The following is a 72,089-nucleotide window of genomic DNA, read 5'->3' on the forward strand; positions in this document are numbered from 1 at the left end:
TGCTCTCAGAACAGTTAATAGCTGGTAGTGACCATGGGGTGTTCAATACTACTTCTCTTGTGCTCCAAATCCCACTCATTCCTGACCACTGTCTGAGATGCCCCCAAAACTGTCTCACCACTGCCATTGCCCACTGGTCTGTCTGACACAAGTGCTGTTCCCATGTGCTGTCTCTCCAGTGGCTGCTATGCAATGCACAGCCACCTACCCACTCCCCTCTTCTACCACGCGCAAAACCCATAGCTCCCAGGCTACCAGTGGATGCAAAGGAGCCATTAGAAGGAATGCTATGATCCTTCCCCCAGCTGTTGAGCCATGATGCCCTGTTTGAACAATTCACAAGCATCCTGGAAAAAAATAACAAACAAATGAAAACTTATATGTGTTCCTACATGCAAAACCTTTTTAAGCATGACGGAGAACTAAAAGAGTCTTAAGCCCATCTTTCATCTTAGACTTTTGCATCTCTGCCTGTGCTGGCCAGCAAGATAGAGACGTGGGAAACTGCAGACTCAGGAAGGTATCCACACCAGAGGACAGGAAGCGGCCTCAGAGAAAGAGTAGAAAAAGAAAGTGAAAATGAAAGGCAGAGACGGGAAGGGGTAAGGAGGGAAGGAGAAGGCATCGAGCCTGGAGCAGGATTCTCAAGCACTCAGGAATAAGGCTGTAAGTGCCCGCTTAATAATGAATGGACCTAGTCAGCTCCCCGGGGAGTCCCTGGAGCCTCTATTCCTGAGACAGTTGAATTATTGATGGGAAATATGTGATGTTCTGGCCTGAGCTGACAGCTGGAAGACAAGCTGACAGCAATGTAAATTGATTCTGCCCCCAATAAAGCAGAGGCCACTTTCTGATTCTCAGAGATGCCCAAGGCCCCTGTGGGCGGAGATGATGGAGGCCAGGTTTCCCAAGGGTCCCTGACTCTCCCTCAAGTCTGGAAGCAGCAGGAGTTCTTGGCCAGAAGCATGGGCTTACCCAGTGCTGTTCCTTACTTATGTGTGAGTCCCCAGGGACCCCAATAGCTCCTCCATGTCTCTGAGCCTTTCTCAACAGCTCCATGCCCCACTCCGATCGCTCAGTCAAGCTGACTTCTGCCTGGAGCTGGGGCTTTGGTAACGAAGCACCACAACCTGGGTGGCTCAACAACACAACTCTATTGTCTCAGTTTGGGAGGCTGGAGGTCTGAGATGGAAGTGTCAGTAGGGCTGGTTCCCTCTGAGGGAGGCGCTCTTCCAGGCCTTTCCCCTGGCACTGGTGGTTTGTTGGCAGTCTTTGGTGTTTCTTGACTTGTACGTGAATCGTCTCAGTCTGTCCCTTCATCTTCACATGGCATTCTCCCGGTGTGTGGGTCTGTCTCCCTGTCCATATCTCTCCTTCTCATAAGAACACGAGTCATGTTGGCAACAAGAAAGAATGAAATCTGGCCATTTGTAGCAACGTGGAGGGAACCCTCAGGTATTATACTAAGTGAAATAAGTCAGTCAGAGAAAGACAGATACCATATGTTTTCACTCATATGTAGAACAGGAGAAATTTAACAGAGGACCATAGGGGAGGGGAAGGGGAAAAAATAGGGAGACAAAGCATAAGAGACTCTTAAATACTGAGAACAAACTGAGGGTTGATGGGGGAGGGGAAAATGGGTGATGGGCATGGAGGAGGGCACTTGTGGGGATGAGCACTGGGTGTTATATGGAAACCAACTTGACAATAAACTCTAAAAACACAGTCATGTTGGATTAGGGCCCACCCCAGTGATCTCACCTTAACTTGGTCAGGTGTTTGACAATCCTGTGTTCAAGCTATTGTCCCAATAAGGGTCCAAAAGATTCTATTACTTCATTTGGCAATATGTAACTATGTCAAATCAATACATTGCACACCTTAACTTTACACAATGTTATATATCAATTATATTGAAATAAAGATGGGGGGGAAGAGGCAGTGGGGAAAAAGTCCCTATTACCAAGTAAGGTCACGTCTGCAGGTCCTGGGGCTTAGGGCTTCAACATCTTTCGGGGGGGGGGGGGGGGGGAGAAGACACAATTCAACCTGTAACTAAGTCCTTTATACCAGACCTGGCTTTCTTTTCTCTTCACTGACTCCTGGCCTCCATCGATATCGAAGACTCTGAATTCACCGATCTCTTGAGCCCAACCAAGAGGTGTCCTGGCTCAGTCGTAGAGTTTTGTGCCTCATCTGTGCCTGGCTCTGGCCTCAGAGCACCCATTCAGGTAAGTGTTCTAATCCTGAAGGCCCAGGACCTTTGGACAAAATAGTGCTAGGTGTCACTGTCATCAATCTTGCCAGCTTCTCAAGGGCTCAGACCACTCCTGTATACTACTGGGTGCAGGAACTAGTCCAGCCAAACTGCTAAACTGCACAGAGGGTTCTAAAGGGTGACAATCAACATCATGGAAGTATATTTGCTACAATATTCATGTTATCTCAAAGACTGGCAAAAAAACCTGGATTTTCTCCATCCCTGAGGTCACCACCAGAGCACAGAGCAAGCCCTCAAAGGCCTTGTGTACCGATCCCAGCTTCCACTGAAGATCCTCTGAGTGACTTTGAGCAAATCACATAACCTCTCTGGAACTTTCTTCCCTCACCTACAAAACACATGCACTGATCTAGGTATTTCTAAGCTCTTCAGCAGGAAAACTCGGGATAGGTGGACAGAAATCAGGCAGGAAGTAGCGTGGTGTATGGTGATATCTATTTCCCCTGGGAGCAACATGGGGCAGATTCATTGATGTAAACTTAGGGTCCAGCACACCACCTGGAGTACCAAAAGTGTTTGGCTGATATTTGTCGACTAAACAGAAGGGTCAATGAATTAATGAATGTCATGGCAATGAGATGTTTTTTCATAAGTTCCAGTGTTTTTACCTGATCTAAGACAAGCTTGAGGAGCAGGATTTCCTATTGTCATGTTGACCCCCTCCAACTAGACGGACACAGCTGCAGCAGCATTGGGGGGGTGCTCACTAGCCCCACACCAGAGAGCAGGGACCCTGGTAAGGAGACAGCCGCTGAAGGCTTTTCTGAAACAAATTTTGTCTTCCCATTCCTCAGATCCTCCTTTCCCAGCTACTGCTCACTTGTTCTCATGTGGACACACCCACTCTGTCTGGCATCCACTCAATGGCTAAAGCACAGGAAACTCTAGTGTTTAACCATGGCCCCATCCCAGGGAAATTTCCCAAGGAAGGGGCAGCACATCAGGAGGGAGTAAAACACTGGGGCATGGCTTCAGTGGGCTTGTTTGTGGGGGTCAGAATTCAAGAGAACAAAAACAATCCCTCAAGGATAAAAAAAAAAAAAGAAATGTGTGAGACTTTGTTTCTCCCTCTACCACTGCTTCTTGTGGTCCTTCTCTCACCTCCCAGAAGCAGCCCCCTCTCCCCCGCCCAGGGATAGAAAAATGAGAAGGAGAATACATACAGGAGAGATAGAGGCAGAAGGGAAGGAGTGGCCCAGAGAATGATCAACAGAGTTCTGGAGGGTTCTTCCTTTTTACCAGAAAAGGGAGAAACTTATGGACAACTGGCATCTCAGCAAAAGAGAACTTGAACACTCTAGCCTCTCCCTCCCTCCCCCACCAAGGCCTGGCACAACTGCCTTTCGGACACTCTGCCTTTCAGAATTTCTTCATCTGGCCCTGGGTCCCATGACCTCCCTCTTATCTGGATAACTGCCTGGGGCTGGCTGGGGAGGGGGGGAACAGGGAACAGCTTCATTCAGGGGGCAGGCTTTGGAGGCCAAGGGTTGGGGTGGTGCTGAGTATGGGGGATGCACATACCCCTTCCAGCAAAGGCTGTAACAGAGGCTCCACACCCACTCTGGGACCCACAGAAATGAAGTCTTAAGTCTACATGCGAGCTTCAGAAAGCTTTCACAGAGGAGCTGAGACTTGAAGGATAGATAGATGTTTGCCAAGTAGAATCGCAAGGAGGGCCTTCCAATCAAAGGGAACAGCATGTGCAAAGGCACAGAGGTGCAAAGGAACACTGGATGTTTTGTCGACCAAAAACCATTTACGTCTTGCTGGAGTGTACAGCTCAGGGTGGGAAGGGGCAGGAAGTGAGGTCAGGCTGAGAGCTTTGGACTATCGCTTGAGGATACAGAAAAGGGACACGGTGAGGTTTGTAATCCAGCTAGGGCGCTACCCAAGATGATGCAACCAGGAAGAGAAGGAGGCATTACAGTCTGAATGTTCGTGTCCCCCCCAACCCCCAGAGTCGTAGGTTGACTCCTATTGCCCAATGTGATGGTATTAGGAGGTGCTTAGGGCATAAGGGTGGAGCCCTTGCAAGTGGGATTGGTGTGAAAGACCCTACAGAGCTCCGTCACCCCCCCCCAAGTCACCGAGTAAAGATACAAGGAGGAACCTGCCACCGAGAAGAGGGCCCTCACCTGATCATGCTGGCACCCTGACCTAGGACTTCCAGCTTCCAGAACTGTGAGAAATAAATTTCTGTTGTTTCTCAGCTACCCAGTATATGGTATTTTATTATAGCAACCCAGCTGGACTAAGACAGGAGCCAAGAAGAGAAGGCAGATCTAGAAGTGGCATGGCAAGGTGGAGGTCAAGGGGTTGGCGGTCTCTGGCCACTGGACAAGTTCCTTGGTCTCTCCGGGTCTCTCCTGGGAAATGGGCATAACAGAATGTGCGCTTCAAGGTGATGTGATTAGGAGAAATCATGCCGGTGCCTGGCTTAAAGGAGGCTTTCAATGCACAGAAGCCATGACTAGCTGTGCCGTGGGGACCCACTTAGTCATACTGAGATTGTGTAAATTCAACAATCTATGCTCAGCATCCGTCACCCCCCCAGCCAAAAAAAAAGGTGCAAGAGGAAAAAAGGATTTTATGTTCCTTATTGTGGTGTTTTGAGGATGGCCACACAGTCTTTGACACTCCTCCTGCTGGTGGGCGCGTTCTGGGTCCCCTTAAGTTCAGGCAAGCTCTGCATATCCACGCAATAGAATATCATGCAGCCTAAAAGGAGCAGAGCATCAACACGTGTGGCATGTGGATGAACCTGGAAGGCATTGTGCTGAGTGAAAGCAGCCAGACAGAAAGGGTCACATATTCTAGGATTCCACTGGCAGGTAGTTTCCAGAATTGGCAAATCCACAGGACAAAAAGCAGGTTGGTGGTTACCAGGGGCTTGGAGAGAAAGGGAAACGGAGACGACCGCGTGATGGAGATACGGTGTGCTTTTGGGGTGACGAGAATGCTTGGGAACTCCAGAGAAGTGCTATCTGCACACCGCTGCGGATGTCCTAAATGCTGCTGGACAGCTCACTTCAAACGCCGAACTGTTCATTTAAAAATGGTCAATTCCAAAAAAAAAAAAAAAAAAAAAGGTTAATTCCACGTTACGTGAATTTTGTGCCAACAACAAAAACGAAAGGTAGCAGCTTTTGTGGAGCATAACAATAATTTGGGGATCTTTTCCCCTCTCATCCAGGGCTTCCAAAAACATTTTGCATTTGTCAAAAACGACACATGCCGGCCTGTCACAGGACTGAGTGCAGAATGAGAGAATAGGCCATTTTGTTCTTAACTCAATAGCTAAGTTTTGCCAAAATGCTGAAAATGATTTTTATCATATTAATTATTGAGATGTACTCAGAATAATATTAGTTATATATGTATATAACATATAGTGGATGTTTTTCTACATATACTATATATATATATATATATACAATCTACATATACATATACATATATATACACATACACACATATATAAAATCCCAGTAGCCTTAAGTATCTTTCATGTAGAAAAATATCCACTATATGTGAACACTTAGAACTTGGGGATTCCACTTTAAAATTCTGCAGAGAATTATTCTCTTACTAGGAACACAGGACAACATGTTGAGGAGCAGACATCCCACCCACTAATGCTTTGTGTGGACAAGTGGCTAATAGCAGCAGGGAAGGAACGAAGTTTGCTTCTGCGGATTGGTGCATTCAGCGTCCGCGGCAGCACTAAGAAATGATGAGCTGGGGAGAGTCACCGGGGATGCTTTCGTGGGCTGAGGGGACCTTCCAGGGAATGAGGGCACCGTGGAGTTCCGAGGCCTGGCTCTCACGGTTTTGTGAGGGGTTACAGGCTTGGGGAGAGCAGCAGAGCTACAAGTGCTGGTGTAAAGCATTGAGTGGACAGTGCTGCCCTAATTCCAGAGAGCCGATGTCCTTTCAAACCTTGCCCTAGATTCGCAGATCAGTCCCTAGAGGGTGGCGAGGGCTCTCGGAGGTGGGACCAAAAGCCTTCTTCGAGGACTGCCTTGGTGTTCTGGGCATCGCACAGCCTAATTCATAAAGGTGGAGGTAAATACAAGGATACAGGCTCTGGGTCCAGGAATACGCCACTTCAGGGTCAGGGGACCGGACTCACAGTCCCAGCTATGTCACCAACGGTTCAATGTCAGACAAGTCACTCGTCTTCTCCACAGCTCACTTCTGTCAAGTGAGAGGCAGCCCCCCAAAGCCCTCACCAGCAGCCAGTGCCAACGTTTATGCCGTTCTAGCAAGCAGCTGGGCTGTTCGGGTCATCTCTTAGCCAGAAGCCTGGGGTGAGCGCGGTTTACAAGCTATAAAAAATATGCAAAGGGAAGGAGTTTCCACCAGGGCTTGAAAACACAGGAGTGTTTCATTGTGTCAGTCAACCATCATGCATGAGGCAACAGACCTTCAGTGAGACGGGTGCCGGTGCTGAGGGCACAAAGCAACGAGGACACGCCCCGCCCTCGGTGGAGCCCGGAACTGAGAGAGGGAGCCCGCGGTGCTGTGACAGCTGGGGGCCGTGTCGGGGCTGTGCCTGTGCGGGGGTGGTGGGGAGGGGGACTGGTCGTCACATAATCAGTCTGAGTCTCCAAGGATAATATTCTAGCCAAGGCTCTTTGGGCTTTAAGGAGTAGACATCTGTTCAAACTAGCTAAGGTGAAGAGGAAGCTTTTCCAGTCAGGACTGGGGAATCTCACGGAACCCAAGCTCAGGAAATGAGTTAGGCAGCCCCGGGTTACTGAACTAGAACAGGACACACTGGAAAGACGAGAGGCCCAGTGACTCTCCAGCCCTCCTTCCTCTCCTCTCTCTTTCCTCCGTCTCTCTGTGTCTCCTCCTTTTTCTCTGTAGATCAGCTTCTTCCGCTTGCTCGTCAGCTTGTAAATGACCCCACAGGCTTCAACCTAGAATCCAGATAACCTTCTAGAACCGTTTTCCGTCTTGCTTTGTCCTTGTTTTTAGCACTGCCTGGCCACGATTTACAGAATTAGCTCAAATGCCAGAAAGAACCAGCCATCTAACTGATCCAGCTGAGTTCTTCAATCCAGGACCCCTAAGTCCCTGGTCGGCTGCTGGTTAGCATTTGGGGGCTGTCACCACCTGGAGACCCATTGGCAGAGTGACACAGTATTTGGGGCTCCCTCTTCCGAGGACCGTGAGCCAGGAGGGCTACAGGGGAGTGTGTGGTTGCTTTGTCATTTAAGCAGGTTCTCCACCAGGACGAGATGGAAAGGGAGGGAGGCATGCCCGGCATGAAAATCGCAGGTGGGAAAGCCTAGAGGAGGGAGAGTTCATGGCCCCTGGAGGCGCCCGGAGAGGCTCCAAAAGAGCCGCCTCCATCCCGAGGCGCGAGCCCACCAACATACGCCACGACCGTAACAGCGCATACGCCACATCTGGACAGGCAACAGCGGTGAACATCTGGGGCAGCAGAAATGCCTGCAGGTCAGGGCTGCCTATAAAACCGCCTCAAGTGTGCGTTTTTACTACGGGCTGTGGCCTCACTTCCTCCTTTACCCAACGCCCTGCTCTGAGCCGGGGACAAGTGTTAGCTGTGTATGTCACCTCCAGGTCGCCTACGGAGTGGTCAGCGCAGCTGTGGCTTCTGACTGCCGCCTGGCTCTGCCCCCGGGGAGTTGAGAGGCTGCTCTTCCCAGTTCTCAGCCTTTCCGGGAAGAGGAGGAGGGGGAGGAAGCTGGTGTGGGAGCCCCTCTGGAGGCTGCAGGGAGCTGTGCGTGAGGAAGGACTACACGCGTGGGAAGATTCTGACTACCCGGCTGGGGGCGAGTCACTGCCATTCTGTGTGTACAGATGACTCACCTGCGCTCCTCTCTGCCTCTTGGATGGGGGATGGGGGGAGAAGCCTGCCTATCTGCAGCCATGTGAAGAGGGGTGGGGGCGAGGGAGTGGCAAAGGGTATTGCTAAGCATTCCCTATGTTCCAGACACTGCGTGAGTTGCCACGTACATCATCGTATTCGACCACCCAACCCCGAACACTTGCTGAGGCCTCGGCTCCGAGGCTCTGGCCCCACAGCCCACATTCAGAGCCACGACATGAACTCTTCCGTTCCTAACATCCTCAGAGCCCACTTCATTCACAGGAAGCTCTGGGGACTGTCAGAAAAAACATCCAACGCCTAGACTTAAGGCAGAGAAGGTGCACGGCACATCCTTTTTTTATCATAGCAGGTAAAAGACCATCTGAGGGTCATCTAGAACTGTGCCATCCTGTTCAATAGGCCTGTGTGGCTATTGAGCTTCCAAAATGTGGCTGGTCTGAACTGAGACGTGCTGTTAGCGGAAACTCTATACTGGATTTCAAAGACTTAGTATGGAAAAAAATTGTAACATATCTGATTAAGAATGTTATGCTGATGACATGTTGAAGTGAGAATATTTTGAATATATTGGGAGAAATAAGACATATTATTAAAATTAATTTCACCTGTTTCTTTTTCCTTTTTTTAAATGTGGCTATTAGAAAATTTAACATTCCAGTGTGACTTGCATTATATTTCTACTGGAAACACTGATGCAATGGAATGTACCTGGCGCATCTCATTGTTTCCTACTGACCGAAAGTCTCAGACTTAGAATGACATCACTTGTTAATCTGTATATGTTTGTCCAGTAAAGATGCAGATCATTTCTGTTGACTGGAACAGAAAACCCCTAAGATTTAGGGCCTGTCTATTCATCAGTTTCATATCTAACCAAGCAAATGTATTTGAATATATTGTTATTTTGCCTATAAATAGCTTCTCACATGTTCTTTGTACTGGTCATAACATCTTACTGGTCCCTTAATTAGTTGAGTTTTCAAAAATTCTTGATATTATGTTCATTTTATATTTGTCTGAGATTTGTGACTTTTACCTTTTAGAACAGCACCAATAGAAACAGAATGCAAGCTACACATGTAATTTAAAATTTTCTAGTAGTCACATTAAGGAGTAAAATTAGGGGTGCCTGGCTGGCTCAGTGGGTAGAGCATGTGACTCTTAATCTCAGCGTTGTGAGTTCAAGCCCCATGTTGGGCATGGAGCCTACTTAAAATAAAAAAAAATTTTTTTTTTTAATTTTTGTAAGTAAAATTGATTTTAAAAGTGTATATCATCTAACTCGATATGCCCCAAATATTGTCATCTCTATATGTACTCAAGATTTAAACATTATGAATGAGGGGCACCTGGGTGGCTCAGTTGGTTAAGCATCCGACTTCAGCTCAGGTCATGATTTCATGTCTTGTGGGTTCAAGCCCCGTGACCGGCTCTGGGCTGACAGCTCAGAGCCTGCAGCCTGCTTCGGATTCTGTGTCTTTCCCTCTCTCTGTCCTTCCCCTGCTCACACTGTGTCTCTCTGTCTCTCAAAAAATGAATAAATGTTTTTAAAAACTTTTAAAAAACATTTGGAATGAAATGTGTTACATTCTTTTTGCATTCTCCAAAATCTTGCATGTCTCAGTTTGGACTGGCTACATGTCAAGCTCTGTAACAGTCACTCACGGTGAGTGGCTGCCATATTAAACAGTGCAGGTTGTGACTCTCTCCTTAGAAATAAAGGAATATGACCAAGAAATGAAGGCAGCTCAAGACCTCTAGAGTTCATGTGTGAGCCGGAAGGCAGTTGTTTCCATAAAGACAACATAGGTCCAGGGGGAGCAGGAACAGACCTGAAACTATATTCCAGTCCTCAGAAAATTCTCATCTCACCTTTGGATGCCTCCTCCCACTCTGCCCATGGGCTGCATGGCCCGGAGCAAATCGCCTCCATTCTCTGGTGCTCGGTTTCCTCATTTGTAAAATGAAGGGGTTGAACTTGAAGATCTCCAAGGTCCCTTCCGTCATTGATGTGCCATCATTCTCTGAATGTCCTTGGGTGGTGCATTCGGGGGAAGGCAGCTGTTGGACGTTTTCATGTACTTTTGAGAGCCTTCCTTCTGTTCTTAGGTTTGCATTGCACAGTCTCTGTAATATGTGGTGTTGAGAGCCTGGCAACCAGATCTCGCGCTGTCTGCGTAACCAAGAAGTGGCTGCTTCCTTTGGGCAGGTGGCGGGGAGGGGACAAGAATTAAGACATGTAGGATTTGAGGTCCACATGCAGCCAATTATCTTCCTCTTTGAGCTAAAAGTGTATTTTGTGGGGTGGAGGGGACCTCTGGCTTCGTGGAGTTCTACAGTTAATCTTAAGCAAGAGAAGATAAAGGAAGTTAATTCCCTTCTGAGGATCCCTGAGAGATGTGAAGGAAATTAGAAGCCAGACTATAACAAAGAAAAAAGAGAAACTGCATACTGATGGCTCACTTAAGGAGCTGTAACTAAGGCTCCATTTCTGTAGGTAAAAGTCACTGGAGCCTTAGATTAAGACAAGGGATTAGTCTGTGGACGTTCCTTTTAAATAAATCAACAAGGGAGAACGAAAATGGATGTGCCTTCCACAACGCAGCAAAATGTATGTCCTGCGGGGACCGCACAACTAAAGAGCAAAGAGAGCTTCCCCACTGTAAGCTGAGACTGGCCCCGATGCAGGACAGAGAGACACAGAAGACAGAGGCCACTGCAGGTTGGTAGCTGGCAGCATTAATAAGCAAAGGGAACTTACATTTAAGGAGTGTCTTGGGTAACAGCACGAAGAGTGGATTCCCACACCTGCCGCCAACGTTTCCGAGTTTATAGAGAGGCTTTAACTAGGTTCAGCCACGTATGCCTGCAGGTGTCCTCAACAGCACAGCACTATCTCAAGGTTATGTCCTTGGAGCATCCTCTGGGAGTGGATAAAGGAGCCCGCACTCTAAGAACGGGGAGGGAGGGAGGAGCCTCTGATGGCCAGGGTCCAGCTCCCAGGTCAAATGGAGGTCATGTCCTCCCAAAGACCTCTCGCAACAAGGGGAGTAGAAAATCACTCAGTAGCAGGATCTGTGATCCTGTGCTAGATATGCTAGAGAGGTCCCAAAATACCTCCTCCACCACTGCCTAAATTCCCACCATTCGGGGTGCATTAATCATTCCTTTGTGTCCTGGGGCGTCTGAGTGGCTCAATTGGTTAAGTGTCTGACTTCGGCTCAGGTCATGATCTCCGGGTTCAGGAGTTCGTGCGCCGCTTTGGGCTCTGTGTTGACAGCTCAGAGCCTGGAGCCTGCTTCGGATTCCGTGTCTCCCCACCCCCACCCCCACCCCTCTCTCTCTCTCTCTCTCTCTCTCTCTCTCTGTCTGTCTCTGCGGCTCCTCCACTGACACAAGCGAGCGCATGCGCACTGTCTTTCAAAAAAATAAACATTGAAAAAAATTTAAAAAAATTGCTTTGTGTCTCGAAGGACAGTCTAATTTTAGGAGTTGTCTATGACAGTGCATACAATTCTGGGGGCACAGGTGTCCTCAGTCTTCTCAGTTGCCGCAGGGAGGCAGAGGGCAGCGGATGCGGCTCAGGCTTCCCGGGAGATAGGAAGGAGCCACAGCAAGACGTGCCTGCAGCAAACAGCTTTCTCCCTGATGCTGCAGGACATGGGGCCCTGCCTTCCCTGGAGCTTGAGGATATTCGTGATGCCCCCTCCCCGCCATCCAATGCCCTCCACGTCTTCCGGGGTCTGGTCCTACCTCTCCGCGCCCATAGCTTGCTCTCTGCCTCCACGCACACACCTTGGTGTCCCCAGGCTCGCCTTCCACATTCCACTCCCCGGCTGTCTGTTCCATGCTTTCCCCTTCACCCCGCCTACTCTCCCCCTTCAATCCAGGCTCCAGCTCGGCTTGGCCAGCCCGCATGTCTGATTTGGGGAAGGTCAGTTAATTCCTCTAAAGGACTTCTTCAATGTCAAGACGGAGAAACTAGCATCAGCCCAGTTAACCTCATAAAGTGAGTTTGACGGTTCCCAACTGTGAAAATGGTTTGAAATCTCAAAACGTCACACAAATGGCAAGGGTTACCATAACCCTGATGTTAAAGGAGCAGCAAACACAGGCACAGAGGGAATCTTGAGTTTTTAAAGTCCGTTGTATTGTCTTCGAAGGAATTTCATCCGCGGGATTGCTAACAATGTAAAGGTGCGCCTGTGTCAAAGATGCCGCGTCACTTTCTCGCGAGGCAGGCGTGTTAAATGTGAGAAGGGGAGAATAGTCTTTGGTACTTTTTCCCTGTTCCATTTTTATCATGAAAACCTAATAATAGTTCCTCTGAACTTGGGTGGATAAATCCACAGTGGATTGTTTTTTCTTTCATCCAGGATGAGAGTCTTTGATGTGGAAAACGTCACATTCTGAAGTTCTAGAGAGATGACGTGAATAAGCAATGATTCTTCCCTCTGTTTTTATTTACATCTTCAGCTTGTCCACCTGAAGGGCAACAGAGGCTCGAAACAGCAATAGCAAAAGCGTTACTTGCCTGAAACCCCCAGCCTCATCTATGGAATCCTAGCTTTTTGCAAATCCCTTTCCTTTCCTTTTTAAAAATTTTTTAAATGTTTATTTTTGAGAGAGAGAGAAAGAGAAAGCAAGCATGTGAGCAGAGGAGGGACAGAGAAAGAGTCACAGAATTCAAAGCAGACTCAAGGCTCTGAGCTGTCAGCACAGAGCTGGACTCAAGGCTCGAACTCACAAACCATGAGATCATGACCTGAGCCGAAGTTGGACACTCAGCTGACTGAGCCACCCAGGCACCCCACAGATCCCTTTCCTTTTCTGGGGGGATGTCCGATCCCATGGCCCAACATTCAAATCCTTTCAATAGATGAGGAAACTGAGCTCAGAAGCAAGAATGTTGTCACTTGTGCAAACTCACAAGCAAGACGAGGAAAGTGGGGCTGAGGCCTGATCCCAATGGCCCATGATGAATGCTGAACACCAGATAACAAATGCTTTTCAAGGCTGTTTTAGTCACTTTCAATAATACAAATCAGAGCTTAAAAGAATAATACCTGGATCCTACCTCCAATACTGATATGTAGTGGGCCTTGAATGCTGTTGGAGTGATCCTAATGGGCGGAGTTTACAAACCACCATTCTAGAGTTTTTATTTCTTTTTTTGTTTTTAATTTTTTTAATGTTTATTTATTTTTGAGAGACAGAGAGAGAGAGAGCACGATCAGGGAAGGGGCAGAAAGAGAGGAAGACACAGAATCCTAAGCAGGCTCCAGGCTCTGAGCTGTCAACCCAGCGTCCGATGCAGGGCTCGAACCCATGGACCGCGAGATCATGACCTGAGTTGAAGCTGGACGCTTAACTGACTGAGCCACCCAGGCGCCTCTAGAGTTTTTATTTCTTGAGACTCATTGTCAGTGTGGAACAGTTGGATACTGCTTCCCCCTCTAATCCGAAATTGCTTTTTCCAAATCAGAGCTGGCAAATTCGCACTGGGTCTAATATCTCCTTCTCTCTGTCTCTGTCTCATATACTCTTAGGTCCTAGAAGTTTCATTTGTACCACTGCATGTCACCAGGGGAATGTGGCTCTAGTCCCAGCCCGACCAGGTCATATCTAAACGTCAGACAGATGAGCTCTCCATTCTCAAAGAAGACTTAAGTCACAACAGAATCCTGGAACCACAACCATCAGAACTATTTCAAGTATGTGACGGCAGATACAACACGCTGGCTGTAGGTTAAAAAGAGCAAAACCAGATCCTTATGGAGGTTAGGGAGCAGAAAAGGGCACAATTCTGTGCCTCCCTGTGAATAAGAGGAGGCCCCACCAACTCAGGGGATGGTTATTATAATAAAGCTGACCTTGGGCTGGAAGCCGAGTGCAATTCTTTAAAGTCCCTTCCAAATTAACCAATAACTCAAAGGGATACTACTCTTAGCAATGTCTCTATGACATTATTTTTTAAATATTAAAAACCAGGCAGCTATTAAGTCCAAAACAAACTGTATCCTGGAAATAGTCCCAGGAGCAGATTACCACACATGAGATTCATTCTCTCCAACCCAATACTTTTTTCAGCACCCATTCAAAGTAAGTCATTACGTTAGCTATTTTCAAATTTAAAAAGGGACACCTTTTTTGTTAGCACAAATGTCAGAAGGGGGTTTGAGGTTTATCCCCACGTTGGCTAAGTATCTATTCTGTGCCAGGTTCTATGCCGACTGCTGAGAACACAATGATCAACAGGACATAGTTGCTGCCCTCTAGAAGCTTCGGTTACAGTGTGAATTAGGTATAGGACTTGGCTGGAGGGCCCCAGAATGCCTGCCCTGATAGGTAGGGTGCGCCTCATCCTGGTATCCTGTTGTACATGAAGGTTCTGCCTGAGGACCGTTATTGCCATCAGGAATTCCTGCTAGAGGTGAGAATAATTGCTCCTGGTAGAAGTGGTCTCCTGTTAACAAGAGTTTGGTGGGTTAGCAGTTTCTTTTACTTGTATAATTTTAAACCAATGAAAATGTTGAATAAATAGAGTCCTCCATTTATTCCCTTAACCCAAGAAGCTCTTTTTCTTTAGTAGCATCAGTAATGGGAAGAAGATATCATGTGTCTCCTGTTAGAATGGCCTAAGGACCCGACATCACTTCAGTAAGATTCCTGAAAAAAAGTGCTTACCTGAAACTCATGGGAAAACATCAGGATAAAACAAAACAAAAGGAGGCCATTTTATGAATTAATTGGTCATGAAAGACAAAACTGAGACATTGTTCCAGATCAATGGAGACTAAAGAGACATAGCAACTATATGCAACTGAAGACCCTGGACTGGTCCTTAGACCCAGGGAAAGTTTTCTTTCTTCAGCCACAGAGGACATTAGTAGGACAATGCAGGTTTGAGTGGATCTAAGATCTGTAGATCAGATATTAGTATCACATCAGTGTACATTTTCTGGGTTTTATAATCATAGTAAAACCTTGGATTGCAAGTAACTTGTTTTGTGAGTGTTCTGCAAGACGAGCAAACACATCGAATAATTTTTTACTTGATAAACAAGTGATGCCTTGCAAGACAAGTAGTACATGACCCTGAATGTCACATGATCACAACTGAGCCAATGGCTCTTAAAATTCGCTTTGATGTACAAATGCTTTGGATTACAAGCATGTTTCTGGAATGAATTATGGTAACAAACCAAAGTTTTACTGTATACAGTTTTATATGAAACTGTCTTGTTTTAAGAAATAAACACTGAAGGGAAGCCTGGGTGGCTCAGTCAGTTAAGTGTCTGACTCTTGGTTTCAACTTGTGGTCATGAGGTCATGAGGTCATGATCTCACAGTTTGTGGGTTCAAGCCCTCCATCGGGCTCTGTGCTGAGAGCCTACCTGGGATTCTCTCTCTCTCTGCTCCTCCCCCATTCTGTTCTTTCTCTCTCTCAGAAAAAAAAAAAAAAAAACCCACTTAAGAAATAAACACTGAAGTATATAAAGGTAAAGAAGCCTCATATCTACAATTTACTCTTAAATGATTCAGAAAAAATATTTTTTTTTTCGCAATAGGTTGTGATTTGGAAAATCTGGGTAAAAGGGTATATTCAATTCTTTGGACTATTTTTGTTTCTTTTTTTTTAAATTTTAAATGTTTTATTTATTTCTAAGAGAGAGATAGCGTGAGCAGGGGAGGATTAGAGAGAAAGGGAGATACAGAATCTGAAACAGGCTCCAGCCTCTGAGCTGGCTGTCAGCACAGAGCCCAATGCGGGGCTCGAACCTATGAACAGTGAGATCGTGACCTGAGCCGAAGTCGGATGCTTAACCAACTGAGCCACCCAGGCGCCCCTGACTATTTTTGTTTCTTAATAAGAGAATAATAACAAGACTTTATTCTCAGGATAAAGCTGTCTTGTATCATTAGGCAGAAGAGTTTATTCTCTGAGATATGTATACTTCCTCATTAGTGTTTTGCTTTAAAGTCCCTTGAAAGAGAGGTGCCTGGGTGGCTCAGTGAGTTAAGCTCCAACTTCTGCTCAAGTCATAATCTCGGAATTTGTGAGTTCGAGCCACACGTCAGGCTCTGTGCTGGTAGCTTGGAGCCTGGAGCCTGCTTTGGATTCTTTGTCTCCTTCTTTCTCTGCCCTTCCCCTGCTCGCACTCTATCTCTGTCTCTCTCAAACATAAACATTAAAAAAATAAATAATAAAGTCCCCTGAAAGAAAGAAAAACCCAAACTAGTAGGGAGTAGGAATAGATTTTTTTAGTTTATAGACTGGGTTTAGTTCTAAACTGGATTACCTGCCAGGTTATTCAATTACCTAGTGTCTATTTTTTTTTTTTTTTCATTTTGGCTTCCATTCTTTCTTTCATCTTCTTCATATCAAATGTATTTGGCTTACAGTTTCTTTCCAAAGGCTCTTTCACTCAAGATCTCAGAGTGCTATTCTCTTCAGTTCGTCCTTTGCAGACTGGCCTTGGTCACTCTCCACTGGGAGCTGACATTGCAAGTGAGGGTGAAGGCCTAAGTGTGCTTGCCACTGACACCTATCCTCTCTGTGGTCCAGCGGCTGGTGGGGCCTGCGGCCAGCTTCACTCCCTACTGCCTCAGCAGGCCCACTCCTCCTTCATCTGCTGGCTGCATGGCTCAGCCTGGGGCTACAGTCTTCTCACGTGACTGGAAGAGATCACTCTCCTCTGCCCAGGGCGGATAGTAAAGCCAACTTTCATAGTCACCCATGGATCCTTCAGAGGCCGGTCACCAATTATCTCTTGAGCACACTCTCTGCCAGCTACTGCTTGACCACCCCTCAGACCCCGCCATGGGGATTCCATCCAGGCAGCCCTTGTAAGCCAAGTTTCTGATTTTGACCCTGGCTGACTAGAAAAATGTCCACATTCTTTGCCTCCAACAAACCTTGAGAGAGCAGGCCATTTCTAATACAGTTACATCTCCCCCACTCTGCCCTCAGCATGGCAAGCTAGGCACCATCTTTTGACTTGAGAGTGTCCAATGAGCCTCATGTCACTCTGTGCCACATGGATCAGATTCCAGAATAGTCTGTGAGGTGGCCCCGTTGGAGCAACCCCTTCTCTCCTTCACTGAGCACTACAAGGGAGGTGATGATGCCCAGCACTCCGAAGCTTTCTCCAAATTCCTCCATTTCCAATTTTTTGGGTTCTTGAACTTTGATCCCTTAGAGAGTTCTCCAAGAACGGACAAAGGCTTCTAAAGCTGACTTTCTGGGGGCCGCCTGGGTGGCTCAGTCAGTTAAGTGTCTGACTTGGGCGCAGGTCATGATCTCATGGTTCATGAGTTCAAGCTCTGCGTCAGGCTCTGTGCTCACAGCACAGCTCTGTGCTCAGAGCCTGGAGCCGGCTTTGGATTCTGTGTCTCCTTCTCTCTCTGCCCTACCCCTGTTCGTGATCTTTCTTTCTTTCTCTCAAAGATGAACATCTGGACAGCTCCCTTGCCAATCCTGGGAAAGTAAAAAACAACCAACAACCATATTTTTATCTAGTACTGTTTAGGGCTTATAGATTCTGTGCTTTGAACTCTCGTCATCCTCAGACTTTTCCTACAGAAACCAGTTAGACTCTTGAAGAATCCCAGAGGAACGGGAGAAAAAAAGTTGAAAATCTTAAGACTTCATGGAGCATGACAGATGCCTCAGAGGCTCAGGACTGAACGCTGGGCATTTCCCCCAAAGGTGAAGTGCGGAGCCTCAGGACAGTCTGAATTCACTGAAGTGGTCTGGCTGGTAGGACAAACAATTCTTCAGACCCTAAAAGGGCACCCAATGTGCTACTAAAGTTCTTAAAGGCTTTTCCTGCTCCTTCATTTTGGAGACTGCACTTTTCATTTGTTCCAGGGTTTCCTGATAACAGTCTTGCCTGACCAAGTCCCCACTTCTTGCTCCCTGCTCCTCCCGAGTAAGGAGGACAATTTTAGGGTGCAATGAATAGGACAGCAATTGGCCATTGTGTATGCTCTTTCACCACACTTGGTGGCTATTTTTTGTATTTTCTTTGCTAATCTTATTACCATCAAGCAAGACTTTGACTACTGAATTTAAATGTGCACTGTACTATTTCCCCTTCTTTTCCTTTGTGACTTCTAGTGCCCAGAACTGGATGAATCAAAACCCTTGTTTTATCCCTGTTCTTGAATGGATTGCTTTCTAGTGAGCATTTGTGAACCCACCAGGCTGTCCCCAAGTCAATTTTACCTACGTCCTTCTGCCCTAACCTGTGCCCCCAGCTTACCCATAGGCAACCTCTATCCTAAATTTCGTTATCATTCATATTTTTGGTAGAGGAAAGAGAAATCCTATCATGTATATGTAGGCCTAAGCAAAAGGTTTGTTCATTTTTGAACTTATAATATTGTATTTTCACTAAATATTGTTATAAAACTCAATCATGTTACCCACTGAGCTGCAGTTGATTCATTTTCACTAATGAAGACTGTCATTATTTGATAAAATAACTCTACCCGTTCTACTTCCAATGGACATTTGGATTGTCTCATTTTTTGCTTATTCAAAAAGTGCAGTGGTGAATTTTTGATGCACACATGCAAGTGTTCTAGGACATTCACCCAGGGGCAAGTTGCCGGGTTATAGTGATGTGAAAGTCAACTTTGAGATAATGCCAAATTATTTTCCAGAAGGATGTACCACTTACCCTCCCACCAGCAATGTGTAAGAGGTCCCAAATCACATCCCCAATATTTGGTCTTCCCAGACTTCCAAATTGTATTTATTAAGGGGGGGGGGGGGTGGAGTGTGTTTAAAATAGGGGTATCTAATTTTGGTCCTGGTTTGCATTTCCCTTGTTAAACTTCTCTTCGTATATTTACTGGTCCTCTATTTTCTCTTCCATGAAGATGCCTTTTCAAAATCTTTGCCCACTTTCCTATTTTCTCTTTTCTTATTGTTTGTATTATCCATACTAATTCTTTGTCAGTTACATGTTATCTCACTTTCAACTTCCAGCTAAATTTTTATGTAGTTGAATTTATATTAAAGTTCACATATACACTGAGTTTACAGGTAATTTTCTTAGTTATACATGTGTCCATTTTAAGAGATGTTTCCTTACAAACTGCAAAGTCAGCAAGTTATCACCTGCATTTTATCAACATTCTTGTTTCACCTATTAACTCCTTCATTCTCTGGGATTTGATTTTTGTGCATAGAATGATTTACAAGTGCAAATGGCACTTGGCAAGTTGCTTTTCTCCTCTTGATGCAGCGGAAGTCCAAAACAGTACCTGCTTCCAAACCAAGCTGGTCATTAATGTGGAGAACCTGTTATGATGACAAGTAAATTTTATCCCTAATCTCCGTGCTTTGGGAATCATCTGCTGAGCACATCCACAACCTTGTTTCGCAGACTGTCATTTTAGAAATAGTCTTGACTCAAAATGTAGTCCTGCCAAACACTATGTGTTCCCCAGCCCCCTGTAGACTTCAGCAGTATGACACTCAATCAGAGCTTTGCCAAAAATGCACATTCCTGGACTCCAACCTAAGAATTTAGAATCCTTGAGACTGGCTGCTGGGAACAGACATTTCTAAGTTCCTCTCCAGGTGACAAAAAGTATTAAAAGTGAAAAAACACTAGCCTGTTATTTAGAAAACAGAATGTTAACCTATTTCTTCTTCCAACAGAGTCCCTTGCTTGTGGGAGCATGGAAATTGAAGTTCTCATAACTTGAAGCCTTTGCACATGCTGTTAACCTCCATCTGTATCCCATTCATTCTGCAAGTCGTTACTCAAAACACTTGTACTGATAGGTATTAAGGTCTGGAATTGGAAATTAATACTGAAGTCTTTTATGCACATTTGACTGGTTAAGTTTGGGCTTTCAGAAATTTCATGGAATGGGCTCAAATATGGAAAGAAGTACTATCAACGGAGTCTCTGGCATCACCGGGGTTGAAAATAGCTATGCCTAAATCTACCCACTTTCAACTTGTCACATCCAAGACATGTGTTTTGCTGATCCAGCATGACAGACATTCTTATAAACTGAGTGAGGGGTACCTGGGTGGCTCAGTCAGTTAAGCATCCGACTCTTAATTTCAGCCCAGGTCATGATCTCAGGATCATGAGATCGAGCCTCATGTCAGAGACAGCACAAGGGCTGCCTGGGATTCTTTCTCTCTCACTCTGCCCCTCCCCCACCCATGCATGCTCTAGATCAAAATAAACCAAAAACTGAGTAATTAGGATAATACAAGGCAGGTGCAGATGTCATCCAGAAAGTTCACATATCAAGTCTTGCTATTCCAGTGTTTCAAGTTCTGAACTACCTGGGGGTTGACAGTTAAATATAAATTAGACTTCAAAGAATCCAGGTGGACAGCATCAGATCTGGACGTACACTGCAACACTTTTATGGTTAGTTTTCAAGTTTCAGCAGATCTACTGTAATGAAATCTTGAATAGGATTTTTGTCATCCAGAGTATCATGTTCCTTAAAGGCCTATTTGCAAAGTTTCTTAAAACAAAACAAAAACCCTATATAGACCCAAAAATATCTTATTTTTAGGCCTTTAGTCTTTAGGAGAGCTAGAATTAACCAAGATGGGACTGCTGTTAAAGTCACACTAAAGAGAATTCTATGGACATAATTTCACATTTAGCATAGGACCTAAGTCTAACCATCTTCCAAGTTTCAGCCACCACCTTAGAACTGTGTAGGTCTCAATTCCACCACCAGACTTTCCTACATACAACAAAAAAAAGCAAAATTCCTGGTTTCTTAATCTTTCCCTACAGGAATGCGTTAAGTCTACCTCTGAGAACAGAGCACCAGTTAGAAAGTTCGTAACACGCTGCAGGTTCTCATGCAGGGACTACGATGTAACTGCACCCAGATGAAGTACCACTTCCCCCTCATGTAGAGGAAACTGTTTTAATAATGATGCTGTCACTACAGGTAAGTCTCCAAAATTCTTGGGAGTTGTACTTAGAGACTATGTAAGACTTTTCAACATCTCACTGTTAAGAGTTCCCCAATTACTCAGTGAAGGTTTTACTCTCAAATAATGAGCTCTAACCACAAATAACCTAAGGCTGTACATTCCAAATTGGCCTTGACTAGTTTTAAATATGCTTTGGGCCATGGGCAGGACTGACTCTAAGGAAGACAGATTGGAAAAAAAATCGAGGCCTTAGTTAAGCCACCTGACATTCTTTTAACCCTCCTAGCCCTCCCTCCCACCATTCGTACGATCTCCTAGCACGAAGCAGCAGCAGAGCTGTTACACGGAAAAGCCAGAAGCAGAGACCAGAGCGGCAGCCAAGCCCAACCTTTCAACCGAGTGCACTGCTACTCCTCTTCTCTCAAAGGACAACTATGAAGTGGACAAGTATCTTTTTTTTTTTTAAACTCCAATACTGCACACACACAAAACTGGATTTTGTTGGATTCTCCAAATTCCTGGAAATATGTTATATTGACAAAAACAAGACATGAAGCCTGAACTGGGGACAATTAGAGAAATGTTATAAAAATTTATTATTCAAATCCCAAGGCAAAAAAATCTCAGGTTGGAATCTTCCTTCTTCATCTATTGGGCACTAGTACGTAAAAACATTAAATTAACAGCTAATGTTAATGAAGTATTACCACAATTTGAGAATCAAAGTAATTTAGATGACTAATGCACATAAATAGGCAAATGTGACAAGCTTTAGATTTTCTTTATAATTTACCTGAATGAGAAGTCTAGCTTAATGTTCCTTAGCTCTAAGTGATGACTTCATGTCCTTGGCCTGGGGGTCAGGAGAAGTTTAAAAAAAAAAAAAAAAAAAAAAAAAAAGCCATGAAGATGATTATTTTACCCCAATGCATAAGAGATCTTTTCTCCTTGAAAGAAAGACCCCAAGGCCTCCATTGCACTTTTATTTGAATGTAGTAGTTGGGACAACTGTCCCAAAGGGCTGATATTTCCCAATTTAATCTGAGGTCATAATAAAACAAGCAACAAAACAGTATTTGGGATTTCAGTTTCTCACCCTTATCATGAAGACTCACTGCCTCCCATCATCAATATTTATTGAGCATTTACAGTGTACTAGGCACAATAGAACATACAGAAAACATTGTCCCTGCTCTTGAGGAGCTTACATTCTAAAAGAAAAAAAAAATACACCTCTTTTAAAATGGTATTTTTGTTTGGTGTTTTCTGCAAGGTACTGAGGAAATAGTCTGTAGGGTGAGCTTTGGGTATAACTTAGCCCCAAAATTATTTAAAGAGAGGAAGAGGAAGGATTTTAAAGGCAGACAATGACAGACCATTCAGGAAAGGTAGGGTTTACAAGGAGATAAACACAATCTCATCAACTAAGGAGAGATTTGCTGCAGTAAATAGGATGAGGGAAATAGTTTGTGGGATGCAAGCAAAGGAAGCAAGGTATCCTTAGACACTGAGTGGAGCCAGAAAAATCATGCGGCCTTTTTTCCAAGTACACGGCCACCAAAGTAGGAATGGTTGGGGACAAGACAGAAAGCTAAAAAAGGTAATCCTGTGCACCTGACAAACAGAAAGAATAAAGGATCAAAATTGAAGGCAGGCTGTAATAAGATCAAGAAATTCTTAAAAACAAAAGTGATCTGGAAGCACAAAACTCAGTTAATGCTACCCAATGTTATGATGGGCCAAGAACAAGAACATTGTGTGGCTTCCTAAGTTAGAAAATGTCATCTACCAAAATTTTAAATGGAACACATTACTTTTTTTCCAATCAACCCCCTGTCTGAAAAAAAAAAAAAAACAACAACTTTTTTTCAGGGGACGGGAAAAATATGGGACACGGTGGCTGGGAACAGTAGTAGTTATATTAGTAGTATTTTGTTGGTATGATAAACTTTGTATTTAAACTTGGTAAAAGCCCATTAGCTGCCAACAGGGAATAAGGAATAAATTTCCAAAAATGTACAATTTCCTTTAGAGAAGTTTCAGAACCAAAAGACTAATTTACATGAAAAGCTGTAGAGAAAGTAGTTGAAAAGTCCATTCATAAAACTTTTATTCCACTTACATGAACTTAATACACGTGTTCTTAACAATTATGCTTGGATTGTTCATGAAAATTTCATAAGACATTAAACAAAGCTAGCCATCATCTCAAGTTATTTCCCTGTTAACTATTTTTACAGCACATGCATGTTAGGCAAGTATCAAAAAAAAAAAATCACAAAAGCAAAACAAAACAAAAAAGAACCCTAAAAAAAAAGTTAAATACATGGGATTTTTGTTTTGCTGCTGTGCCTGATATACACAAAGTAATGGATATCAGGCAATTCGTTTTTACTGCATCTTTACTTGTACATTTGTTCTTAGGTTGCCTAAAACATTTAAATACAAATAAAATGAGTGTAGCAAAAATAATGAAAGCAAACAGCAGGTAACTTTACAAATAATGGAATGTGAACCGTTTCTGCCCTTATCCAGAGTAAATTGGGTCACAACTAAAGGATCACTTCTGTAACTGTAGTCAAAGGTGTGCACACTTGAGAATGAGTACACCGCAGACACACATGGTTCAATATGTAGATCTACGGGACGCCCATTTCTACTACAGCCTTGTAAGTGCTCCAACCTTAAAGTACCCACAATAACTACACCTGTATCTGGAACCAATTATCCCTTTCCTTCCCCACCAGGACAAACCAATATGTAGGCAGTTTTCTTTGCTTAGACATGGAAGCAGTTTTAACACTGGCCCTTTGTGAAGCCACAATGTACCAAAAGTACTATGCCAAACGTTTATAACTAGTATAAAAATTCCACATCCCCATATTGGCCACCTCAAGATGAAAACAGATAACTCCCTAAATGTTAACTGGCTCTACTCCCCTAATATTAAACATAAAAACCACATGGGAAATATAGAAATTCAAATAGAAGTAACATAAACCTGTCATAAATCGTAAACAAAAAACTATTTGTGGGACAGCATGGATGACAAATGGTCTACTGTGTAAATTTTAGAATGAGGCAGACAAAAGTTGGAAGGCCGGTTAATTTTCCCCTCCTTCTCCTGCTTCAGCTTCATCTCCTTGGGTATCCGATGTCCACAACTGGTTAAAAAAAAAAGGGGGGGGGAGATTTTTCAGCATGGTTCAGTTTGAAAAGAAAAAAAAAATCTTAATACACTTATCAAGCTACCAAAATGTTAACCTCAGCTTTTGCTGAAAGGCTTTCTTTAGAAAATAGCAGCAATGAAGATGCAAAATATCCCCATTTTCTCCCTAACCGTTACAAAAATGTTTTAAGTACAGAGTTGTCTTCAAATAACAAAGTCAGATCCAAGCAACTCTTGATTATTCAGAGGAAAGAAAGAAGAGCCACAAAAAGTAAGTATTAATAGCTATAAGAGTTATCAGATTGCCCTTAATTCCCCCAATATGAGAGAGACATGTGTTAAGTTTACCTAAACTAAAATCATCTTAATTTAACCCATGTTCAAGCTCAGGTTGACTACATTCCCTTGGTAAAACTTAAGACTCCCCACTCGAAAGGGAATCCCACACTCCATGAAATTCAAGAATGAGGGTATCAAGTCTGAATTAATTACAAATTTAGCTTTCTAATGTTTTTAGCTTAGAGGACATGCCTTTGTGAAACCGTAGGATTCAAAGTAAAGAGCTGAATACAAAACACTGGTCAGAAACCCAACCTTCTGAGAGATAAAAACTGAACTGTCCCACAGTGGTTAAGACTATGGATTCTATTAATTTTTCATTAATTTTATCAAGTTAAAAAAATGATTTCAAAATTAGTTCAACGGCTTCGAATATTAACTTTGCAAATCTGAACAGTTCATAATGACTTTTAGAGATAATTGTAAAAGGACTAATTCAAGATGATCTTAAATTTTAAACTGCTTATACAATGAAAAAGGAAGGGAAAAATACCTCAATTAATATTTTCCTAACTCCCAAATTACCCATTAATTAACTTTCATTATTTATTAACCAAACAGACCTCTGGTCTGGAAAGGAGGCTTCTTCCAAGGTCATATATTTAAACTAAGTGACCTCTGGAAGCCTGCATGTTCCTATTAAACAGGTGTTTGTAAGATGAAATTGTCGTCTAATATCTCTTCCCAGTTGACCTTCAAAGATTCTTGAATTTTCCATAAATGCTTTAAAAACCTGGGCACATTTTTCCTACTAGGTTTATGTGTTCGCAATTATTAGTCAACCAGACCCAGACTCAAATACTAGCTATTTCTGCCAAAATTTCTTTACTTAACAGATAAATGATCCAACCAACCTGTAATGATAACCAGTGATACTATCAAGGCTCAGAGAAGACACAGTAACTAGTGACAGAATCAGAATATAATTCTTCCTTTTCTTTTTACTCAGTTATTCTAGTATGCTCTTCATGCTATACTAATATCCAAAATTCAGCTGGAAGTATATCAATCACACCCTCTCAAAAAATGACAATGAAACACAGTAAGTAAGTCTCAATTTCTACCTTATAGGAATGACAACTCTCATCACTTCAAACCTTTGGAAAATATGAAAATTCTTAATATTAAAAATAGCTAACAAATTGAAGTGCTTCTTTCATCTGATATAAGAAAATCACTCTTGGGGCACCTGGGTGGCTCAGTTGATTAAGCAGCCAACTTTGACTCGGGTCTTGATTTTATGGTTTATGAGTTCAAGCCCCACATCAGGCTCCGTGCTGACAGCTCAGAGCCTGGAGCCTGCTTCAGATTCTGTCCCCCTCTCTCTGCCCCTCTCCTACTTGCACACTCTTAAGATAAACATTAGAAAAAAATTAAAGAATATCATTCTTTAAGAAGTTACAGGTTATTCTCTTGACTAAAATAAAAACCCCACAAGTCTGTAAGTAGCCTGCAGTTGCACTTTCTAAAAACATTTTTGTTTATAGTAATAATAATAAACATGATACAGTTCAAAAACCTTTGCTGAGAGTATTCAACACTAAAATGTAGAACTGGTTCAGAAAATTGGCAATGAACTGGATAAAGTTTGGAAGTGGAATATATGAAACAATGATATACAGTCCTCAAGCTCTACACTGACTGCAATCTTTACTCCTAGCTCATTAGCTGGCACAGCAGATACTTGATAATTTTGTCACATAAGCCTCAAAACTTCAAATTTATTATCTGCAGGAGAACGGGAAAACCCATGGGACTGAAAAGACGCATCAACCACTTTGCAAGGTGTAGGCTTTACCAATTCAAAATAAACAACTGTTTTAAAAGGCACTGCTCTTTTTTTCAGTCTGGAGTATGCTAAAGGATAAGTATGACATCCCATAACAAGTCATTCTGGCTAGGCAAAACAGATTTCCATTTAGATTCCAGAGTATGTGAAATTCTGTAACTCAAGTTACTGATGGAGTACCACAGCTTTATTAAGTATGGAGGCAACTTTATGCTCAAGCAAACCATTTTTTTTTTTTTAAAGAAAACCATTTTTAATGGAATTTAAACATAAAACTTTAGTATTACTTTTGATACTAAGAACTAAGCTCTTCTGTAACTAAAATGGAACAAATGGATACACTCAGATTGAAACAGAAAATAAAACAGTCTATGTGATTAGAAGTTCAAAGCCAGGGGTTTTAAGAACTAAAATTTTAATGATAGATCTGTAACTAATCAAAGTACACAGTTTTGGTCTTTGATCTATTATTATTTGTTTCTGTAAGATGGTTTTTCTTCATTGCTTGAAACAGCAGATAGGATTTTGCATTCAATAAGGAGATGAGAGAAATATTCCTTGTAGTAATCAATAAAACAACGGAATTTCAACCACAGGGGCCATTAATGATGCTTGTTATGTACTTACTGTCAAGTTGTCTCTCAGTAATTGCATTATTAGCGTGCTGTCTTTGTAGGACTCTTCACTTAATGTATCAAGTTCAGCAATGGCTTCATCAAAAGCCTGTAATGAAAAAAATACATTTAAGTGCTCAAATAATAAGGATTACTAAATTTCCACAAAATAGGTAAAATACATACTGTCTTTGCAAGAGAGCAGGCTTTCTCCGGGGAGTTCAGAATCTCATAATAGAACACAGAGAAGTTAAGGGCCAGACCCAATCTGATAGGATGTGTTGGTTGCATTTCCTTTTTGCTGATTTCAAAAGCTTCTTGGTATGCTTGTTGTGACTGATCCACAATCCCTGGATAATAAAACACAGCAAAATGTACTGACAAGGTCTACACTTCATCATCCTCCTTCAAACCAATCTTTAATATCCAATGACATCCTCTGAAATATTAAGCTGTAAAAATACTATTAACCTTAACTGAATGAGGCTCCCACCAAAAAAAAACAACAAAAAAAACTTCTCCAGGAACACACTAGCCATTGGTCAACATTAGACAAGAACGATTCTTGTATTCAGCTCAGAATTATTACATTTTTAATAGTTTGTGCTGCTCTATAGTTATGCTGTGATCATGATTTCTTAAAATTTTAAGGAGACATCCTTATGCACAAAATTGGCTTTTCAGCAAGTATACATTTTAGAACACAAATATTAGGCAGTAGATATACGCTCTCAGGACTTTATGCTCTTCATTTAGTGCTCTAAGCAATTAAAAACCACAACCCACAGCATTCCAGAGACTACTTCCAGAAGTGCCTTTGTGGCTCAGTTGGTTAAATGTCTGACTCTTGATTTCAGCTCAGGTCATGATTTCACAGTTTGTGAATTCAAGCCCCCCTGCAATGGGCTCTCTGCTGACAGCATGGAGCCTGTTTGGGATACGCTCTCCCTGTCTGCTCACTCTCTCTCAAAAACAAAAACAAAAGCAACAACAATTAAGAATATTTCCATACTATGTTATTTTGTACAAACTCAAAAAAACACATTGAAAAACAGTATACCTTTCTTGTCATCACCAGCAGCAACCTCAGCCAAGTAACGGTAGTAGTCTCCTTTCATTTTCAAATAGAAGACTTTGCTCTCTGCTTGTGAAGCATTGGGGATCAAAAACTTTTCCAAAAGAGACTTTAGAAGAAAAGAAAACAGTCATAATAAGAATAAAATAATTACAAGACTGGAAAAAATATGCATTTCTAAAGATCATATTGTATGTAGCAGAAGTGACACGACGTTAATACCCAGTTATTGCCAAGAATACAATTGCTGAATACAGTAGGCCCACGAATTTGTGGTTTAGAAGCAGGATGCTTTGGACAGCAATACTTAAAATTTGAAGTTAGTGTGGAATTTATTACTTAAAGATGATACATTCTCTGAATACGTCCCTCCCCTACATTTTGCTATCTATATACATGCTGATAAAGATGACATGCTTCAGTGAACGTGAAAGTTATATAGCTCGAAAGCTTTTTCTAACAGGTTGTCAAACTTTACATTTTCAAGGTAGTCATTAGAACAAAAAGAACATAAGAGATGAACCTTTGGGACTCTAAAGAGGCAACAGAAAAGAACACAATTCAAGCAAAGCCTCACGACAGGTAAGAAAGTTGTTCAAGTCCAACGTTTTAATGTTCACAATTAGGACAGTGGGTAAATAGGATTATGAGAATTAAAGATAGGAAGAGTAAACCTTTAAATTCATTGAAGTGATTTTTAGCTAATAAAATACATGTTGTTTACAGATCATGTCAGACAACAGATTAAACTTCATCTTATAATTTTGTTTAAAATTTTAACAATTTAAACTAATTTAAACCCTAACATGCTAATAATAATTACATTCTATAATTGATATAAAGCAAAAAATTAGATTGCTATATTAAGGGGAGAAGGCATAATAAACTAGTGGTTTCTTTTTGTTTTAAAGGGGAGAAACAGAATTCTAGTAGAACAATTTGGCCAAAGTTAATACTCAAAAAACAAAATCATATCACCATCCCCAATTTTCTTCCTAAATAAAAATATCCTAGGAATCAAAGTGAAAGTCAATTTTCAACTGGGCTTAGCCCCAAACTAGTCAATTTTTACAAGGAAAAGAGTTACCTAATTCTTGGCTTCTATTCTTCTGGCAGTCATCCAGTAATTCAGTCTATATAGCACATACTTATATGCAAAATAATATGAAGCTACAGATACCCAGATGAGGTGGGTAGTGGCCACATGCAGTAAGGCCAAGTTGCACAGCATTACAGGAAAGGGTTGAAGATGAGAAGTCAACCTAAAATGTTTCCTGTGATTATTAACCAATATTTGAAACTACTAGCCTGAAATCAGATGAACTTTTTGATTAGGAAACAAAAACTGTATTGTACCTCACCCATAATCCTTCAAAGATCTCTCAGTTGCCAGTGTTTTGTCCTTTGAATACCATGTTCTGTAGGACGTGAGCACTCTTTGAACCCTAACTATGGCAGCTCTTTTGGGATCTGACTCAAAAAAAGAAGATTGCTCCATTTAATATAATAAGTGGATTTTTCACTGAAGTGAATGTGATTTTAAGAAATGTCACTTAAGAAACAAATGATTAGGCCTTTTCAAGTTTTATAAAAATATATTCATTCAACTATGGAAGGTGATATAGCATAGTGGCTTTGGAGTCAGTCTAGGTTTAAATGGTGGCAACTCCACACTTAAAAGGGTAAATCCTATTTCTGACAGGCTAGGCTTAGAGTTAGACTATGGTGTCTGATTAAGAAAAATATGTGATTAACCAAAATTCACAAGTAACTTCAAATCAAACAGCCAAAGAAAAACTACAAATTTAAAGAAGGCTCCATGTAGATACAAGTCAACTGAGAACTGTTCTCTGGCTCATTTACATATATAAGATTACATTAAGAATAGTTTTAGGTGCCTAGGTGCCTCAGTTAAGTGTCTGACTCTTGATTTTGGCTCAGGTTATGATCTCATGGTTATAAGATCGAGCCCTGCATCATGCTCCATACCGGGCGTGGAGCCTGCCTTAGATGCTCTTTCTCCCACTCCCTCTGTTCCTCTCACATGCTCTCTTTAAAAAGAGTATTTTCAAGTAAAAGTAGTGACAATAACGAAGTCCAACCATGAAAGCAATTTTTCACCTATGCATTTCTATTTCAAATGTTACTGCTTCAACATATTTTTCAAATTCACTTAATTCCACTGTGGTAAGCACTAAGAATATAATGATGGGCAAGACAGTCTCCAAGTTTGTGGATAAGTGGTCTGGCAAACAATACAAATGAAACTAAGAATAATATGGCCCAGTCATGACCTTCACTTTTCAAAGACTTTAACCCATTCTATGTCAAGATGAAGGCCACAAACACATGCAGTTAAGAGTGAATCACTTAAGATGTATGTAAAACTTTTAAGCATGTAACTTGTGGAAGTTACTTAGGCAAGGTGTCAAGAAATTAGTAACCCATCTTTTAGAAGTATTAACTTCTGTATCTCTAAAAACACTGTTTTATGCTGGAGTGAAAATTTCATATGGAAATTTTTTTTAACTGCAGTTAAGTACTTTCTTCCTCCAAAGTGAACACTGAATTAGCCATAACATCTGGTTAGAACAATAAGAACAAAAACAACTTTAAAAGACATTAATCAAAAAGTACAAGTGATAGGAAGGCAAGCACCGGTAGTCAAGCAGCTTACCGGACTAATGACTGACCAAAAGAACCAAATTAAGTATCAACAGTGGCAAATGTTACTGGTGTGATTACAAGTAAAGCAAGCAAGCTCAAGCTCAACAAACTGTACACTATAAATCTGTGCAGTTCTCTGTATGTCAGTTATGCCTCAATAAAGCTGTTACAAGTAAAAAGCTGAGAACGCAATAAATGGCATACTTCTATCATATCTTCTAATGACATAAAGTTAAGAACCATTAAAACTTAAACAAGAAGACTGGATATTAAAGATTAATAAAGGGGCTGGCTAACATTTGGTTCAATAAGCTAATTATGAAAAAGCAAAATTGTGGTAGACAGTCTCCAAAGACAGCCGGCCACCACTACTACCCTACCATTCCTGTACACATATGCCATCTTCCTCCTGTCGAGATGTGGAATTTATTTCCTTTCTCCTGAGTTTGGTTAACTTGGATGACTTGCTTTGACCAAGAGAATGCAGTGGAAGTGACTGAATTCCATTTCTGAGCCTAACCCTTAAGAGGACTGGCAGCTTTTCCTTTTTGCTTTTGGAACCCATATCTAGCACATAAAGAGACAAACCACCTTGCTAGAGAGAAAGGCGAAGCTAGCCCCAGGAATGGGACATGTTAATAAATAAAGCCACCTGCATACATCCACTCCAGCCAAATGCAGCAATGAGCGACTCCAGGCAATACCACGAGAAGAGCTTCAGCCTAGACAAGCCACAGAATCATGAGAGAATAAATCATTGTTTTAAGTCACTATGTTTTAAATGGTTACACATTAGATAAGAAAGAAGATCATGAAGTTGACATTTCTGACATTTAAAATTATCTAATTTGATCCTTCCAAAAGTTACCCATGAGATACAAACTAAATTATCCCTAGCCTACAAAAGACAATGGGGACCAGCTACGCTATGTGCTCAAAAGCACAACTAACTTGTGAAGGTACAACTCCAACTAGGAAATCTGACCTGTACTACTAAAATTATGCTATATTTTTTTCTGCCTCAATAGGATGATACGCCTACAAAAAGCATGTGATTCCAAGATATTAATATAATTAGGAATCAAAATTAAGGAAAATGATTAAGTTCTATAAGGTACTGATGAGACCAACTCTAAAGTATATCGCTTCTTTTAAAAAAAAGTATCAAAACAGACACTGACAAACTGGAGAATACCCAGGAAAGCAAGCAAGAATGGTCAAGAAACTAGAAACCATCATGACAGTTTAAAGAACTGTGACAAGAATGGCTCTAGACAAGACTCGTTAAATTTAATAAGAGGCAGATTTCTGCTCAATAAGAGAGATTTGTATGAGTGGCCCAAACTTGGAATAGGCCACCTAGTCAGACAGCTCCAGCTACTCTTACAGAAATTTTTAAGGAAAAATAAGATGATCACTTGGGTATTTTATAGAGAAGATTCATGAATCAGATGTGGTTTCATTCAAGTCTAATGTAAGATATGGAGACAGTTCATTCAATGAAGTTAATTTTGACACTAAAGGGTCGATTAAGTATATTCATTTCTTAAACTGACAAAAGAGAAATAAAAGGTACACTTTCCAGACTTAGAAGCCAGAGGAAAGAGGCAAACATAGGGAGAAGACCAAGATGGAAAGAGTAAGAACCTTCGGCACCTGGGTGTCTCTGTTGGTTAAGCTTCCAATACTTAAGTTTCTGGTTTCGGGTCAGATCATGATCTCACTCACAATCATGGGGACATGGGATAGTCTGCATCCAGCTCTGTGCTAGGCTGGCTGTGGAGCCTGCAGGAGTTCCTCTCTCCCTCTCCCCTTCCCCCACTCCAACGCACACATAAGTGCTCTCTCTCAAAAAGTAAGGGGGAAAAAAGCAGCATCAATCAGAAAGTAGCAGTGACAAGGAAAATTGGAGGTGAGCAAAAATTTTAAAAACGGGAGGAAAGAAAGGACTAATAGCTATTTTCAAAACATATCAAAAAATTTTCAGAGGATAATCTACTAAATACACAATGGAACCTCCTAAAGTTCATTCATCTACTATAGTACAATGAAAGTGATCATAACTCTGGGACGCTGTTAAAAATCTGAATTTCAAAGGGGAAACATAGCATTTTAATAAGAGATAGATGAGACATCACAACTTCCAACTATGAAACAAAGGTTAGGTTGACTACGGACATACCCTGCATCTATAAAATTCTTCTATAGCATAGTACATCATTTTTAATACAAATGTAACTAAAATGGAAAAGGATACTTAAGTTAAACACAACATTAAAGAACATCTTAACTCAAGTACTTGAAGCCACATATAATCCATCTGAATCTTGCTGAAATATAACTGATTTAAAAATTCACAGTACTGCGGGGCGCCTGGGTGGCTTAGTCGGTTAAGCGTCCAACTTTTCGCTTAGGTCATGATCTTGTGGTTCGTGGGTTCAAGCCCCACATTGGGCTCTGTGCTGACTGACAGCTCAGAGCCTGGAGCCTATTTCAGAGTCTGTGTCTCTCTCTCTCTCTCTCCTAGAAATAAACAAAAATATAAAAAAATACTAAAAAATTTTTAAAAATTAAAAAAAAAAATTCACAGTACTGGGCACATGGGTAGCTCAGTTGATTAAATGTCTGACTTTGGCTCAGGTCATTATCTCGCAGTTCTTGAGTTCGAACTCTCCATCAGGCTCTGTGCTGACAGATAAGAGCCTGGAGCCTGCTTCAGACTCTGTCTCTCTCTCTACCCCTCGCCCATTTACATTCTTTCTCTCATTCTAAAGTAAATAAACATTAAAAATCCAAACTATTTTCTCTAGCAATTTAAAAATCTGCTTTTGATGACAACCACTGTCTCTTAATGTTAAGTGGAACAGAAAGCAGCAAGATAACACTGAAAGTCCACATCCAACACCTCTCTATAAATGTTCATCATCCAGTGCTAAGTGGTACATTTCTTTTTTTTTTTAATGTTTATTCATTTTTTTAAGACAGTGAGGGAGCCAGAGCATGGGTGGGGGAGGGGAAGAGAGAGAGGGAAACAGAATCTGAAGCAAGCTCCAGGTTCTGAGCTGTCAGCAAAGAGTGTGATGTGGGGCTCAAACTCACAAACCACAAGCTGAAGTTGGACGCTTAACCGACTGAATCACCCAAGTGCCTCATAAAAGGTATTGTTCTTGAGAAGGCACTGAACCTTAATCAAATCGATGGATAGATTATGTGGCCCTTGAGATCTTAGAGATAAAAGATACTTCTCCATCTACAAGTACAGTTAAGCTCTTAGATTGTGAAAACATTTAAAATAAATACGTGGGGTCAAGTAATGACCTTTCCCTCCAATCCAGTCAATTTACCATAGCAGGATACATTAGCAATAGTTTCTAACACATGCTTTGATCCAAGAATGATCTACATACCATCAGTGCTGTGACTCTGGAGTGTATTAAAATTAAGGAACCACATAAACTGACATGGCATCTAGTCCTGGCTGCCCTTCCTAGGGTAGCCTCAACCTGCCTACACTAACAGGAACTTAAAACATTCAGTCCTGACTGTGGTCAAATATTTCTTGTTGTTCTTTTATTTTTTGGGAGGGCAGGGGGAGAGCATAAGTGGAGGGGCAGAGAGAGGGGGACAGAAGATCCAAGGATCCAAAGAAGGCTCCGTGCTGACAGCAGGGAGCCCTGATGTGGCGCTCACAAACAATGAGACCATGACCTGAGTTGAAGCTGGACGCTCAACCGACTGAACCACCCAGGTGCCTCTGTGGTTAAACGTTTCTAATGAAAGGTTTCTAAACTGAAAATCTATCTCTATTCTAATGACATACCACTATCACTGGTCCTTCAGTATGATTATAGTCTGAAATTAAGATGAAGAGTAAAACATCAAACCTTTAGGCAACAATTAGACTAGAAATCACCTAAAACACCCAAACTACTACCTGAACTGGTGGCAAGGCTCTAATCTCTAGGTATCCAAATACTTCTCCGAACCCCCCGACCAGCTCCCCCAAACACTTCTTGAAACAGATTGGTAAAAGGATATACTCTAAAATCAGGCAGATTTTGAAAGTTCTCTTTTTACTAATTGTGATATCTCAGAGCTAATCTATAAAATTAAATCAAAATCTAGTTATATAAAATGATTAAAATGAAAATCTACTTCAAAAGGCTGCTATAAGGACTAAATAGGAGTATAAATAGGAAGGCAGCAATCTCAGTTCCTGACAGAGCAGGCGGTCTATTCCAATATAGGGTAGAGGATCCTAACATTCAAGAATCTGCTTTGGTGCTCTTGTAATCTTATTCTTAATACTTTACTTTGAATTCAGTAATCTAAAATTTGTGGTACTATTAAGAGAGGTGAAATAGTGTGCAAAAGCTTTCATTTTAAAACACGGGATGGTCTTATCAAAGAAAAGTAACATTTTCCTATATTACTCTTTTTACAGCAGACTTGTCAAGGGCATACTCTATGGAGACAGACTGCCTACTGCCTAAATTTAAATCCCAGTTCACTGCTTACTAGCTGCGTCACTTTGACAAAGTTCTGAAATCTCCCTGGGTCTCAAGTATCTCATCTGTAAAAAGGACATTATTAGTAGATATAACACACAAGATTAGTGAGGATTAAATGAGTTAATAGATAATAATCAGGGATCAGGGGTGCCTGGTGGCTCAGTTGGTTAAGCATCTTACTTTGGCTCCAGTCATATTATCTTAAATTATGGCTTCATGAGTTTGAGCCCCACATCGGGCTCTATGCCACCACCAGAGAGTGCTGTGGATCCTCGGTCTCCCTCTCTCTGCCCCTCCCCTGCTCTTCTCTCTTTCCAAAAAAACAAAACAAAAAAAAAACTCACTTAAAAATAATAAGCAAGTAAATAATAAAATAATCTGTGCTAAGTACCATCTACCTTTCAATACCCAACTCTAATCCTATGTTCTCCCTACAGCTAATTCTCAAAACTACTGTTTAGGCCTACATTTTCTGGACCTCTAGTGTTTAGCAAAGAGGTTTTAATGAAAGGAAATATCCTAGCTTATATTTATTACACCCATATAACACAAGAGATTTTTAAAACAAGGAGGCATGTGTTCAAACAGAATGAAGCCTAAGACAAACACCAAAGTGTAGGTGTGTGTATGCCTATGTGTGCACAACTTACAGAATACTTGAGGGTTTGTTTTGGGTTTTTTTGTTATTCTTTCTTTTTTAAAGATTTTATTTTTAAGTAATCTCTATACACAACACAGGGCTTGAACTAATAACCCCGAGATCAGGAGTCACATGCTCTAGTAACTGAGCCAGACAGGCACACCCAAGATAGTCTGCATATGATCCTACTCATGTGTCTTCTTTAAGCTTTAAGGACACAAGTGTTTGCACAGGCAACATAAATTCCCAGAAGGATACAAAAAGGACTAGGACTAATAGAGATTACCTCTCAGAACACAGGATAAAATCAGAAAGTTTTCATTCATTTACTTTTTACTTCATATCCTATAGTCTATAACATCTAAATTACTATCCAGAGCAATTATAATTTAAAATAGTTTAATTATGATTTTGTACCTTTAACTTTTCACATACCTATATATTCTTAACCTGCTTACAAGCTCTTTAAAGACATATTTTGGAGGCACCTGCGTGGCTCCGTCGGTTAAGTGTCCAACTTCAGCTCAGCTCATGATTTCAAGGTTCTTGGTTTTGAACCATGTGTCAGGCTCTGTGCTAACAGCTCAGAGCCTGGGGCCTGTTTCAGGTTCTGTGTCTCCCTCCCTCTCTCTCTCTCTCTGCCCCTCCCCCACTCACATTCTACCTCTCTCAAAAATAAACAGTTAAAAAAAAAAGGCGTATTTTGTACATATAAGGCCCTTAAATATTAAATCCCCAGGCTGGGTTATTACATATGTATAATTTCAACAGCTTTATTTTAATATAACAGAAAAAAACTAGAAGAGCCTTAAGAGAGTAATGGAGGAAATAATCGGAGCTCAGCAACCTGAAAGCTATCAAGAGTTCATCATCTAGTCAAACCTCTAGTTCAGACAAAACGAGACAGAAATTCTTAAGGTTAGTACTGTCTATCAGATTATTATTCTGCAAAGGAAAAACAATATTCTGTTTCTCTAAAGACCTAAGAGATTTCTCAAAAGTGACAAGTGTTTGGGTGCTATATACAGTTGATCCTTCAATAACATGGGTATGAAGCAAATAAGCCCACCTATTAAGGGGATTTTTCTCAGTACTGTAGATTTATTTTCCATATGATTTCCTTAATAACATTATTTTCCCTCTAATTTTAATACAGTGTGCAACACATATACAAAATATGTGTTAACAGACTGTTTATTGTTATGGGTAAGAAGTTTTTGGGTAGTCAAGTTATACAAATTCAACTGTGTGCAGAGTCTGCACCCCAACCCCCGCATTGTTCAGGGGTCAACTATATTCAGCAGCCAAGGGCCAGACTAGGTACATATACAACCTAACATGCTTCCAGGACCTCTGGATAAGCTCCAAGTTTCTATGTAATAACGCTGAAGGAGGCAGAGAGAGACAAAAATTCAGAGACAGGGTTTTCCTATGTTCTGCTGCAGGATTAATTTCAAAACCTCCCCCTTCCAATTTTATCCCAGGAAAATTTCTCTAATGCACTGAATACTTCCCACTCCACCACTATTCCTTAGATTTTCTTTAAATTCAAAGTCACTTTTTCCTTTCTATCTTACATGAGAATCAGAATTTAGAAACTAGGGGTCCTTAGAATAAACTCTAAAAATTAAACAAGAACCTATTATAAAATGTTTATATATTTATTTCACCACTAAAGAATGGCCACTATGCACTTACATTACATTGTTGCGATACGGACTTGCCAATTAAAATACATAAAAGCCAACTGATGAACGATCTAGTTCAAAGGAAAATTACAAGTTACAGATCGGAGATCTTCTCACCCTTTCAAAAAGTAATCCATTCTTAAGAAAATGAACATAATTGTTTAGAAAGTACTTCGGCAAAATATATTCAGTTCATAACCTCTGACAAAACAGTCACACTATGGGACATCTTATCTTAAAAAAATTCAACTGCTTGGTACTTTTGTATCCTAGGGTGTTTCTGGAAGTCCTTGGAGCTGTTTAAATTCATGCCCTATGTAACTATAACTGGTTAAGTAACAGGACAACATCATATGTCTCCTAGAGGGCACAATATCACTGCCAGGAATTCTCTAAAAAGCACAATCTGAATAATAAGAACTCACTAGACAAGTCCAAATTGAGGGACAGTCAACAAAATAACAGGAACAGTACTTCTGAAAAAGGTGACAAAATCATGAAAGGGAAAAGAGTGAAAAACTGATCCAGATTAAAGGAGAATAAGGAGGAGCACCTGGGTGGCTTGGTCGATTAAGCATCTGATTCCTGATTTTGGCTCAGTTCATGATCTCTAGGTTCGGAGATGTTTTGAGATCAGCTGTAAGATGAGCCTTGGTGGGCATGGAGCCTACTTAAGATTCTCTCTCCCTCTGCCCTCCTGCCCACCCCCCTCCCAAGAAAATGAGAAAGAAGACATGACAATCAAATGCAAAGTGTGACCCTGGATTAAATTCTGGACCAGAATTAGGAAGTTATAGTGGTATTATTTGTGAATAAATTCTACAGATTACGTAGTTTATTTCATTAGTTATTTTTTCATTTCTTTTAAAAAAAAGTTTTTTTAAATGTTTTATTTATTTCTGAGAGAGACACAGCATGAACAGGAAGAGGGTCAGAGAGAGAGGGAGACACAGAATCTGTGCTGAGCTGTCAGCACAGAGCCCGACGCAGGGCTCGAACCCAGGAACCATGAGACCATGACCTAAGCCAAAGTCAGACGCTTAACCGACTGAGCCACCCAGGTGCTCCTTTCATTAATTATTTTACAAAATTTTATGAAATACTGATTTTGATTATGATACTACTGTTATAGGACATGTTAACATATGGGGAATCAGTTAAAGAATATATGGGAAATTCATCATATTCGTTTTCCAAGTTTCCCCCTAGGTTTGAAATTATTTCAAAATGAAGTTAAAAAATAACTGGTCAGAAAGACAATTTAACTATCTTATGTAGAAAAGATTATTTCCCCTGTTAGCTATTTAATATTATAATTATCATATAAAAATTTTAAATTTTAAAGTAAAATTCTTTTAATAGTGACTATTTCTAGAACATGACAATGCTAGTGAGTCAGCTCTCCATCCTCATACCCTTCTTGTACTCAACTGTGTTTTTCAAATTTTTTATTGGATTGGTAAAATTTCTATTTAGGAGAGAAACAGCAAAAAACAAGTGATGATGCATTTTTAAATAAAAATATAAAGGCTGGGAAGGAGGTTCCTACTTTTTCTTAGAGAGTATTCCACCAACAGAGCTAAATTTAATTTCCCTTAAGATAAATATACATAAAATAAATGTCATTAGCAAATAGTAAAATGGCCCCAAAATATCAAAGCAAAAATATTCTAGTAAGACATTTATGGACTGCAATTTGAAAACATACCTGGAGTAGGTCTCCTCTGATTTGACTTTACCAAACATGTGAATGGGAAAGATCAAGCTCCCATGACCCACTCCTCTGTTTCAAATTGTACTACCATGGCCCTCTTCCATGAAAACAAATGAAGACATTAAGATACAGATATTCTGCTTTCATACAAATCATGCATGAAAAATGCCAGTAGTTAAAAGGGAAAGGGGGCAGGAAATTGAAACACAAAGGCCTCCAAATGTGGTTCTCATTATTTGCCATTAAGTACAGAACCCTAAAATACAGTCTAAAACTGAAGTCATTGTTTTAATTTTTCCATTATTCTGACAATCCCACATCCCTCTTAAAAATTCATACATACAACTGAGTAAACATCATGTCTCCACCTACAACTAAGGGGATACAATGAGGAGACAAAAATTATCTGGCGCCTCAGTGGCTCAGCTGGTTGACTCCTGACTTCAGCTCAGGTCACAATCTCATGGCTTCCTGGGTTCCATGCTAATGGCACAGAGCCTGCTTGGGATTCTCTTTCTCCCTCTCTCTCCCTACTTCCCCCACTCCTGCTCTCTCTCCAAAAAAAAAAAAGAAAAAAGAGAGAGAGAGAAAATATGAATGCTTATGGTATAACCTAACCTCTGAGCTTCAGTTTCTGATCTGTGAAAATAAAAAGCTAGGACAGATGCTACTTCAAGCCTAAAATTCAATGATTCTTAAAGTTCAACTTCCAACTTATTTTATTATTTAATTACAAAACACATAACACCTTGCAAAAGACGTTTTTAATAACATCCTTGGGGAGCCTGGGTGGGTCAGTCAGTTGAGCGTCTGACTTCAGCCCCGCATCAGGCTCCGGATCGGGCTCCATGCTGACCAGCTCAGAGCCTGGAGCCTGCTTCGGATTCTGTGTCTCCCCCTCTCTCTGCCCCCCTCCCCTGCTCATGCTCTGTGTCTCTGTCTCTCAATAATAAATAAACATTTTTAAAAAATAATATCCGGGGCGCCTGGGTGGCTTAGTTGGTTAAGCGTCCGACTTTCGCTTAGGTCATGATCTCGTGGGTCATGGGTTCGGGCCCCGTGTCGGGCTCTGTGCTGACTGCCAGCTCAGAGCCTGGAGCCTGTTTCAGTCTGTGACTCCCTCTCTCTCTGACCCTCCCCTGCTCACGCTGTCTCTATCACTCTCTCTCAAAAATAAATAAAACATTAAAAAATTTTAAAAATAGGGGCGCCTGGGTGGATTAGTCGGTTGAGCGTCTGACTTTCGCTTAGGTCATGATCTCGCGGTTCGTGGGTTCGAGCCCCGTGTCGGGTTCTATGCTGACTGCCAGCTCAGAGCCTAGAGCCTGTTTCAGAGTCTGTCACTCCCTCTCTCTGACCCTCCCCTGTTCATGCTGTCTCTCTCTCTCCTAGAAATAAATAAAACATTAAAAATTTTTAAAAATAAAATAAAAAATAAAATAATATCCTCAATAGGAAACTTAACTCCGTATAAGTTCACATTTTTAGTCATGGACAATTCGCTTGTAGAGTTTTCCCAGACCTTTCGCTTTATTTTCCAGAGCCAATGAGTCTTTTGGCATTCCTAGGTCTAAACTTTTAAAAAGAAAGCAGGCCTTTTTTGTTGCAATTTGGAAACTAGTCTCTTACTCCCCCTTGTGGCTGGAATGGCATCTTTTCTTTAACTGCAATTTCCATTAGTTGCTTCCAACCAATTTAGTTAAGTGCCCCACCCCAACTGCTAACTAATCAGATGGTGTCAAGAACTAATTTGCTGACAGTTCTTAAAACTCACTTTTCTATGCAATGTTGGCCTCCGATTAAGGTCATGTGGTATGAAAAGACAAAAGTACTTAACTTCAAGAATGGGGATCACAGAGGATTCTAACCAATCACTTAACTGAATACATTTTCCATTAATAAATACATGGCAAATCTTTACCATTTAACTTCTAAAAAAAAAATAAAGTTAACTTGAGAAAACCAAGATATATTATCCCTGGTGTTTAAGGAATGTCAAAGCCAGCCTAAAATTTTATTCTAATTCATGCTGAAAGCTATAGAGGTCGCTCCCTGATTTTTCCCCCAACTGAATCAAAAGATATTTGCAGAAAACTTAGTGATAGAAAGCCTGATGTGTTTGCATGTTTGTTTCAAAATATTAACTGGGTGAAAGGACTCAAAATAAGTGGGATGAAAAACTGCTAAGTTAAATCAGGTTCGAGGAATGGTCTGCCTTTGGATCCTTAATACCAGCAAAATAATCCTAATCAATGTTTTACCTCATATTCAAAACGTAGCTCCTAATGATTAAAAGTAAATGGTGGAAAGTACCAAAAACAACTTATAGACTATTAAGTGATAACTATTAAAATTGTTCTGACATGCGGGGGGGGGGGAGGGGGGAGCTTTCCTTCTCCCCTGCTGCAGAATCTCTTTATAGCTGGCATCAACCTTGACCTGGGCTGTCACCCACTAAGGCCCCATTTCTCAACACTTCCATCACAAAACACTTTTTGTTTAAAACATCTAATTTGATAGTGTTTCATTTGCACATTCACATTGCATAGTATATATAAACTCCCTAGTGGGACTATTTAGTTGCTTTTTTAAAAAAAAGGTGAAGAGTTCTTTCATACTCAACATGAAGTACTTCCCCTCTCTCTTATTTTATTGTTTGTGTATGTGTCTATTTTTCTAAGTTGTCAAGATTTTTTAAGAGCAGGAACTTTTAATATTTATTATATTTGTTAACAGCATAGGGATCTTATAAGATAGGTAATCAACAAATACTAAATATAAGAAGTTTAAGCAGTTTATTAAAATTCTTATTTAGCTTGAAAATTAATAAATCAAGCCACAATGAAGTGGTATCAGAGGCACAAAAGAAGGTAAATGTAGATTTGCTATTTAATATCACCATGGGTGTGTTAACTCAGTAATTTTCAAAACATCTTAAAGGTAGATACTATCATCATTCCCATTTTGAAAATGTAGAAAGTAGTAACTTTCCCAGAGTCATAAGAAAAAATTTCAACACCCAAAAGTCTGCATAGCCTGTTAGATTCTATCATCCCTTTAAAGGCAGTATACACTTTATTTTTAGAACAATTACACAAGATTATTCTTCAAGTCTTATCCCTGTGATCCAATTAAATTAACAGTCTGATGATAATCCCCTCTATCAGATGAAAACAACCAAAGGGGGAAGTGGAAGGAAAAGTCATTATTCATAACAAAGAGCGTGATCATTTTGGGATGTCATATTTCCAAACATTTTCCAAACACAGTAGTAAAGTATTCAAATTACTGAATTGAGAACTTACTTGTTCTAAGTGTACTACAGCCTGCCTATATATAATACTGCCCTCAACTGTCAATTCCACAGAATCACATTTTAAAAGAAATGCATTTGGAGTAGGAGTTTCATCAAATGTCCCTCTATAAAATGTGGTCCAAGAAGGTTTATGTTCTTCCAAACTCTGGCGAATGGTGTTTATTATAGGTGTTAAAAAGCAAAAGAAAAAAAAATAAGATGAGATAACAGTTCATGAGTCTTGGATCAACAAATAGGTCTTTTTCAGAAAAGCATTTGTAATTAATCAATTAAGGTGAGAAACCCTCAAGTCAGACTGGGTTGGGTTCTTTGGTAATACTGCTAATTAAAAAAGACTCTGAGATCTTAAAAGCTATTTTCAAGAAGGGAATTAACCTCCACCAAAAAGCGTTTTTAACTTCTCATTAAACAATAAATGAACTCCCCAATATAACAAAAGTTGGGCACTTCTTGCGAATTAAATGCAATAGTCTTTCTTAGATTAAAACAAACAAACAAACAAACAAACAAACAGGCATACAGGTCAACCGTCTTCTTTTGGTCTACTTAACTCTACATACTAACATTTGATTGACTGTCCTTACATTCTCACCTGGCCATCCTGCCTGTGGCTAACCCCACTGTAAGCATATATTCATTTAGGGAAGAAGGAAGAATGCTCACAACAAATTCTGTTAAAAGAAACTCACAAAACTTTTTATGCTGAAACCTTTTAGCAATCTATTCCAATGTAAACAAATGTGCATGTGCATATCACAGGATTCATGCTGATAACAAATCAGTTAGCTATACTTCCATGTTTTATTGCCAAGAGCCAACTGTAGCAATAAATAAATAATCAAGCCACTAGAAAATAATTAGTGAATTCTAGCAAGATGTAAGACTACTGTATACTACATTACTACTTATGTCACACATTGTATCCTACCAAAAATGCAAAACTAAATCAATGACAAATGACAACTGGTACCACATTTTCATTCAGAAAGAACAAATGAAGAATGACCTGTTGCACAGAAATGTACCTAATACACACCGGGAAGTGCTGAGACACAGTGGCTAAGCACACCATTCCTCCCAAGCCAATTCAAGTCTGTGCTGCCTAAAAATATTGGTATGCTTAATATCATATGAAATACCATAAACATCAATAGTCTGTCCTGTTTTCAAGGAGAATGAAGGAATGGAGACAATCCTCTGAAGTTGGGAAAAAAAAAATGAACATGATTAAAGTAAATTCTAAATCAGAGTAACGAAGTAGAAATCATCGGGCCATAAAGATGGGAATTAACAATGATTTGTATCAGAAACAGTTAAGACCAAACTAAAGCCAAAGGCTTTGTGTATGAGATTTTGACAAAGATAGAGCAGTCAGACAGACCAGGGTTTTAAAGATATATAAGAGCTGTGTGCAGCACAGAACTGCTAAAATTAGGTAGACAAAACGGACAGGCAATTTGAAAAGAAAGATGAACTCTAGCTTTTGGCATATTGAAACTGACAGCGATCCTAAATCTCCTAAAGAGCAGTGTTTATTCTCCATGTAAAACCATTGCAATAAAGAGCTGTAAGAATGAGGATGAAATCACAATAGGGATCTCGGCAATTCTAGGAAAAACAATATTCTATATTATAATTTCAGTGGACTACAATATGTTTTCTAACTATCATTGACACCTGAGCGTCTATAATTTTAACTTAAAAATATTTTCATACATATACATGTTCTTCACTATGAATGCACCAAAGATCACCTACTTTGGGATCAAAAATATGTAATCAAATTAATCTCAATAGTCCAATAACATTTAATTCAATATTATAAAGGCAAAACTATTTCATATCCTGGGCTCCCTTCATGTGCCTGACCCACTATAGACATATATAGAAAATACAGAAAGAGTATCTATATAGAATGCAGATACTATATTCATGGGGTAAAAGTCTTTCATAGGTTAAAGACCCAATTATAAGAACAAGATTAATGTATAAATAATGATTAACAAACTATAAAAACTATAAAATGGAAGACACTGAGAATCAATTCTGGTATTACTAAAAGAAGAAAATGAGTCCAAAGAACAGAACGAAACTGTCAAAGATCAAATTTTCAAAAAATCTGTCACCTTATAAAACCTCAGATTTTCCTTATAAAGACAAATAAGTATTTTTGCACGTCCACCAACCCACCTTTTTAAGAGGCAAAATTTGGTGTCATTTTAAGAAATTTACTTATTTTTTTAAATTTGTTTCTGAGGGAGAGAGAGACAGTGTGAGCAGGGGAGGGTCAGAGAGACAGAGACACAGAATCTGAAACAGGCTCCAGGCTCTGAGCTGGCTGTCAGCACAGAGCCTGACACGGGGCTCGAACCCACGAACCGTGAGATCATGACCTAAGCTAAAGTCCAACACTCAACCGACTGAGCCACCCAGGCACCCCTAAAATTTATTTTTTGAGAGAGAGAGAGAGAAAGAGAACAAGCAGGGGAGGGGCAGAGAGTAGGAGAGACAGAATCCAAAGGAGGCTCCGCACCAACAGCGCAGAGACTGATGCAGGGCTCCACTTCACAACTGTGAGATCATGACCTGAGCCAGATGAAGAGTCAGATGTTTAAACCACTGCCACCCATATGCCCCTGTTGTCATTTTTTTGCTGAAGTCTTTTCCTGCCCTTGGAAGTCACTTATTCCTTAGTTTACAACACTATACACATGATCCTTCACTCATAGGTAAGCAAACAGGACAATGGCCATGACTTGGGCTAAATGCCTGAGGATAGAAGGTTTTTCAAATATTCTCTGGAATCCCTCTCAGCTTCTATCAGCAATTACTGGTATCTGTTAACTGAGGAACAATCTGATATTTGTTTCCAAAACCATACTAAATTGGTTATAATTACTTAAAATATTATGCTATCTAAATATTAGGAAATACAACTGTGAAAAAACACGTTACTATGAAAACTAAATTGAGTGTTTTGGAACAACTGGCTTTTAAAGGAGAGTTACATACAGAAAAATCGCTTAGGTTCAACAATTATTAAGACCAGAAAAAAATACACATTTCTAGAAGGAATCTGAACTGACTGCTTATCAAGCATTTATGTTCTCACTCTACTATGCAAATCCAAAATGTATTTATAAAGGATCCGTCTATATGGGTAGTTAGAAAATTATTTGAAAAGGTGTTGGGAAGTGCCAGGGTCGCTCAGTCAGTTAAGTGTCCGACTCTAGGCTTCAGCTCAGGTCATGATCTCTCAGTTCATGAGCTTGAGTTGTATGCTGGGGTCTGCACTGACAGTGTGAGGCCACTTGGGATTTTCTATCTACCCCTCCCCAACTCAACCTCTTGTCTCTCCCAAAATAAATAAATAAAACTTAAAAAAACAGTCTTGGTCTCACATTAAAACCAGGCAACAGAACATATATAAATATCTACATTTTCATTTAAAACAAAGATTTAAAACAAGTATGATCACATAGACTACTTCTCAATTAACCAATTAATTAGGATGCTTCTACTGTACCACTATTGAGGTATTACTAGTAGGATTTCTTTTAATGATAAAGTTGAGTTCTTAAAAAATGAAAAGCAAAATTACTCTTGGTAAGCTATTATATAAATAACTCTAAAATAGCTTATTTTCCACCTTTCTAATTCAAAATGCCTCTGCTGAGGCTGCATACAATCTCTTCCTTTCCCTTCTGTAGATAAAGAGTTGGATCAGAGGCACCTCAATCAGTTAAGCATCTGACTTCAACTCAGGTCATGATCTCACAGGCGGGGAGTTCAAGCCCTGTGTTGGGCTCTGTGCTGTCAGTTCAGAGCCTGGAGCCTGCTTCATATTCTGTGTCTCCCCCCACTCCCTGCCCCTCCCCCACTCACACTCTGTCTCTCAAAAAAAATGAGTAAATGTTAAAACAAATTTAAAAAAAGAGTTGGATCATTATTTAAAATTTTTAATGTTTTATTTATTTCTGAGAGAGAAGCAGCGTGAGCAGGGGAGGGTCAAAGAGAGAGGGAGACAAAGAATTGGAAGCAGGCTCCAGGATCCGAGCTGTCAACACAGAGCCCACCATGGGGCTCGAACCCACAAACCATGAGACCATGAATGACCTAAGTTGAAGTTGGACGCTTAACTGACTGAGCCACCCAGGTGCTCCGGATCATTATTTTAGATGTGTGCCTATACTTCCCATATTTGAGATTTTTAACTCAGGTTTTTTTCACTCTAATTCCAATTTTAAATCCTTTAATATTTTCCTCTCAGTTTGCTTTTGACACACGAATAATAATCTTCACGGCTCATCTTATCACTAAAACTAAGCATTCCCATGTCCATCTCTTACTAGAACAGGTAGAAAGTACTACATTCTAAGTTTATTTGAGGGGGGGGAGAGAGAGCGAGCACTTGGATCAAGTGAGTGGGGGAGGGGCAGGGAGAGAGAGTCTTAAACAGTACAGAGCCTGAGCCCACAAACCCTGAGATCACGACCTGAGCCTGAAATCAAGAGTCTGATGTTTAACTGACCGAGCCACCCAAGTGTCCTGAAAGCATTCCATTCTTACTGCTATACTGGAAAAGGATACGTTGTCTATTGCTCTTAATCAAGTTGTTGATCATTCTTCCCCTTCCCACCAGACAGCAAACATCTGCCTTTCTAGTGTCATTCCTTTATTTTCTTTCATTTCCCCATCATACACCTCAGACTTCCCAGCTGTATAAAATACCTCAACAGGTGCAATACTTACTGCTTATCATGGTAATTCTTCAGAAAATATTGAATTTTATTATCAAAAAGACTGTCCAAGGCATTCCTCTCTAGGAGAGAGACTGTAGATATGTACCTACTATGCCACAGGCCTTTGTATTTTGAAACATACCAAAAGCCTTTTGACAAAAACATGTAAATATATTAAGTGGTAAAGTATTAACACTATAAAATCCTTTTGAGAAGCCTTATTCCAATAAATGAGCTGCCTAGTGATTTTCAACTTACAATTTCATATGGCTGTTTTCAAAGCCCAGGGCACATATTAAGATATTCAGACGAGGAAAGCCTCCAAAGCTACCTGGTTACTTAGCTGCTTAACAGCAGTTCTGAAGGCTGGAGATAAAAACCAGTGCCCAGCAACCACACCTAAGATGTGAGAAACTTAATAAAATTGAATTCAATCAAGTTAAATGAGTTAACTCTTACTCTTACTCAACCACTGCTGCCAACTGTTACAAATGCTAGATTCAAGATTTTGCTGCTTCACATTCTACAAGCTGTTCTTCGCCTTATTCCTGTAGCTTTCAAATTTTTTAATAGAACTTTGGAAAATTTACTGGTCAGTATGGACCCTCTGCCCCACAACAATACAGTTTTTAAGGCTTCTTGGATTTAAATCCCATTCCTGGACTCTTAAGAGACTCCTGATTTTCATTCCTCATAACAATCTTACAGGGTAGACATTATTCTAATTGAACTCCCTCCATTTTCTCAGAGGGACTGCATGATTTTCTTAGGCCTTGCAACTATTAGATGACTAAAAGTTGGTCTGACTCAAAACCTGGCATTCTTTTTATACCACTACATTCTTCTTTGAACTTGAATTGGGTTTTCTGGTATATAGTTCATCATTTTGTCATTTCACATTCAAGACAAAATATCCAATTTTTAGCTTCGTCTTATGGGTTTATGCAGAGGAAGTATTACAGATCACTAGTGTTGAGTCCCTGCTCGACTAGCAAGAAAGCTTTTGGTCTAAGATCTGGCAGGAAAAGGCCGATTGCATTAGTTCACATATTGCAAACTTCAAATTAACAACACAAGAACCCCAAGTTCTCTAGTGTAAAGAGAAGTCCATGTTGTAAAGAATATGCCTGTGACCATTTTCCATAGTAATGCTCTACAATTCTTGCACAAAGTGACAAAGCTACGCTTTCTGGTAAATGGTATAAATTAAACACTTGATAAATGCACATAACCAGAATGACCATCACCATTTTATAACAGACTAAAAGCTCTTTAGAAAAACTTAGCTCCTTTTTATGGGAAAAGGGTCTTAGCCAGTGTGATAAAGGTGCTCAATAGAACAATGAAGTCTGGTTCATCACTGATAAAACTGAACAGTAACATTAATTCTGAAAAGGGATCACCTGCTTATTTTTCTCAAATGAAAAAAAAATCAAAGTTCAGAAAAAAGCTAGAATAAAAATTATGATTATTTTTTTACCATGTAAGTGAGCCCTTCAAATATAATTAAAACAAACTTCCACTAATCAAGTACATCAAAGAATTTTTTCTCTAGGAGAAATGGCAGTTCTGCTGTATTTTATTCTTGTTTTACTTGAAGAGGGAAAAGGAATTTTATGTAAGACGTTTCCAGAGCCAACATGACCTGTTTGAAAAAGATGACAGGCCTACTTGTAAAGAACCACGATATCTGTAAATACTGAATTTTCCCAAGATGAAACAGAAAAGGCCTTGAAAAATTAGCAGTGCTGCTGACCTAGTTCTAATACCCTCTTTTCCAAAAGAAGCCTTTTTGTCCATTTACTTATTAGCAAATACCTGAATACATACTATATGTTAGGAAGCATGAGCCATACAAAGACCAGTAACAGAGCAGAGTTAAAAGATTTACTTTTAGATCACTAAAAGACCAAGGCTGGAAGCAAAAGCTTTTGTATAGTGAAGGAATTAAACTTTCATTTATCTATACACTCATGGTGGAAATTTCATTTAGACTTGGTGAGAGGCCAGTATTATTCTGAAGAACATGGGTAGTCACCAATAAATATCAAACCTCATTAAAAATTAACAATCTATTTAGAGATGAATCTAGTTATTCTCATCCACTGATCCCATGAAGTATTTCTTTTTTCTTGATAAGGAAATGAAAGGGAAACAAAGTTAAAACTGCTACAGTCTTTTCCTCACAATGACAGGAGCTTTTATACCTTGTATGGGGAAAACATGCAAATACCTACCTGGAATAGCAAAGAAGCTTGTTAGTAGAAAGTAAATGTTACTACATCCCGTTAGTCCTAAGATTCCTAAGCCAACAAACTCTTTGAAACCAAAATCAAAATTATCTAATCTATCAGGTATAGTAATTGGGGGGGAAACCACAGAGTTAACAAAATTAAGTAACATATATTCAGTATAGTATATAACACATACTATACTAGCCATTAAAGAGAATAAGGGAAAAAAACCCCAACACATTTTTTATTACAGAAAAACATATTTTTGAATCTTAAATATTCTTATTACCTTAGCAAACCACAAGATAAACATTTGTTATTTAGCCTTGATTAAAAACATGGAATTCTTTTCCCATCTTAAAAATAAATGACACAGGAGTGCTTGGGTGGCTCAGTCGGTTAAGTGGCCAACTTCAGCTCAGGTCATTATCTTGTGGTTTGTGAGTTCAAGCCCCACATGGGGTTCTGTGCTGACAGCTCAGAGCCTGGAGCCTGTTTCAGATTCTGTCTCTCTCTCTCTCCCTGCCCTTCCCCTGCTCGTGCTCTGTCTCTCTCGGTCTCAAAAATAAACAAATAGTAATTTAAAAAAAATTTTAATAAATAAATAATGCCTATCAATATGAAGATTTTAAAGAAAAAAGAAAAAAAAAGCAGCACCCAAGACAGATACTACATGAGGATGAGAAGACTTGGTGAGCCCATATTCATTAAGATAAAAAATATTGCTCTTTAAAAGACAGCCATGAAGAAAGTACCATTTCAGAAAAATATTCATAACTTAGGACTTAAAGATATTCTATTAGTAATTAAAGACTTGTGTAAAGGAATATTAATACCATCACAACTTTAATAAAAGCCCCAAATCTAAAACCATGTCAGAAATAATCCTCTATTGCTCATTATATATAGCCCTTCTGTGAACAAGGTCCAGATGAGTATGCACCTGGATTTCTACTCGGAGTCCCATAAACAGTAACCTGTCCAGAGAAGCTGGGATGCTCGCTCCCTACACAAGAGCCCTACCATACTGAGACCCAGTGTGTAACTTGAAATCCTACAGGTAATCATTTAGTAAAATCACTCCTGCTTCATTCAGAAAGTATTAATGTATATATGTTATATGCTAAATGACTGGCTCTTCTACTGATTTATCTTCAGATTTTAAACTTTTCTGAATGAGAATGCTATCATTTGTAAGAAAACAGATTAAAATTAACAAAAATGCTATGTACTCTTCTTTAAAGCTTTTTAAAGAAGCAGTGCTTCCACACAGCAGGTACTGAATTCTAAAAATATTTCTTGATGGAAACTAGAACACAAGTTTTGAGTTATTCATGATCTTTTACTGTAGTTGCCAGTGTTCAAAATTGACCTCTAACAAATGCAGGAAGAGGTAAAAAGCAACTCTGAAGTCACAGCATAAGCTGATTCATTGCATAGCGGCGAAACCAGGGATGGGTAGGTCTGCAGACCTTATACATAAGGTCTGTTACATCTCTTATACATAAAACAAGATATGCAAAACTCCTGTGTCCCCAGATGTACATTTAAGAAAATGAATTCTAGAACTACTACAAATACATTAACCATAACTGAAATACTATCTTTTCAATTAGTACAAAACATACGTCTTTTTTTTTTTTTTGGTCTATCTGAAGTGACTAATAATCAGTATTCCATTTAATTTATACAAACTTAACTACAACTGTTCTAATACCTTTTAGTAATGACACCTTGAAGACTTTTTAGAACACTCTTATAAAGGAAAAGAAAACCCAAAGAAAGAAAAAATTGAGAGCAACACCTGATATTCGTTACAGGAACCCTACATTATAGTGAAGCTAGACTGAATGTTTGATTCTCACCAGTACATCATTGCAGATATCTCTTAGCTCGGTCTCAATTTTCTCTCTGTATTCTCGAGCCATCTGCTGTTTTTTCTCAGCACCTTCCGTCTTTTGCTCAATACTTGAGACGACCCTCCAAGATGACCTACGGGCTCCTACAACATTTTTATAAGCAACCGAGAGAAGATTCCTCTCCTCATTGGATAATTCAGCTCCTTGCTCAGTTACAGACTTCATGCAGGCTGCCATGTCATCATATCGCTCAGCCTGCTCGGCCAGTTTGGCCTTCTGCACCAGCTCATTTTTATCCATGACTGGATGTTCTGCAGGGAAAAAAAGTAACATTTAGATATTTTTCCATCAAAATACACAGACTCAAAATTATACCTTTTGTAAATGTTATATTAACACCTCAAACCTAATGGCCTGTGGAAAAGTCTTCACATGAGGAATTCAATGTAGTCCCAACAAAAGGATGACCAGAATAGTGGGGAAGAAAGGAAGAGAGAAGGCATACTCAGCATTCAGGGGGACAATTTAAAACCATTAACATAAATGTAGCAAAACTAAAATCATCATCTTTGTTCAGAAGATCCTAATTTCACATCAAGTCAAAGCACATTTGATCAAAGAGCTACCCTAAAATCCAACCCTTACCTTACTTAGCCAAAATCTCAATTCCACTTTCCAATAGCTTAAATAATCCAAGTCAGCAGTTTATCTTTAGTGAAAGCACTAGCAATGAAGAACATTACAACCTCTATCATTTTTCCAGAATCCTGATTCAAGTCAGCTTAATGTAATTCGTGTCTTTTCATTTTAATAATACCTATTGTTCTGGTCAGAAACATTTAAGCTTACATTTTATTGGTATTATTCCCACCCCAAACCCAGGGATCCCAGCAACATTTGACAGCAGATCATAGCATGACAATTTTCTGGAAGAACGTGCCAAATTGCCTGACTTAAGGCATTTTGAATAGAACACACCCACCCACCATGGCCATCTAACAGACCCTAAGGCCTCATTTACCTGTACCTTGTTATACACAGAGATGCTTTAAAAATACATCCATGAGTCCTGACTCTTAACTTCATGTGAGCACTAAAATGTATATAGTAAGTGCTTCTAGTGTGCACTAGAAGTGTGCACTGCTCTAGTTTAAATGCGTACTTACAGCACTGTTTCCAGTAGTCAATAAATACTGCACTTACTGCACTGTTTCCAGTAGTCAAAATTTAATTGATATTATCAATTCAAGTTGCCCTTACAATAACTTCTCACCTAGTTCTCTTTTCAAAGCTCCCTAGACGTTTTAATTTACCCGTTATACTTCTCCTTAGATATCCTTTTGAAAGGTACTAAAACAGTACAGAAAGATACTAAACCATACACTGATCCCACAGAATAAGTGATAAATATAGAGCCTGAAGTGCACTATTAAAAGGTGAACAGAAGAGCCACTGTCACTAGAAGAACTGACTCCCCGGTATCAGATCCTTTACCTTCCCAGGAAAATCCCACAATACTTTTTTAAAGCCAAATCAGAACAAGGTGAACAAGTAATCATCTAGCTTGGATGCAAGGGATGCCGTGTCAACGCGAAACTATATAAAATTTATGATTACATACCCCACCACCCTCAAAATTACTAATTTTCTCCCTAGGATCTAAAGAACGCTCTTAGGCTAACACTGCTTCTGACGAAAAATTATCAAAAACCAGTACAAAGGTTTCTCTCCCCAAACCCTCGGGTACAAGGGGAAGTGGATCAGGCTTCTCACACAGTAACTAGTACTCCCAAGGCCTCGCATCGTATTGCGGAGAAGACTCGCCGCACCCATTTAACCCTTAACCGACGTTAAGACGTCGAGTGAGGTGAAACGAACACGGGCAGACCTTGACTTTAAAGTGCAAATCCTTCCGTCCGCGCTCTCCGCAACCACCCCTCCTTGGCTCCGCCCAAGTCCCCGATTCTCCTTCTTTGTCATGGCGGATCTGTGTCAAGGAGCCCAACCTACTGCTGAGTGTTAATTCCCCCCCACCAGAGCGAGAGGGAGGAGCGGCGCGCCCCCGCCCGAGCCGGGGAAAGGGGGGGGGAAGCAGCCCGCCCGCCCCGAGGGCAGAGACGCCAGAGCCGCCCGCAGAAGCGGAACCACGACCGGCCGGGCGGCGGACACACCCCACTCTCCCACCCGCGTCTCCTCCGCCACCGGACACCAATGGTGCTCATTTAGTCTATAAGGACCCGACAGCTGCAGCAGGTGGGGGAGGGGGCCAGAGCCACACCCAGGCAAGCGGGGGCACGGCCGGCTGTTACGCTCAGCCTTACCCGCCCTAAGAGGAGGTCACCGTCTAAAAAGCGAGCACTGGGACCCTCGATTCAAGCCCACCAGGCAGGCGAGCGAGACGCCGGCCCACCGTCTTCCCCGTTTTCTTCTCTAACCCCCCGCTGGGCACACAGTCCCCCATTCACCCGAAGGAAAACAAAACAAAAAAAAAAACCCAGCCCCATCCCCCACCCTACCGCGGAACCCAGGAAATTCGGCCCCGGGTCCCGGGCCAGCCCCACCCCGGGGCCGGCTCCCGCCCGGGCCAGAAGCGAAGCCTCGCCCTGGCGTACCTGGCGGGCGCGGCGCCTCCAGCCCAGCCTCGGCTCGCGGCCCGGTCCCCAGGCCCGGCCCTGCTGCCGCGCCGCCGCCCGGGTGGGGGAGGGCTGGGTGCCGTCGCCGCAGCGCGGGGCGCGGAGGCTGCGCCGAGAAGCGGGCGGGAGAGGCAGGGGGAGGGGAGGGAGGAGAGGGCGGCGAGGGGAGGGGGCGGCCTCACCTGCGCCACTGCAATGCCCGCAGCCGCCGAGTCATTATCTCGGGCGGAAGCGGGGAGCGAGGCGGCGACGAGGCAGGGGCTTGGGCGGGGGGCGGGGGGGGGCACGAGGGTGGGAACGGATCGCGCCCGGCGGAGCCTCGGTCACCCCCGGGAGCTGGAGACCGGGCGGGTCCCCGGGGATCTCGCGTGTGGGCGCCCTTTCCACCCCGGGGGACGGGGACCGGGAACCGGCGCTCATCGGGGCCAAGGCGTCGATCCGGAAGCAAGTAGCCCGAGGAAGCCGCGAGCCGCCCGCCCGAACCCAGCGGAAAAGAAGCCGCCGCCCGTCTCCGCCTGAAGAGACTCCGCCTCAGCCCTGCGCCGCTACCGCCGGGCGAGCAGGGCTGAGGGGTTGTGGAGCGGGGACGGCCCCCGCGCTTTCCGAAGGCGGGTCTGGGAAAGGAAGGAGTAGGACGAGGCGGCGGCGGCCGGGTCCCTTACCTGTGTCCGGAGTGGGTGGCGACGGCGGACGGACGGACGGGGGCTCAGCAGTCTCTGGGCGGCAGCGGCGAGGCTGAGACTCTGTCCCTGGATCTCGCAGCTCACAGGCTACAGCCGCTCCGCAGACACGGGGTTTCCTCCAATCACCAGCCCCGGCAGCAGGGGCACCACACGCACGATGACGTCAAACGCTGCTATGGCAACCGTTGATTGGTGCCCACAGCTCTGGGGGCCCAGTGCAACCGCCGCTCCCAAGCGCGCGCGTCCTGCCTGCCCGCCCGCGCTAGAGGGCGAGCGGCGGAGCGCACCACCTTTCCCGCTACCAATACTCCTCCCCAGCCCGCTCAGCTCCCAACTTCTCTGCTCTTGGGAGAGTGAGCCTGGGCAGGACGCTCCTTCCTTTTTTTCCCCCTTCTCTCCCCCAACCACTACCTTCCTACCTCGCCTTCCCCTCAGATCCCCCACAACCTTCCCAGGCTCACTCTTCCCCAAAACCAGCAAGAAGGAAATCCCTCCCCACCCCCACCTTAGTTTTTCGTGCGGCCCTTCTGCGCCTGCGCCAGTCACTCCCTCTAGAAGGGGCGCCGGTTCAGCAACATCCGGGACCTTTCACATCCCCCCCATCCCCTTCCAGGCGCCCTGGTCCGCCCCGCCCTCTGTGCTTCGCGGTGGTAACTGCCTCCTGGGCCGGCCCGAGGCTGGGTTACGCGAGCGGCTCCGCCGCTCTGGCATTGTGATCAGGACTTGGGGGTGGCGGGGGAGGGCGGTGTGGCGCGCTACCACCTCAGCCCGCCGCACCCGGTAGCCGGGCGGGGCCGACCTGAGCGCGCAGCCCCTCCCTTCCTCCCTCCCGCGGCTCTACCTGCAGGCTCGCGGAAAGCCGCCTTAGACCTTTTAAGGCTCGGAATAGGGAGTGAGGCGTCCGGCCCCGGAGTGCGGGCTGAGTGACGGGAAGGTTTTCCAATCGGGGCCTCGGGATCTGCGCGCTGTGACAGCTGCGAGGGGACAATGGAGGCGCGAAGTTGGGGGTGAGGTGGGGCGGGCGGGGCGGAGCTGGCGGGAGGTGAGGCCTGGAAGGAGTGGCCGCCTGCAACTCCCGAGAGGAGACGGCAGCCTTTCTAGGTGGTCGGTGCGGCTGACCCTGGAGACCTTAACCTAAGGTTAAGGTTAAGGTTTGCCTAGCCGAAGAGAGGCAGAGAGCAGAGGTTAGACCGTACTGACTCGTTTCTGGTAGACTCCATTTTTCTCTCCAAATAAAAGCGTCCAGTTGTAGAGTTCACGTTGCAGTGATTTAAAACATAAAGTTATCATTACCTATTTTCTCCCGAAGCAGGCTTTGCGGGACGTGGTAGGTCCCAGGGCACCAGGTGGCAGTGGAAGGGGGCCGCAGGCAGGGCCCGCAGCAAGGACCCGGAGCCGCGAAGAGGGGAAAGAGCAAAGCGGAAATTGCAGGTGCGGTACCAACGGGCCGACCTAAACCGGTAGAGCCTCCACCCAATCAATTTAAGGAAGTTCAAAGAGATACATTGACTGTAAAATGCCTCTGCCCCCTCTCCCTTTAAATGTGTTAGGGCTAAGATTCGCGCTTGGATGACCTGCAAAACCAGTTGCAAAAGTCATCTAGAGTTTATAGTTGCAGTGAGAACTCAAATGTTCCTACCCCTTTGCACATTCCATCTAGGCCTTATCGATTTTTCCAGTCTGTCCTTTCTTTTAATCTGTCCCGTCATCATAAGTGTACTCTTTAATCGCCATCCCCTGTTTCCCCCCATCTGCCCACCTACCTCTCCTCTGGTAACCATCAGTTCGTTCTCTCTATAGTTAAGAGTCTGTTTCTTGGTCTTTTTTTCTTCCCAACATACCTTTATTGAGCACCTACTAGGAGGCCTGCCTTGAGGCACAGCTGACAAAGGAGCCTCAGGAGAGTTCAGCCTCAAGTTGTCCAGGGGACTGAATTTATCAGTAGCAGACACATAAAATCTTTCCTCACTCTTCCAGCGCCTTGTCTGTTCCGCATGTTGGATACAGCGTTCCTGCCACAGACCGTTCTACAAATTACGTTTTGCCTGAAGTTCCAGCTGGCATTTAGATAGTCAAGTATAAACCAGGAAGAGAGTTTTCCAGTTTCAGGGCTTTATATTTTCCCCCAAGTGGCCGCATCAGAACAGATTCATACTAGGCTGAATGGGTGAACAAAATGACCAGGGTTGTATTTCTAAGATATTAAAGTGTCAACCTTCTTGGGCTGTCAAGTAACTTCTTTGCTAGAGTTAAAAGACCTATTCGATTAACTATCACTTAAAAGAACTATTTCAAAACCCTTTCTTTTTAAGTTCTCTTTGCTTTTGTGCTAGGCATGGCACCAGAAATTTGACAGAAAATATTGTTAAATCTTACTTAAAATGGAAACTGCGGTTTCTCTAATCTCAACTCTGTGTCTAGGTAGAACATATGCCTTTTGGCTTTAGAGGAAGTTTCGGGATTTCTATGCATTAATAAATTGCAGATTTACTTTAGGAAACAGTTAAATTAGGTGTTTGCTTCATGTCTTAAAAAGCAAAGCGTGTGTGTATGAAACCTGGGAAGTATTAGGTTTTACATACTCTTAATCAAGGAATTTCATGGAATAAAGGTGTAATGAGGTTGCAGGGAGGCAAGAATAGAGAAAGTCCTAAAAGCCCAAGTGTATATCAAGGAATAGGAATGTCTATGGCAAGGATAAGAGGATAACGACAAAACAATGAAAGGACCTATGAACTTGAGTTGGGGAATTCACGTAAGCTGACCTGTTCTATTTTCTTCGCCGTTCAAGTTTGTTGCCTCAGTCAACTTGCTCAACCTTCTATCCCTTGATTGCCACATCAATAAAATACTGGTAATAAACACAATCTGTTAAGTGGTGTTGAGGATTAAATGAAGTTTTGCATGTATGTAATATAAAAGTATCTTACAGAAGTAATTATAATCTTAGATATATACTTCTTAGCACCATTCATTGCACAAAGTAATTGAACTGTTATTCATTTATAAGCAGGCATGTCTCTACTATTCAAAGGGTCGTGAAGGCAAGAGGAAGCTATGTATTTAAAATGTCTTTAAAAAGTGAGGCATAAAGATGTTCCCTTGGGAAATGCAAATTTGTGTGAGTTTGTTAGCCCTAATGAGACTTAAGGGATAAAATAGTGAATATTGCTCCATTCACATGCAAGGGACTATAATGATGTGTCTTCAGATCTATGCTATACATTAAAATAAGAAGAGTTCAGGGGAATTTGCAGAAGTACGTCATTCAAATTGAAAAAAAACCCTAGAAAGATCCACTCTCCTGATGAAGCAGCAGTTACATGGACTTTTAAATATAATCTCAATTCAGCCAGGTTCTAATGTCACGTTAACCTGTGATTTAATTGGAGAAATCCAGCATAGTGCAATGGGCTTCAGAGTCAGAATTGGGTACAAATCTTGGTTTGTCAATCTGTCTTTTATATAACCTCGGGCTACTAAATGGGACATAATAATACCCAATTCCATCAGATTATTGCAAACATTGAGTAAGAAAGGAGAGAGCTACACATTGTGCTCTAGCTCACGATGATCTATTGTTGGAATAATCTAGAATTTGTTGCAGAGGCCGACTTCACTAAACCCATTTTGCTCTATCAGAGGCACAGCTAGATTCCATTGCCCAGGTCTCCCATGCAGTTAGGTGTGGCCATGTGAGGGCTAACTAATGGCATATGACCAAAGTGACATGCTCCACCTGTAGGCCTGTCCCATAAAATCTTCCTCTGTGGACCTCTGTTCAGTCCCTGAATAGACCTTTATCTGCCAACTGAACGGAGAGGATGCCAAAGCTTTAGAGGGAACAGGAAATGAAAGGAGCCTGGATCCCTGAAAGCCTTTTCCCTGACCATTTCAGACTTTATTAAGGGATAACTTCTAATTTTTAACCCACTGAGATTTTGGATTTATCTCTTACAACAGCTAGCCCTGAGATTTGGGATTTATCTCTTATAACAGCCAGCACTGTGATACTGTAGATGTCACTGGCAAGTCCAGAGCATGAAAATATTAAAAAAAAAAAAAAAAAAAAGGAGGTGGGGGGAGGAGAAACAAATGAAATTAAGGAGTAAGAAAAAGGAACCTGATCTTGTGATAAAAGGCAGTTTAAGTATTCTCAACTACTCTATTGACTTCTAGAATGACCTGAGAAAAGCAGCATTTCTCTTAATCTACATCAAACTGATAGTCTTACTACTTTATTTTCTTAATTTATCAATTGCTTACAAAAAATAAATAAATAATGCTACCATATGATCCAGTAATTGCAATACTGGGTATTTACCCAAAGAACACAAAAACAATAATTTGAGGGGCGCTTGGGTGGCTCAGTCAGTTAAGCGTCTTTCTCTTGATTTCAGCTCAGGTCATCATCTCATGATTGTGAGATCAGTCCCTGCATAGGGCTCCACACTGGGCATGGACCCTGCTTAAGATTCTCTTTCCCTCTGCCCCTCACCATATCGTGAGTACCCTCTGTCTTAATCTCTCCCTCTCAAAAAAACGAAACAAAAAAACTAATTTGAAAGGATATATGCATTCCTATGTATATTGCAGCATTATTTACAATAACCAAAATCTGGAAGCAACCCAAGAATCCATTAATAGATGGAAGGAGAAAGAAGTGGTATTATTCAAGTAGGGATATTAGTCATTAAAAAGAATGAAATCTTCCCGTTGACAGCAACATGGACAGATCTAAAGAGTGTAATACTAAGCAAAATAAGTCAGAGAAAGATACCACATGATTTCACTCATATGTGGAATTTAAGAAACAAAAAGAGGGTGGGAAAGTGACAAACCCAAAAATAGACTCTTCAGAGAACAAACAGATGGTTCCTGGGGGGGAGGGGGGGGGCAGGGGTTGAAATAGGTGAAGGGGATTAAGAGTACACTTTTTTAAAATTTATTCTTTTTAAGTAATCTCTATGCCCAGCATGGGGATCAAACTCATTGACTACCAGTGTAAGAGTCACGTGTCCTACTGACTGAGCCAGGTGCCCCAAGAGTACTATCTTGATGAGCATTGAGTAATATATAGAATTGTTGAATCACTATATTATACTCTTAAAGTGAATTTAACACTGCATATTCATTATCCTGGGATAAAAATAAAATTTTTAATAAATAAACTATTTACTTGATACTATCCTCATTCCTTTGCCTCTTTAGCTTTTTTTTAAATTATATTTTCTTTCAGCCAGTACCTTTTAACTCTAGCCCCACATTCTAGACTGTAGGCCTATGTTCTATGATACTTTGATCACAGATGAGGTTTTTTGCATATTGATTTAAAAAATAAAACTGAACAAAACCAAGCCAACTGTGAGCTTTCATTTCATACATTCAATAAGCACTTCATGAGGACCCACAGGTTGGGGATATGTTGCTTGTTGGGAATACAAATGTGTAGATCATGGTCCCTTCCTGAAGGAGCTTATAGTCTTGGGACAGACACAGACACCAAATGCAATTACAGTGAATCACAGCAAAGTAACAGCTAACAAAGGTGAGCAAATTCTGTTTAGGGAAATCTGAGCTGTAAGCATTAACTATCCATAGAAAGGTGAGGAAGGTTCCCTGAAAAAAATTCACATTCATCCTGTAAATTACTGATTTGATTATTAGCAGAGTCGGTTTTGCTTTCTTGCCTCCCATGAGATTTTTAATTTTCCAATAATATTTTCCGTTTCCTTACATTCTTAACTGACTGATGGGTCACGGTTTGATAGGCATTCTATTCAGGATACAGACATTTTCTAGAGTATTCTTTTCCTACAGTAAGTGATTTTCAGATATATGCTCTTCCTTGGAAACTGTAGATCGTGTTCTGCTTCCTTGTACTGTAGAAATTTTGGTCCCTCTTATGTTGTGATGATTGTTTTCCTACTACAAGCCTGTGAGGGAAAGTTCCTTCCAGTCTGAGTTGGCTAACTGATGGATGAAATTTCCTCTGCTTCTCCTTACCATCCTCTTGAAACCTCTTAGGTCTAAAGTTGTAGGAGGGTGCAAGTACCTGTTCCCTTGGCCAAATTCTGGAATCCAGTAGACATTTACATTTATCACCTGTTGCAAAACTGCCATGACAAGATCTTGTCCTGTCCCTGCTGTCCACTTGTCTGCAATGAGGAGAATTTATGTTGTCAGGAATCAGTCTGTCTGTGGTTTTTTCTTTTTTCTTTTTTTCAAAAAGCTGTAATAAATGTAAAAACTACAAGTGTGAATACTGTGGGCCGTCAGTGTTCTTCCACATGCTGCTTTATCCACAGCTCCTTATTCCTGGGGTCTTTCCATCACATTTTGTCACCAGCCTGTCCTGCCTCCCTCGCTCTCTGTACTTCTGTTGTGCCTTCTTTGGGGATTTGTAGATTTTGACTGAAAACAGTTTGAAGCCTTAACTTCTTGCTACCAACTTGCCCTTTTTTTCCAGAGGATAATTTATCCATGATAAAGTTTCTAGATTCAGCCTCCTCTGTACTGCATAGTCAATGGGAATTCCTCTTATAAGTGGTTGACTTCTATTTCTCAAAAAAATCTTACATGATATTTTAATCTGAAGATGGGAAAATTTGTAGCAAGAAACTCAACACCATTTTAATACCTTAACCCTTAAGAGTCCAGTCACTTGTATACACACACACACACACACACACATATGTATACATATATATATAATTTTTTTAAAGAGACAACAGACTCCAAATAGAGTTATTTGTGCTTAGCCCACATTACTAAGCCAAGACTTAATACCTAATGCAATTGCATTTTCAGCTTCTCCCAGGAATGTAATCTTAACCAGTCAGTCTGGAATTTCCCTGTCAGCACTACTGAGGTAATCCACCTGATAGATGCAGACCATCCCAAAAGGAAGGTGACTTTGCCCACAACAATCCACTCTTTGCTTCTGCCCACTTTTGTTTTGTCCCACCTCCTTCTGCCTATAAAAGGCTTTCATTTCATAGAGTTTTTTGGAGCTTTCTATGTGCTAGAGAGGATGCTACCCGATTCCTGAATTGTTGAATAAAAACAATAGGATTTTTAAAATTTACTCAGTTAAATTGTGTTTTTAAACATATGTATAGGTTTTTTTTTTAACATATATTTAGTAGAATTTATTTTTTATTGCAGTTTTACATTCACAGCACAGTTGAGAGGAAGGTACAGAGATTTCCTATACACCCTTGACCCAATTCATGCATAGCCTCCCCTCTTTTTAACATCTCCCACTGGAATGGTATATCTGTTAAAATTAATAACATTAATTTGTTAAAATCAAATAAGTACTATATTTTGTCAAAATACATTCACAAATAATTATCACCCGAAGTCCACAGTTTACATTAGAGTTCACTCTTGGTGTTAAAGATTCTATGAATTTGGACAAATGTATAATGACGTGTATCCACCATTACAATATCATACAAATCATATATCATATCATACATACATATCATATAGTAACATACAAAAATCCTCTGCTCCACCTATTCATCTCTCCTTCTTAATCTATGGCAACCACTGATCTTTTTTTTATCTTTTTTTTTTTTAATGTTTTATTTATTTCTAGGAGAGAGAGAGAGAGAGACAGCGTGAGCAGGGGAGGGTCAGAGAGAGAGGGAGTCACAGACTGAAACAGGCTCCAGGCTCTGAGCTGGCAGTCAGCACAGAGCCCGACGCGGGGCTCGAACCCACGAACCGCGAGATCATGACCTAAGCGAAAATCGGACGCTTAACCAACTAAGCCACCCAGGCGCCCCTGGCAACCACTGATCTTTACATTGTCTCCATAGTTTTGTCTTTTCCAGAATGTCATGGAGTTGAAATCATAGAGTATGTAGCCTTGTCACATTGGCTTCTTTCACTTAGTAACATGCATTCCTCCATGTCTTTCCATGGCTTTCCTTCATGGCATTTTATTTCTTTTTAATGCTGCATAATATTCCATTGTCTGTATGTACCACAGTTTATTTATTTGTTTCTGGGTTTCAGCAATTATAAATAAAGCTCATCTACTTTGAGGAAATACCAAGGAAAGCCATTGCTGGATCATATAATAAGAGTATGTTTAGTTTTGTAAGAAACTGACAAACTATCTTCCACAGAGACTGTACTATTTTGCATTTCTGCCATCAATGAATGAGAGTTCCTGATACTCTACATCCTTTTTGGCATTTGGTGTTGTCACTGTTCTAGATTTTGGTCATTCTAATAGGTACGTAGTGGTATCTCATTGATGTTTGAATTTGCATTTCCCTGAGGACATATGATGTGGGACATCTTATCATATGCTCCTTTGCCATCTGTATATCTTTTGTGGTGAGGGGTCTGTTAAGGTCTTTGGTCCACTTTTTAATCTGTTTGTTTTTTTCCTCATTGTTGAGTTTTAGGAGTTCTTTGTATGTTTTTGGATTATGGTCCTTTATCAGGTATGTCTTTTGAAAATATTTTCTATGTGGCGTGTCTTCTCATTCTCTTGATCTGTTAAGTTTTTTAATGTATCACATTTTTACATCTTGTGAAAGCAAAGGTAAAGATTTTAATTTGGTGTTAAATATTAGAGTAGCTTTTGGAAGTTACACTGAGATTAGAGGTGCAGAAGTGAAGGTACTGGTATATAATCCATGCCAGGAATTTAGTCTGAATTCAAGAATCATTTCATATGAGAGGTACTCTTTGCACAAAGAAAAATGCGAAAAAAATACAGGTACTACCAAGTCTGCTTACCCAGTGGAGCCTGTCGCCAGGTGACAATGGCCTGAGGAAGGTAAAGACAGCTGGGAGCTCAAGGTTTCAAAAGTGCCTAATTTACAATTCAGAAGTGATCAGTGGCAATCATGGAGTGAAAGGTCAGAAAAAGAATTTGTTCCTTCCTGGCACTTATTTCAGTCCTGGAATACCCAAGAATAAGCAAAGGGAACATTTGGAATTCATTAAGGGTTTAAAATATAATAAGAATGCATACATATCCGAAGACACTTAAAAAAAATTCCCCCTCTAGTAAAACAGGCATCTGGAAAAGGAATCAAGGGCAATGTGAATTTCTGGCAGTTTTCCCAGGACCTGATGTAAAATTTTTCCTGGACCTGAGAGCAGAATTTCTGTTTTCTAGTTCTCCCGGTCTTCCTCTGGGGCAATTGCTCTCAACTTGAAATTATTTTTAGGAGGAGTTCACACACTTTCTTGACCATAAAATCCTCAGGAATCCTTGAAATATTATTTCAATGTTTCAGCAACTTGATAGGAAATTTGAACCAAACCCAGTCTATAGGACATAAGACAGTTATTTGGCATAAGTCAGATGTGTGTTTTTGACATGACTCTCATACAGTTAATGCCTCACTTATTTGTTAAACATTGATTTTTTTTTTCAGTCAGGCTAGTATATAGTTAGCAGGCTTCAGGCTTGAACTATTAAAACATGAATAAGAACAACTAGAGGGACATTTGAATTGGTATGTGACCAGTGGAAAGAAAGGACACAAGCGTAGAACCATTTCTCTAAACCACCATTTGTTAAAAGATCTATCTAAGCGATTTATAAGATGTCACCTGTCTTTTGTAACGTTCCTATCACAGCAGCACAGCTAGCAATAGCTTATGCCCTGGAGCAGTGTAAATAAGTTAAAATATATCAGCTAGGCAGCATCTGTACATATGAGAAGATAGGGATTAAAAATAGTACGAAGGTCAAGCTCTAGAAAGAACGATTAACCCTGAGCAGCTCACAAAAAAAAAAAAAAAAAAAGAAAAGAAAGGCTTGACTGTTTTATTAGAGTTTATTAGAGTAAGTTGAGAGCCAGAGGTCAGGGAGAAGTGGGTGTTGTACTTGACCAAGAATAAAGGGAATGTTTAAACGCAGGGAAAGCTCCTAATGTCTTCTGCATAGACTGAAAACAGAGGCGTGTTCTATGATGAAGCCTTGGTTATGACATCTTACTGCTCTCCTTTGCTGAAACATCTCAAAGGAATTTCTAGAAGCGCAAGTAAATATTATCAGGACCAGGGGATTTTGGAACGTCAGTGAAACATGCAACATGACCATGGACAGGTTTTCACCATCTTTAGGAAAACAGAACACCACCGATGGATCTGGATTATGGAAAGACCCATTTATTCTTTCATTCATTCATTCATTTTTTTTTATGTTTTTATTTATTTCTAGGAGAGAAAGAGAGACAGCATGAGCAGAGGAGGGTCAGAGAGAGAGGGAGTCACAGACTGAAACAGGCTCCAGGCTCTGAGCTGGCAGTCAGCACAGAGCCCAACGCGGGGCTCGAACCCACGAACCGCGAGATCATGACCTAAGCGAAAGTCAGACGCTTAACCGACTAAGCCACCCAGGCGCCCCTCTTTCATTCATTCTTAAACAGATGTTTATTGAACAGCTATTTAGATACCAGGTGTAACTGGTGCTGAGAGTGGAAAGATGGAAATGAAAAAGATACTACTGGACCACAGTGGAGTCACATTTTAGTAGGAAAGGCAAATATATTGTTAGACATGTCCTTATAAGTAATTGGTAAAGATTGGTTGAATGGAAGAAAGATGAACAAATGGGCTTTTGTAAGAATAGAATAGCATTTTGGAGATTACTAATACTATGTATGAGTAATAACATGAATAAATGAAATTCACTGATGAACACATTCTCAGTATTTATTTAAATACAGAAATACCAAGAAGTATTTCTCTATTCATTAAAGCTGCGTAAGTTTTCTTTATGTTCATTTCTCTGCAAAGTACCCTGATAGATATTTGGTTAGTGATGAAATGAGATAAGGGGTAAAATGAGAAGAGAAATGAGACTTAGATAATCCACTTATGTATAAATGCTGAAAATAAATGAGAAACAGTCATTTCTGAAATACTGACTTGATTCAGGGTACAGATTCAAGACATACATTTAAAAAGGGCTATTAAGGGGCCCCTGGGTGGTTCACTCGGTTACAGCGTCTGACTTTGGCTCAGGTCATGATCTCACGGTTCGTGGGTTTGGGCCCCGCATCGGGCTCTGTGCTGACAGCTAGCTCAGAGACTGGAGCCTGCTTCGGAGTCTATGTCTCCCTCTCTCTCTGACCCTCCCCTGCTCACGCTGTCTCTCTCTCTCTCTCTCTCAGAAATAAATAAAAAACATTTTAAAAAATTAAAATAAAAAGGGCTATTAAAATTCAAACATCATCTTCAAGCCTATTTCTGAAAAAATATCCAAATAAAGGATCATACACAACAACAAAACCTATTATTTTTTAAAAGCCAAAATTTAACCCCTTGTGTCTTAGATCATTTCTATAGAATTAAAAAAAAAGTATATTAAAAACTACATTATCACTAATAAGAGGTTTTTTTTTTTTAAAGTAATCTCAGTGCTCAACATGGGGCTCAAACTCACACCAAGACCCAGAGTTGCATGTTCCACTGACTGAGCCAGCGGGTGCCCCCAAAATAGGGTTTTTTAATTGCTATTAATAATGAAAGATTCTTTTTACCTTAACAGTGTGTCTTTCTCTTAATAATTTAGCACCTAGCACAGTTTCTTTAAAAAAAATTGCTATGTTTATTGAGTGAATGATAACTAATGGGTGTTTTAGATTTTTAAAGACAATTTTTAGAGAGTGAGAGAGTGCGAGTAGGGGAGAAGAGTGGAGAAAGAGAGAGAGAGAGAGAGAGAGAGAGAATCCCAAGAAGGCTCCATGCTCAGCACAGAGCCTGACACAGGGCTTGATACTTCAACCCTGGGATCATAACCTGAGCCACAATCAAGAGTCAGATGCTTGGGGCACCTGGGTGGCTCAGTCAGTTACGTGTCAGACTTTAGCTCAGGTCATGATCTCACAGTTCGTAAGTTCAAGCCCTGCATCAGGCTCTCTGCTGACAGCTCAGATCCTGGAGCCTGTTTCAGATTCTGTGTCTCCCTCTTTCTCTGACCCTCCCCTGCTCATGCTGTCTCTCTCAGAAATAAATAAAAACATTAAAAAAAAAAAAAAAAGAGTTGGATGCTCAACTGGCTAAGACACCCAGGCACCCTGCAGATTTTTATAGAAAAATTGTGTTTCTTGTTCAGACTTTTCAAGAAGATAGAGGCTTGAGAACTTTTGAAGGATAAAATGTAAATGTGTCCTCTGGAAGAGTTTGCAGGTTTTCTCCACTGTACCTTCTTCCTTTTTCCTTAGTAATATCAGTGCCATTTCTGATATACAGCTGGGCACCCGGCTATCTGGAATACAGACCACATTTCTCATGGCCCATCCAGCAAGGTGGGCCTTGTAAGTTAAGTGATGGCCAAGAGGTGGAAGGAGAGGTTTCATTTGTGAGTCCTGGCCAGTGTCCATAAAGGAAAAGAATGCCCACTGCTTTGTCAGTGGCCTTTCCTGCAGGCCAGAATGTGGACATACGTAGGGCTCCAGCAGCCAGCCTGGACCTGGTGGAATTCCAAGGGAAATGGAACAGCAAAGCTCAAGTGGCCTGGAGCTCTCTCAACCCCTGGGAACTGCAGCACTATTTCGAAACTGCAAGTTGTTGGTATTAACGTGTAAAACCTTATATCATTGAGTCCCTGCTAATTAGGGTTTATGTCATATACATCAAACTTAATTCTAATCAATATAAAGAGCCCTAAAATGGTTACCTGTTCTATTTACTTGTCATGGATTCTATGACTCAAGGTTGAGGTTCAACTTTTTTGGCTATAGATGTCCAATTTACCTAGAACCTTGTTTTTTGGAAGGTAATCCTTCCATTGAATTTCTTTTGCACATTCGCCAAAAATCAGCTGGTCATGTTAGTGTGGGTCCATTTTCTCTTTTTAAATGCATTTTTCAGCTTATTTATTTATTTTTGAGAGAGGGAGGGAGGAAGGGAGAGACAGACAGACAGACAGACAAACTACAAGCGGGGGAGGGGCAGATAGACGGGGACAGATCCAAAATGGGCTCTGTGCTGACAGCAGAGATCCCAATGCTGACAGCAGAGAGCCTGTCGTGAGGCTTGAACCCACAAACCACCAGATCATGACCTGAGCTGAAGTCAGACACTTAACTAACTGAGCCACCCAGGCATTCATGGTTCGTTCTTTTTGTTACTGAATAGTATTTCATGTATTGACATACTGATGTCTTTATCCATTCGCTGAGTATTGGACATTTGGTTTTTTAGTTTTGTTTTTGTTTTTGCTTTTTGCTATTATGAATAAAGCTGCTGGGAACACATACCAGTTTTTATGTGGACTTTTGCTTTTGTTTCTCTTGGATAAATATCTAGAAGTGGGAGTGAGGGATTGTATGGTACATATATGTTTAACTTTATAAGAAACTGCCAAACTGTTTTCCAGAGTGGCTATACTATTTTACATCCCCATAAGCAATGTATGAGAGTTCCAGTTGTTCTATATCCTTGTCGACACTTAGTATTGTCAGTCTCTTTGATTATAGCCACTCTAGTGGGTATGTAGTGCTATCTCATTGTGGTTTTAAAATCCATTTCCCTGGGATGCTGGGTGGCTCAATTGGTTAAGCATCCCACTCATGATTTCGGCTCAAGTTATGATCTCACGGTTTTGTGAATTTGACAGCACAGAGCCTGCTTGTGATTCTCTCTCTCTCTCTCTCTCTCTCTCTCTGCTTCTCCCCAGCTCATGCAGTCTCTGTCCATCTCAAAAATAAATAAATTAACTTTAAAATGCATTTCCCTAGTGACAAATGATGTTGGATATTTTTTCATGCATTTACTTGCCATTTGTGCATCATACCTTTTTCTCATTTTTAATATGTTTTGCCCTTACTAATTATGTGTCTAAAAAACACCAAATAAATATTTTGAGGGAGCTTACTGTCAAAGGGATCTTGAAGTAGCTCTTCCCAGGTTCAAGGATCTTAGGTTAAGAAAACAAAAGTTGCTCCTCATTTAAAAAGAGAGAGAGAGAAAAACTTTTGTAATTTATCTGGTATATGTATATATTTGGATGTCCATGTACGTACTAAGTTGTTTAAAGAAGGATATATAACTGAATAACAAAAAACATAGTGCTTACTGCTCATTCTTTGGTGATTTAAAGTGAACATGATATTTTGATGGTCATAGTGCTAACTGAATGTTGAAGGATTTAACTTCTTCCAGCCAGTGTTTTAGCAGTTTAGTGAATAACTCTTCTAGGCAATTTTTCTGACCCCTCCCGAAGGCAATCATTCCTTCTCCTAACTTTGAAAAGCCTCTCTGTGCTGCCAAAGATGCATCTTGGGACACGCCTCTTTTAGAAATGGCAGTAAGTGCCACAAATCCGGAAGGTAATGCACTAGGGAGGGATAGAAGGCAGTGGAATCTTCCATCTTGCTTTTCATTTCTTTTTTTTATGATTATTTATTTGTTTTGACAGAGAGAGAGAGAGAGAAGAGCAAGTTGGGGAGGGACGGGGGGAAAGGGTGAGAGAGAGAAAATCCCAAGCTGTCAGCGCAGAGCCTGATGCAGGGCTCAAACTCATGAACCATGAGATCATGGCCTGAGCTGAAATCAAGAGTCAGACACTTAACTGACGGAGCCACCCAGGCACCCCTTGCTTTTCATTTCTATCCAGTAGTTTAAAGACCAGTAGCAGATTTGAGACCAGGGTCCACCAGGCACTAGAAGACCTATGACGACACCCAGGAGCACAAGTCAATCATACTGTTAAAGGCGTTAACCTACTGAGAGGACAATTCCTCTACTTTCACTCCTTTTTCAAGCACATTTCACTAAAATAAAGGAGAGTTCAGTAGGCATCCATCTCTTTGGCAGTGAAATGTGCTGCTTCAAAGAGGGTAAGCTTCCTGTCATTGGGAATGTTCCAACAAATGTTGCATGACATCTGACCGGAATGATGTGAAAGTCAGCAATCAATTAACAGTGTTTAACATCTTCATTTTATCTACTGATTAGTTTGATTGAATCACAATGCTCAGAGGCAGTTGGCCTAATAAAGAGATGGGGTTATAGAGTCACTTGCAACCTCTCTGAACTTCTGATCCTCTGTTTTAATTAAAAAGGAGACAATAGTGCCAAGTAGAACATGAAAATTAGTGCTTTGTAAATAAGATGGCTGCCAATATGCTTGTCTCATAGTAGAGGGTCAATAAATAAGAGTTATTATCCTCATATTTCTACAGCTTAAGTTAACTACTTAAACATGAGAAGTGATTGTTGTGATAGATTTTATTTTTTTATTTTTACTTTTTAAAGTTTATTTATTTTGAGAGAGAGAGCACACGAGCATGTGAGCAGGGAAGGGGCAGGGAGAGAGGAAGAGAGAGATAATCCCAGTCTCCACACTGTCCTTGCAGAGCCCGACACGGGGCTCTGACTCACAAACTCAGAGCTCATGACCTGAGCAGAAACCAAAAACTTGAATACTCAACCGGCTCAGCCACCCAGGTGCCCCAGTGATAAGTTTTTATTTCAAGGTCACATTTTGTTATGGGTCGTTTCCAATGACCAGACACTTATCACGTGCCAAGCTGTGTGCTAAGTGCTTTGCATATGAATTCTCACAAAACTAATATGAAGTGGGTCTCTTTATTCTTATTTTACAGAAAACAGAGACTATAAAAGTGAAGTAACTTGCTCAAAATTCTTGTTAGTAAGAGGCAGAGATGAAATCCAAAGTCAAATCCTGACACTGATATTTCAACTGCTACTGTCTGTCCCCTGCCTCCCATCTTTATTTTACTTGCATTCTAAGCTTGAACTAATCTAAAACTCTCCTGGCCTTAAACTTGCACTCAGCTATGTTTGCAGATATCAGTGCAGATATTCTTCTATAAATTTACTGGAACTTAACGTGTATAAACTTGAACAATATGTGATCTCTTTAGCATACCTAAGTGTTCTACCTTATAGGCATAAGATCTAGAAACTGGTTTCTTCCAATCGGTATTCCATTCTGCAAACATAAATATAAAAGATCTCAAAAAATTCCCAAGTCTTAGTGTAGATAATGATCACTGGCATTTGCTAATATTGATTTATAATTAACACATTGAAAAGGAACAAACAAGTTTGAATATTATCCTTATAACTTTTTCTTATTTCTCTTCTTTTTTACCTTGAGCTCTTCTTTTAAATGTTTATTTTTTTTTTTTTTTTGAAGAGAGAGAAGAGAGAGAGAGTGTGCACGGTGGGGGAGGAGGGGCAGAAAAAGAGGGAGAGAGGGCGTTCTAAGACCTTTCCACCCTCCAATGCAGAGCCCCACGCAGGGCTTAATCTCACAAACCCGGAGATCATGACCTGAGCTGAAACCAAGAGTCAGACATTTAACCAATTGAGCCACTCAGGCACCCCTTAACCTTTGAGCTTTTAAAAATGTTAATATTCAGGGCGTCTGGGTGGCTCAGGCAGTTAAGCATCCGACTTCAGCTTAGGTCATAATCTCGCGGTCCATGGGTTCAAGCCCCGCATCCGCTCTGTGCTGACAGCAGAGCCTGGAGCCTGTTTCAGATTCTGTCTCCTTCTCTCTCTGCCCCTCCCCAGCTCATGCTCTGTCTCTCTCTGTCTCAAAAATAAATAAACGTTAATTTTTTTTTTAATTTTCAAACTACAATTTTTATTTTGTCTCAAAAATTAAAATCCCCAGCAACACAACCTCCTAGTGATTCCATTTTTCTATTTTAAACTGGTACCTGGGAAAAAGCTCAAAGAAATAGATGGTTCTTATTCCATGACCTGAAGGTCAAAGAGTTCCAACCCTGTAACGGAGGGAAGAAATTACAGAAGCAAGGGCTCCCTGCTTCTAAGGTCTCTGTGTGTGTGTGTATAGTTCAATTCTAGTTTTTAAGTATGCTTTTAAGATTTTTACGAGGTGACAGGACACCGGGGTGGCTCAGTTGGTTAAGCGTCCGACTTTGGCTCAGGTCATGATCTCGCAGTTTGTGAGTTCGAGCACCATGCCAGGCTCTGTGCTGACAGCTCAGAGCCTGCAGCCTGCTTCAGATTCTGTGTGTATCTTTCTCTTTCTGCCCTTCCCCCACTCACACTCTGTCTCTCTGTTCCTCTATCTCAAAAAAAAAATTTAAAAACAATTTTTAAAAGATTTTTACATATTGGAGGAGTACACAGATCAGGTATAGAGTGGATGGTATTGTAAACAGTTCTATTTATATAAAATAATTTTAAATGAGACAGGGTCCTTAGATTGTGAACTATTAGAGTCAAAAATAGTTTTCTTCTTTGTATCACCTGCTGCAGGTGAAGGATGTTGCGTTCTCATTAAATCATAGATCCTGGACTTGAGAATTCATGTGGCCCAATTGCTCATTCAATAAATATGGGC

At 41.1% G+C, this 72,089-nt stretch overlaps 1 protein-coding gene and 1 non-coding gene across 2 annotated transcripts; one reads left to right on the top strand and one right to left on the bottom strand.

The window, feature by feature from the left end:
* Nucleotides 1-9,274: 9,274 nt before the first annotated feature.
* TRNAK-CUU lies at nucleotides 9,275-9,347 on the top strand. The gene has a single exon. It is a non-coding gene; the product is annotated as a tRNA-Lys (tRNA).
* Nucleotides 9,348-22,166: 12,819 nt separating this feature from the next.
* Nucleotides 22,167-55,337, bottom strand: YWHAZ (tyrosine 3-monooxygenase/tryptophan 5-monooxygenase activation protein zeta). Its single transcript, XM_039233782.1, has 7 exons — nucleotides 55,263-55,337; nucleotides 54,737-54,927; nucleotides 51,448-51,752; nucleotides 28,056-28,179; nucleotides 27,182-27,345; nucleotides 27,009-27,104; nucleotides 22,167-24,248 (listed from the first exon to the last, which is right to left on the bottom strand). The coding sequence occupies exons 3-7, from the start codon at nucleotides 51,739-51,741 to the stop codon at nucleotides 24,189-24,191; spliced, it is 738 nt and encodes a 245-aa protein (XP_039089713.1). The 5' UTR covers nucleotides 51,742-51,752; nucleotides 54,737-54,927; nucleotides 55,263-55,337; the 3' UTR covers nucleotides 22,167-24,188.
* Between the last annotated feature and the right edge of the window lie 16,752 nt (nucleotides 55,338-72,089).

The sequence above is a fragment of the Hyaena hyaena genome, unplaced genomic scaffold, assembly GCF_003009895.1.
Source record: "Hyaena hyaena isolate Hyena2069 unplaced genomic scaffold, ASM300989v1 scaffold_79, whole genome shotgun sequence".
Taxonomy (NCBI): domain Eukaryota; kingdom Metazoa; phylum Chordata; class Mammalia; order Carnivora; family Hyaenidae; genus Hyaena; species Hyaena hyaena.

Bases quoted from the DNA above. Each gene is read 5' to 3' on its own strand.
- YWHAZ (XM_039233782.1), bottom strand. From the start codon at position 51,741: ATGGATAAAAATGAGCTGGTGCAGAAGGCCAAACTGGCCGAGCAGGCT. The intron at 27,346-28,055 runs GTATACTGTTTT...TTTATTATCCAG, and splicing joins TGCTGGTGATGACAAGAAAG to GGATTGTGGATCAGTCACAA. The intron at 24,249-27,008 runs GTAAGTACATAA...TTTTTTAACCAG, and splicing joins TACTGAGAGACAACTTGACA to TTGTGGACATCGGATACCCA.